Source organism: Colius striatus, chromosome W (genome assembly GCF_028858725.1).
Source record: "Colius striatus isolate bColStr4 chromosome W, bColStr4.1.hap1, whole genome shotgun sequence".
In the NCBI taxonomy this organism is placed as follows: Eukaryota; Metazoa; Chordata; class Aves; order Coliiformes; family Coliidae; genus Colius; species Colius striatus.
This window is the reverse complement of record NC_084789.1, coordinates 16266750-16338838: the sequence shown is the minus strand read 5'-3', so window position 1 is coordinate 16338838 and position 72089 is coordinate 16266750.

The following is a 72089-nucleotide window of genomic DNA, read 5'->3' as shown; positions in this document are numbered from 1 at the left end:
TGTTCAGTCTTCCATTCCTCCAACTCTTTGGCTAATTGATTTCCGAAAATAGTGGGGCTGTTTTTGAAACCCTGCGGAAGCCGTGTCCATGTCAGTTGTTTCTTCCTTCCTGAATTTGGATCTTCCCATTCAAATGCAAAATACTTCCTACTTGGTAATGCCAGCGGGATGCAGAAGGCGGCATCTTTCAAATCAATTACTGTAAACCATTTAAACCTTTCCTACACAGATGTTAACAGAGTATAAGGGTTAGCAACCACTGGGTGAATGTCCTTTACAATTTCATTTATGGCCCTTAAATCTTGCACTAGCCTATATTTACCATTAGGCTTACTTACAGGAAAAATAGGAGTGTTATACTCAGATTCACATTCCTGTAAAATTCCTTGAATCACAAATTGGGTTATCAGTGGAGCCACTCCTTTCCTAGCCTCCAACTTGATTGGATATTGTCTAACCCTAACCGGTTGGTTTTCTTTTTTTTCTTTTTTCTTTTTTTTTTTTTTTTCTTCTTCTTTCTCCTGTTCTACAACAACAGGCTGGGCAGCTTTTGACTTTCCTGGGGTCCCTGTTTCCCATACCCAGGGTACAACTGCCTGATCTATTTCTTCTGGAATGGGAGTAGGTTCTATTTCCTTTATTACAAAAATTTTCCCAATTTCTTCATTTGGAATCTCCAATTTTACTCTCCCATTTTCAAATATTATTTTCACATTTAACAAAGACAATAAATCCCTTCCAAACAGGGGCTTGGGACAATTGGGCATATAAAAAAAACTGATGATCCAATTCCTTCCCCCCAAATTTCAAATTTAGAGGCTGCAAAAATGGTCTTTCTTCCAGCTGACCCATAGCCCCTACCACCTGTACGGTGGTATCACTTATTGGTCCCAGTCTTTTGTTGAGAACTGAATAAGTAGCTCCTGTATCAACTGTGAATTCCTGTTCTTTACCATTTATTTCTAACCTTACCTTTAACCCTTGCTCTAGTCAGCTCTGATTTTGGTAATTCCCCAAAACCAGGGCTTGGGCGACATCTGCCTGAGGCATAGGATAACTACCCATTGTCACGGCGCCACCCCCCATTCCATTTTTCACAGGACATTCATTTTTCCAATGTCCTATCTATCGACAAAAAGCACACTGATTAGAACCTAGCTTTCCTTGGTTAAGGTTTCCCATTCGAAATCCCCCTCTTCCCTGACCATAACCACCTCTTCCTTGGGCAGAGCCTCCCCTACCACGACCTCGGCCCCTTTGTCCTCCTGATTGTTGAATTACAGCCAGTATACCTGCTTGTTGCCGCTTAGCTGATTCTTTTTCCCCTACTATTATAAACCTTCCACGCAACTTCTAACATTTTATCCAAGTTCCTGGTGTCCTCATCTTCATCCTCTTCTTCCTCCTCATTATCATCGTCCTCACTATCCTGTTCCATCTGAGGTGGAACAGAGGGTGGAGCAGAGGGACCCTATCCACTATGAGCAACTCATAACGATAAATCTTCCTCTGGACCAGAGGAGGCAGCTAAACACTTAACACACATAGATTTCTTCTTACATTCACTACACCCTAATTCCTTTGTTTCCAAAACTAAAATACCACATTCCTTCTGCCAATCCAGTTTTCGCCCTAAATAATAAAATAAATCCAAATACAGGATATCATCCCATTTCTCATTGTCCCGTAAATACTGCATCAAAGGCGATATAATACCCAAATCGACAGTACCGTTTAGGGGCCACGCAGGTCCCCCTTCTGACTCATATAAAGGCCACCAATGATTACAATAGTTTATCGTTTTACCCTTATTCAAATCTTGATAAAATCCAGCACTCCTCCATCTTCCCAGCAAACATCCTAATGGGGTGTTTCCTGGGATTTTACTATTAGACTGAACTAACGGCTTAAAAGTTTTAAGCGGCATCATTTCAAGTATTCACGAAACAAAATAACAGCAGACAAAATAACAGCAAACACAAACACTGTAACGATACAAACAAAAACCACAAAACCAATAACCAGTACCAAACCAACTTGCCACTTCTCGACGCCGCGAGGGGCAAGTGCCGGACCTGCACAGCTTTGGCCGCGTCTTACAGCCAAGGCATCCACCAAGACGTCTTAGCCCAACTCAGCGAGGATCGCCGCCTCGTCTTATGAGCAGGCACCCATACCAGAAAATAAAGCACCTATGGGCTTACCTTATAGCAGTCGTCCGCCAGGTGCGGGGGTCGGGCACGAACCGATGACTCCCCGAGAAACTCTCAGTGCCGGCGTGGAGTAGATCAGCACGCGAACCGCTCCAGCCACCTTCGGAGTCCTGCCGCGGTCGCCAGAAAACTGCTGCCCGTTCCCGAAGGAAAACACAAAACAACCGAGGTCGTTTTATGCGGTGCTTTATTGAGGGCCCTAGGGACCTGAGGACTAGTGTCCAAAGTCAGAGCCCCCACTAACAGAAAATTTCACAGAGTTTATATACTTTCCACAAATGATTACTTCATCAGGTCCCGGTGATGTTTACCAGTTTTCTTAGACTTTAGGATTATGTTGTGCTCTTTCATGTAGTTACTTGAGACTATGCTTATCTGAATCCACAACCAGAAATTTCCATAGATAACAAACAGGTAAACAGGTAAAGAGATAACGATTTCTTTGAGAAAAACAAGATTCAGCGTTCAGCATTCTTCACTAATCTCTTTGCTTGTTTAAGCAAGAATGCACAAGCTCAGCATGCCCCACTAGTTCCCTAGACTGCTAGGTTACATCAACATCCCACACTGCTCACTAGGCCTCGATACAGACCTTAGCCTAACTACTTCTAACTTTCCATATACAGTAATGCTAACAGTATTACATGTCCTCTTATCTGCATCATGTATGTCCTATGATAGTGTTTCTCGTCTGTGGAAAATGTATGAAAATTCTCATGTTACTGTACTGGATGGGATTGGCTTATGATATGATTTTGTCACGGGTTATTAAGTTGGGTTGGAATGTGTACATGGCTTTTTTGTCTCTTCCACACTTTCTCCTAGAACTTAATAATGGCACTCAATTTATGGGAAAAATTGACATGTTTAATTTCTCCCACTATGTCACCCTCATTTCTTCAAGGTGCTTCTAATGGATTCTAACAATAATACTTGGAATGTTCTAATTACCATGTTTGTATTATTTTCCCTTGTTTTCACCTCGGCTTGAATTGTAAAAATTTTTTTGAGAGCTGTGCGGAGAGGCATATGGAATATGGGCAGGTGTCCAGGGAGCTTTTTACCTTTAAAGATTTGGAGAACACACGAACCCATTCCTAATTCATCTGTGCCAGAACCAGTTGCTGTTCTGACTCCAGCAGTGGATGTTGCAGTCAACTCAGCTGTGCCAGAACCAGTTGCTGTTCCGACTCCAGCAGTGGATGTTGCAGCTGTGAACACTCATACCCAGACTGCTGACACTGTTGCTATTACCACTGTGGACACTCATACCCAGACGGTGGATATTGTTGCTGTGTCCACTCAAACTCAGACTGCTGCTACAACTGTGGATGCTCAAACCCAGACTGTTGCTGTTACATCTGTGGCTACTCAAACCGAGGCAAATGATACAATTGCTGATGAATCGGAGTATCAATTTGTGCCAGTATCAGTTGCTCCTGTACAGAAAAAGAAATACACAAAAAACCAGTTTGCAGCACTAAGGATGAAGATGAACAAGGGATATCACAGAGGGAAGAAGAGTTGGAGCCAGAGATAATCAGCCGGTCCTTGTCCCTGAGTGAACTGCGAGACGTGCGGAAAGATTACAGCCGTCGCCCAGGTGAGCACATTATCACCTGGATACTCCGATGCTGGGAAAATGGAGCCCACAGTTTGGACTTAGAGGGCAAGGAAGCCAGGCAATTGGGCTCCTTGTCCCGGGATGGGGGCACTGATAAGGCTATGGGAAGACCGTCACAAACCCTCAGCCTCTGGAGACGACTTCTTTTGGGTGTGAAGGAAAGATACCCCTTCAAGGAAGATATTACAAGCCCCCCAAGCAAGTGGACCACCATGGAGAAAGGCATTCAGTATCTGAGGGAGTTAGCTGTGCTGGAGATTATTTATAATGACCATGCGCCCACAGACCCAGATGAAGTTCAATGCACACAAGTTATGTGGCGAAAGTTCCTACAAAGTGCACCACCAAACTATGCCAGTTCGTTGGCAGTTGTCTCCTGGAAAGAAGATGAGAGGCAAAGGGTGGAACAACTAGCTGCTCAACTTCGGCAATATGAAGAAACTGTGTCTTGTCCCCTACAGGCTGTTGTTTCAGCTATAGAGAAAATGTCATGGAAGATTGACCAATTCGTGTCTCGCTCTCCACCTGTCAGTACTCCAACTGTTAAGAATAAGCGTCCCCGTGCTCAAGAGCAGGAACGTAAGGAGTATACACCCCAGAATGTTTCACGGTCCCATCCACAAGACTAAGGAGAGAATATGAGCAAGTGGGATAGGCCACCTACCCCATCTACTCCAAGATCACCCACTCCAAAAGCACAGGCACAGGAGTTGCGGAAAGGAAGGGTTAAAAGAAGTAACTCTCCTTGGAGGAATGTCGCTCCAGTTTCCAGTGAGCAACCCCCTAGACAAGACAGGAGGGTTGATTGCAATTTTGATTCCCTCGAGGGGACCTCTGGTGTTTCCTGGGAAACAGTAAATGATGACTACGATGACCAGTATTAGGGGGGCTCTGCCTCCAGCCAGGTGGAGGAAAGGGATAATCGGGTTTATTGGACTGTGTGAATACGTTGGCCTGACACATCAAATCCACAAGAATACAAGGTTTTAGTGGACACTGGTGCACAATGTACTCTGATGCCATCAAATTTTAAAGGGACAGAATCCATTTGTATTTCTGGAGTGACAGGGGGATCTCAACAGCTATCTGTATTAGAAGCTGAAGTGAGTCTGACTGGGACAAATTGGCACAAGCATTCCATTGCAACAGGCCCCGAAGCTCCATGCATCTTAGGTATAGATTATCTTAAGAGAGGGTATTTTAAGGACCCAAAAGGATACAGGTGGGACTTTGGTGTGGCTGCAGTGGAGGCAGAAGAGATTGAACAATTATCCAGCATGCCTGGCCTTTCAGAGGACCCTTCTGTTGTGGGGTTGCTGAAGGTTGAGGAGCAACAGGTACCAATTGCAACCACAACAGTGCACCGTCTGCAATACCGCACCAACAGGGACTCTGTGATTCCCATTCATAAGTTGATTTGCCAATTGGAGAGCCAAGGGGTGATCAGCAAAACTCACTCACCCTTTAACAGCCCTATATGGCCGGTACAAAAGTCTACTGGAGAGTGGAGACTGACAGTAGACTATCGTGGCCTGAATGAAGTCACGCCACTGCTGAGCGCGGCTGTGCCAGACATGCTGGAACTCCAATATGAACTGGAGTCCAAGGCAGCCAAATGGTATGCCACCATTGATATTGCCAATGCATTCTTCTCAATCCCTTTAGCAAAAGAGTGCAGGCCTCAGTTTGCTTTCACTTGGAGAGGGGTGCAGTATACTTGGAATCGACTGCCCCAGGGGTGGAAACCCAGCCCCAGCATTTGCCATGGACTGATCCAGGCCACACTGGAGGAGGGTGAGGCCCCAGAACATCTGCAATACATTGATGATATTGTGGTGTGGGGTGACTCAGCAGTGGAAGTCCTTGATAAAGGAAAGAAAATAATTCAAATTCTTCTAAAGGCTGGCTTTGCCATTCAGCACAGTAAAGTCAAAGGACCTGCACAGGAGATCCAGTTTTTAGGAGTAAAATGGCAGGATGGACGTCGTCATGTTCCAATAGAGGTGATAAACAAGATTGCAGCCATTTCTCCACCAACTAACAAAAAGGAAACACAAGCTTTCTTAGGTGTTGTGGGTTTTTGGAGAATGCATATTCCAAATTATAGTATGATTGTTAGCCCCCTCTACCGTGTGACACGGAAGAAGAATGATTTTGAATGGGATCCTGAGCAGCAACAAAGTTTTGAACAAATTAAACAGGAGATTGTTCATGCGATGATGCTTGGGCCAGTCTGAACAGGACCAGATGTTAAAAATGTGCTCTACACTGCAGCTGGGGAGAATGGCCCTACTTTGAGTCTTTGGCAGAGAGCACCTGGAGAGACTCGAGGCCGACCCCTCGGGTTCTGGAGTCGGGGATACAGAGGATCCGAGGCCCGATACACTCCAACCGAGAAGGAGATACTGGCAGCATATGAAGGAGTTCAAGCTGCCTCAGAAGTGATTGGCACAGAAACACAACTCTTCCTAGCACCTCGACTGCCAGTGCTGGGCTGGATGTTCAAGGGGAAGGCATTCCCTACGCATCATGCAACTGATGCTACATGGAGTAAGTGGATCGCACTGATCACACAACGAGCTCATATAGGGAAGCCTAGCTGCCCTGGGATTCTGGAGGTGATCACAAACTGTCCAGAGTGCGAAGATGGTGAAATATCACCAGAGAAGATGACACGTGTTAACGAGGCCCCATCGTATGATGACCTGCCAAAAGATGAGAAGCAGTATGCCCTGTTTACCGATGGGTCCTGCTGCCTTGTGGGAAGTCATCGGAGATGGAAGGCAGCTGTATGGAGTCCCCTACGCAAAATTTCAGAAGCTGCAGAAGGAGAGGGTGAATCCAGTCAGTTTGCAGAGGTAAAAGCCATCCAGTTGGCTTTAGACATTGATGAATGGGAAAAATGGCCAAGGATCTACCTCTACACTGATTCGTGGATGGTGGCAAATGCTCTGTGGGGATGGCTACAACAATGGAGACAGAACAACTGGCAACGATGGGGCAAACCCGTCTAAATATGGCTAGAAAAAAAAAAATTAGTTGTTATCTATATGGTGAATATTAATGCTTATAATTTTCATTGCTTGACCTTTATATGTTTCTGTCCTGGTAACTGTCAGCCTGGAAGCTAATTTTGTGGGGGGTTTTTTTTGTGAAATGTTTTTTTTGAGAATGCATACCTTTTGGCACTTGGCCCCAGAGGACAGATGGGGGCTGGGGTTCGTGGTCAATATGGGGAGAGTGCAGCAGGACCTGCGGGGGAGGAGTCTCCTCATCTATAAGACATTGTGGCAATCCAGGGTAAATAGCTAAAGTAAACTGGAGCCAACAAAAAGACACTTGGAAATTACTTCAAAAAGTGATTTCACATGTTATCTGTAAGAATGTTTTGCTATTTTGCCAACATTTGTCTTCAAAATATTAGACAAAGAGCTCGCTAGACATACTTTAAATATTTTAAAATATATCTGTTATATATGTACTGTAAAGATAGCTGGGTTTATATTTACTAGTAATCAGAACAATTTTCTTTCTGCAACTTACTGTTCATGCAAAATATATTTCTTCTTAAGACATTATCTCTGATGATGTGGTACTTTGACCCTGGCTGGATGCCAGGTGCCCACCACATTGCTCTATCACCCACCTCCTCAGCAAGCCAAGGAAGGGAAGAAAATGAGAGTCTCGTGGGTTCAGATAAAAGCAGTTTAATAAAGAAACAGCAAAGCCGCGTGCGCGGGAAGCAAAGCAAAAGCAAATAAAGATATTACTCTCTACTTCCCATCAGCAGCGAAGCAGGGCTCCGGTACACGTAACGGTTACTTTTGGAAGGCCAGAAATGAATCTTGCCCCCACTTCCTGCTTGTCTTCCCCAGTTTATATTACTGAGCTGACGTCATATGGTATGGAACATCTCCTTGGTCAGCCTGGGTCAGCTGTCCTGGCCATGATCCCTCCCAAGATTGTGCTCACCCACAGCTATTGGTGAAGGTGGAGGAAGGAATGCTGGAGGGACAGCCCTGATGCTGTGCGAGCAGTAGTCACATTGATGTGCTATCAATACCAACAAGTAAGCACAGCATTGCAAGAGCTGCTGTGGAAAATCACCACCACCCCAGACCCACTACAGTTTCCACCCCTTATTCCATACCATTTATGTCATGCTCAGACAAACCATCTTAACAACCCATATACATTCTTATCTGCTCTCATTAACCAGTACCCCCACTCTTCAACAAACACCATTCTCGTATTCCCTCTTGCATCTTGCATCGAACAAACAACAATATTCTTGTATCTTTCATCCTCTGTAGATGTTCACTGGAGCAGGCCATAACTTATGTCTCATCCATCAAGATGGATATCCAGACCAGGGGAAACAGTGTGTTCAATGTTGGGCACCAGCAACAGCTTGGTTTGTCCACTTGTCTGGTTTCTTGCGAAGTTCATACCTCACCTCCTACAACAGACAACTCACATAACAGGTTATTTTTCCCCAAGGTTAAATCTCCTTGAGGCACACATCAAGTTTCCCCATCCTTTCTCATCACTCAAGTATACCCAGGCCCCTGGGCAAAGACAATCCCACAAATGGGTTTGCCCTTTCCCATGGGAGGTGCAACCCATACTGCCTTCCCCAGCCACTTCCCTGGGTGCACTACAAGGACCTTATCTCCTCCCACAGTATGTAGGGGTTTTGTTTGGGCAGGAGCAGGACGGTTAGTTGAACCTCTGCTGTTAACCAGACAAGTGGCTTCTGCTAAATTTTTACCCCACTGCTTCCATGCCCCATTACCCAGTGCTCTCAACATGGTCTTTATTAATCCGTTATATCTCTCAATCTTTCCAGAGGCTTGTGGGTGATAGGGGATGTGGCATATCCACTCAATGCCATGTTTCTTTGCCCAGGAGTTTATGAGATTATTTCGAAAATTAGTCCCATCGATATCCCTTGGGATCTTTCAAGTACCCTCTCCTGAGGTAATCTATGCCTACAATACAAGGGGTCTCTGGACCAGTCACAAAGGGATGTTTTTCCCATTTGTCCCCTGTTAAGCTCACTTCAGCCTCTAATACAGATAATTCTTGACATCTCCCTGTCACTCCAGAGATCCAGACAGAATCTGTGCCCCTATACCTTGATGGCATCAATGTACACTGTGCTTCTCTGTCTACTAAGGCTTTATACCTTTGTGGGTCTGATGTGCCAGGCCATCGAACCCACACAGTCCAGTAGATTCAGTCATCCCTTTCCTCCTCCTGGCTGGAGGCAGGGTGTCGAAGACGACGGGAAACAGTCACACCCTGTAGTGCTGAGCAAGTCTCAACTTTATTTGCAAAGATACAACTCTTTTATAGATACAATAATCAGGCTCATACATATTGCAAAAGCTAAGCTCATCATTGGTTCCCAGTTCAATGTCAACCCCGCCCCTGTTTCAGCATACTTTGGATGCTTGTGGCTGCTCAACCCAAACTAAGTTCTTGTTTTCTCATCCTGTTATTATACAACTCTCTTACTCAAGGACACCATGTCCTTGAGCAAGGGTCCAATATCTTATCGCTTAATGCTTACTGCCTAACTGCTGAAGACGACGGGAGACAAGCCCACCCTGTAGTGCAACAAGTCTCAACTTTATTTGCAAAGATACAACTCTTTTATAGATACAATAATCAGGCTCATACATATTGCAAAAGCTAAGCTCATCATTGGTTCCCAATTACGTACAACCCTCCCCCCCATTTCAACATACTTCGGATGCTTGTGGCTGCTCAACCCAAACCAGGCTAATGTTTTTCTCATCCTGTTATCATACCACTCTCTTGCTCTCACGGCCTTGAGCAGGAGTCCAGTAGCTTATCGCTTAGTGCTCACTGCCTAACCAGCTGTATTCTATCATGTCCTCTTTTCTCTAGCCAAGTCTCTACAAAACTCCCCACATTTCCCCCGTTTTCTTTTTGGAAAATGGTATTAGCCTGCCACATCCTCTCAAATGTTCTTTCTATTGTCCGTGGGCTAATAATAAAAGCCTATGGCAGCTCTATTTTGTAACACTGCATGATTTACACTTCGAACATCAGCTGTTAACATACCAATCATTTCTGAAGTTTAATTGACCTCGTCCTTAATCCAACATCCTAACTGTTTAGCCAAATTCATGGCCTTATTGGCTGCTGCTCCTGGCAAAAAGGGTGGCAACTATGACTTGCTTCAGTTCACTCCAAAATCGTGGGAGACCAATATCAGTACAATCAAACTCATAATAACTATGTTTTTTGCGAGAGCTGTTATTATGGTTAGCAAGCTGCATTAGCGCGGTTAAGTTAGGGTGGAATAAAGAGAGTTTCCCCAAATAACAGGGTCCACCTGGGGGATTTACTGGTATTCCATTCCAGGCCCTTTCTCCACAGGTTAAAAATATAACCATGGGTAATTTCTTCGGTGATGTGATACTAGAGCCATTACAGCTGGAATACAATTGCTTAAATACCATTTCTGACTTCAAAGAAGAGTCTAAGGTGGCCCAATATTTTCAATTTCTATTAAAATTGTGGATATCCCATGACATAAAACTTACCCAATTTCCCCCAGTTCCATTAGTACCAAAGCTTGCATTGGCACTTCCAAACAGATCTATTTCCTCAGGGGGTGAGGCTAATGTGGTATTAAAAGACTTAATTATCTTACATTGATGTTTCTCATCCTAATTGTGCTTAGCCCCGTTCTATTACACAAGGTGTTATTATCTATTAGTCCACAAAATTCCTCCAGATTCCACATGGGCAATCCTATCAAACACGTTTTAAAAGGATTAGTAACCCCTCCCAAACTAAGACAAAGAGATGATTGACCAGTTCGATTAGCAAAGGTTATCCAAATATTATCTCTAGGCTGATTAAAATGTGTCAAGCTGTTAGCAATGATAGTTACACTAGAAGCTATGGTTATAACAAAACATTACATTATTATTCATTAAAAATCGCTATATTTCTGTTATATAACCTTCAGTCTTTTGATTGTTAGCCAGTCCTCCAATGACTGCAAGACGAGGGTGTATTTATTCTTCAATCTCTTCCTGTCCTTTTTCATCGGATGATTTGATCTTTGCAGCTTCAAGGACAGCTCTTGTCCACTTGGCTGGCACCCAAATGGATCCTGTATGAGAATCAACACACAAATACCCACGTGTCCAGTATAATACTTTGGCCAGAGGCTGCTATATCCCTGTTTTAGGGTCACGATATTTAACCCATATTTCTTTCTTTCTCTCCTTTTGTGCCTTTGTATTATGATGTATTATTGCAGGTGGTAGCTTCTGTTCCCCAAACACACACAGGTGGTTCATAACAAATAAGGCCTTTAACAATTTCATATGTGGGTCTTTAACATCCCCATATTTACCAAGATATCTTTTTAGAGTCCCATTAGCTCTTTCTATTATGGCCTGTCCTGTGGGGGAGTGGGGAATCCCTGCTACATGTTTAACTCCCCATTGCCTCATAAACTGTTCTATGCTTTTACTTATATAGGCTGGCCTCTTGTTTGCCTTTATTTTCTGAGGAATTCCCATTGTTGCAAAACAACTATATAAATGACGCTCCACATGTATGGCCCTCTCCCCTGTCTGTGCTGTTGCCCAAATGAATTTGCTCCATGTGTCTATGGTTACATGCACATCTTTCAGTCTTCCAAACTCTGCCACATGAGTGACGTCCATCTGCCAAACTTCAACCCCTTGTTTACACCATGTGCTCACACCTGCCACCACCAGCACCTCCTCTCACTCCACCCTGTGCCCACCTCTTCTGTACCTTTCACCTCTCACGTTACAACCCGATATCTTCCGGACGCCTACCACATCTCCCCCTCCCTATGCTCGATGACTCCAGTATCCTGTGGCACGGGCTGATACATAACGTGTCTGCCCAGCACATATGCTAGCTGAGCCAATTGCAGGAAGATATGATCAGGTGCTGGTCATGTTCCACTTCACTATTCAATCTTGCCAATAGTTGAGTGACTCCATCTTGATCTGCATCACGGCAAGCACTCCGAGAAACACATCAATCTGCAAGAGAGACTCAGTAGACCATTATACTCATATCTTCTACATCCCATGCTCTCCCCCTCCCTAAGACTAGTGTGAGGGATACCATGGCTCAATGCATGGGGATAGCTGGTATGTCCATGACCCCTGCGGGCAGCCTATAACTCAAATTTTACTAACAAGCATCAGACCTCCATAATCAGCAGCAAAGCTATCGTGTTTATAGTACTTCTAATTGGTCCTTTCTCTAAAAGCCAGCTGTAGTTTTCTGCGAGAAGCCTTGCAGTTTCACACGCTGCCTCAGCCTCCTCCTTGCTCCAAGTTGTTATCTCGTAGGTATTTTTGCTTCTTCGTTTCTCACAGTAGAGAGCAGCTCAAGGACAATCTGCACATTAGTTTTAGCAACTCATGCCTGGTAAGCTTCTTCTCATACACTGAAAAAAAAAGCACAGCTGACAAACAAAGTTATTATACTTGTGCTAAAGGTAAAATCTCTAGCAGGTCTATGTTGCAAAGTTGTATGGCTAATACTACTTACATTACTAATCAAGTCTTCTAATGTCATTGAGGTTTGGTTACTTTGTTTGCTAGGCCAGTATCCTAATTTGCATAGCTGAGTTAATAAAGCAGATACTCTTACACCTGGAGCAAATATACTAGTTGCTATTATTGTTGAGGGAGACCAAAGGTAACATAGTCATCACATTCGCCAGTAAATGCATGCACAAATTGTTTTGGACAATGATGTTTCTAAATCATTGTGTGATTAGGCATCAAGTTGTCCCAAACTGCACGGTCCCCTTTGTAATCTCGAGGGTATCCCAGGCCATGCCTGGTCCCCACAGATCAGAAAAATTCCCTTTGGTAACTGTACAGGCAGAAGACCTGGATCTTTTTGGTGAAGTATAATTGCACCAAGATGTTGTGTTCTTATACACGCCCAGGATGGGATCCAAATTCTGTCCCAAATGTTTGGGTATTGCTGGTAAAATTAAACATAACACAAATATCCATCTTTATAGATCCCAATAATTCTAACTCCTGTGGCTCTGTTGTTATTATTGGCAACCATGAAATGATCAAATCCCAGTTGTCAACTTTGCCATTACCCTTAACTAAGGGATTTGGTTTTAATGCATTTGGTACAGGCCATTGTGCCACATCTGATGGAACTCCCACCAAACAGGTAGAAAAAGGATTATCTGGAGTGGCCATTGATAAACATATTGTAGACTGATTGATTGCTTTGGCCAGTGTAAGCCACATGTTTTGCTTGGGTTGTTGAAATTACCTAAAACCATTTACCACAATCATTTGAAGCATCAACATAAACCACCTTTTAGCTTCTCAATGCCAAAATGTTCTGTTCTTCCAAGTTCCATTCCCGACACCCAAAACGCCTTAGAAAGCCTCCACTGTAAGAAAACCAGTATTCATCATCACCTTTACAGCAAAATGCATAACATCACGACCAACAGTTTCCACACTCTTTGAGGCAAGGTATTGAGGATGGAAAGGATGAGCCCAGCGGTCCATGAGGGCTGGGGCCGACGGTGTCGGCGCGGTGTGTGGGGGGGGCACCGGAGACACTGACCGGGCGCGGGAAGCGGCTGCGTGGCGGCGGCTGCGGATGGAAGGGGCGGGGGGGGTCTGGCTCACTCCGTGCCGCCCCCGGCGCCGGCGGCGCAGTCGGTATTACGCTCTCCCGTGTTTTCTTTTTCTTCCCCCGCGTGCCCGATGGTATCCAGTCTAACATGGGGTCGCGCTCCCCCACTCTCCTCTGATCATCCTGCGCTGCACCCCCACCCGACTCCGCCCACTTGGCATTCCCCTGCAAGTCGTCCCAGGGGTAACTCGGCGGGCTGGGCTCGAATGGGAAGCAGCTCTCCCGCGGGGGCTCTGCTCCGAAGACCCTTCGCCTCCCTGACTTTGCAAAAACTCTTGTGTAGAGAAGAACCTTTTTCTTTTTTCTCGGTATCATCCGCCTCAGCGCCGCTCCCGGCGCTGCTCTCAACCCCTCTCCCGGCGCTTCTCCCGGCGCTACTCTAGGTGCCTCTGCCAGTTCACTCTCTGCCCCAGGGACGGGCTCACTAAGTGGCGGGGGGAGAGGCGGGGGCTCTTTAGGCCGGCACTCTCGTTCCCCAGGAGGGGCTGATGGCCCATATGGTTCTCGTACCCCATCCGTGCCTTCAGGGTCATTTTCTACACGCGGGGTGGGGAGCACTACTTTTGAGACGATAGGAGCCAGCGAGGTGGATTGGAACCGGTCATGCTCATAGTTTTTATTCTTACTTTGTGCTGCTGATGCGTGCTCAGCAGCCTTCTTTTCTGCCTGATGTTGCAACAACTCATTGTGCACTTTCCTCCAAAGCTTCCCTAACTTTTCAGCTATCTTATCATCCTCCAGGGTAGCCTCCCACAGCAAATCCCCAAATTTACGCCATTCACTCAATTCATGCACTGTATGTGGATTCTGAAACACTCCCTTAGCATACCCATAAGCTAACAACCCTGGTAGGTCTTTTTGCAGATCTATACCCTTTATCTGCCGCTTCTGCAAGAATGCAGTAAATAAATTATATGCCGCTTGCCTTTCCATACCTATTTGTCAGCGCGCTGTTGCAGCCCTTCAAGGTCCGGCGGCACGTATCGGCCGGGCTCGTCTATACAGTCACCCAGGGCACGGCGTGTTCCCAATTTTCACGCTTATTGCCGTCCTTGCTGCATAGGACCCGAACCCCTTCGTCGCTCTGCCGTGGTGCCCAGTCGGTATATCACGTCCTTCGTGTATCGCGTCGGGGTCACCATTTGTTGAAGACAATGGGAGACAAGCCCACCCTGTAGTGCAACAAGTCTCAACTTTATTTGCAAAGATACAGCTCTTTTATAGATACAATAATCAGGCTCATACATATTGCAAAAGCTAAGCTCATCATTGGTTCCCAATTACGTACAACCCCCCCCCCCATTTCAACATACTTCGGATGCTTGTGGCTGATCAACCCAAACCAGGCTCCTGATTTTCTCATCCTGTTATCATACCACTCTCTTGCTCTCACGGCCTTGAGCAGGAGTCCAGTAGCTTATCGCTTAGTGCTCACTGCCTAACCAGCTGTATTCTATCATGTCCTCTTTTCTCTAGCCAAGTCTCTACAAAACTCCCCACACCTAACCAGCTGTATTCTATCATGTCCTCTTTCCTCTAGCCAAGTCTCCACAAAACTCTCTACAGCAGGGGCCCTCTATTTCTGTTCTTCATCACAATACTCGCTATCTGATCCTTGCAATTGCAGACCTGGAGTCTCCTCATTGGCATTGAAGGAGGTGATTGCAGTTCTTTTATGTCTGGGAGATTGCTGATTGTCTTCTTTTGTTCTGGCAGCTACTACGCTGACAGCCTTCTTGGGTGATCCTTTTCTAACAGCTGTGTTCCCCCTTAGTTCACGTACACGTGCTTCCAGCTTAAAAATGGGTTCACCGTCTCATTTCTTCATATCCTCCCCTTGGCCACGCAAAAAGAGCCAGAGTTCATTTCATGGCGTACTCCTACGTCTGGGACTTCCTTTTCCCCTGGTTGGGGCAGTGGATGACTGGGGCAGTTCTGACAGTCAGGCCATCATTCCACACTGGTGAGGAGGTGCAGAGACTCTCTTCACAGCTTTGCAACCAAGAAGATATTCTCTCCACTGTTGGTATATCCATGTCTGGGTGATACACCATTGCCAAGATATTAGAATACGTATCTGGGGCACTTTGAATCACTTTTCTCAACATGGCCCGTGTACACTGGACATCATCTGGATCTGTGGAGGCCTCAGCATTATCTAGATCACCATACATGACTTCCAACACAGCTAATTCCCTTAGGTACTGGATGCCTTCATCTGCTGTAGTCCACTTTCCTCAGGCATTTACAAGATCTTCCTTGAATGGGTATCTTGCCCTTACACTTGAGAGCAGTTGTTTCCAGAGACTGCAGATTGAGGTCTTCTTTCCAATGCCTCTATCAATTCCCCAGTTCCTAGCGAGAGATCCCAGCTGTTGGGCTTCTCTATCTTCCAATTGCTGACTGTCAGCCCTGTTATCCCAACATCAGACTAGCCAGGCACCTGGTTGGCGACTGGAATCTTTTTGCATATCTCAAAGTTCTGATGAGGTGAGGGTCCGAGTAGTTTCCATTTCCTTTTCGATTTTTATCACTCCTTCTCCTGATCTCCTTACTGAAGGACCAGCTTGTTCTTCTAACCTTTCCTCTTCCTCCACTTCTGCCTTTACTAATCTATGATATGGACTTGTTGACCTCCTTATACACTGTTTCTTTTTCACTACTGGGGCAACCACTGTGGTTGTTGTTTGATTCCCTGACTCAACCATGGTGGTCTCAGATACAGTTTGAATTTCCACCTCGGTCATAGTTCTCTGAGAGGACTGGACTGCGACTGCCTCAACCATGATGGTCTCAGATACAGTTTGAGTTTCCACCTCAACCATAGTTCTCTGAGACGACTGAACTGCAGCTCAGTAGGCAGAGGCTACGCCCCAGTACAGTGCCTGAACCTGATGGGCCTCATTGGGGTAGGCAAGACACCCTTCTATTAGATGGCGTGCCAGTAAAGCAGGTTTTTTTATCTGTTCAGGTGTAAAATCCCAGGTTAGAGGAGGTCATAACCGTCCTAGGAATTTGCCCAAATTCATCCATACACTCTGTCACCCAGGGACTGGCCGCTTCAGGGTGCATTTCAACGTTTCCATCGCAAATTTGTCCTCTCTGATACCCAGATGAGTCCAGATTCCACAAAATATGTAATATACCAGACATATTAATTAGTAATATTACAACTCATATAAGAGTGACTAAGGACCTGGGAAGTCTGTGTAACAAAATTTTCTACATCAGTCCGGGCTGAGGGGAAGGAGATGCATTGCCCCGTGACCTCCACAAGATAGCTCCCTGTCCTGGGTTTGGCTGGGATAGGGTTAACTCTCCCCAGCCTCCGCCAGGGGGCGTGGCCAGGCTTTTCAATCCCATGTCATGTCAGGCTCAGGATATAAGGGCAGCAGCCAGCCTGGGGTGTTGCTGTGGCAAGTGTGGGAACTGTGTTTGTGCTGTTGGGCTGAGTGCTGGGCTGTGGATGGTGAGCAGTTACACTTGGCATTGTTTGTTTTCTGATGTCCCTTGGCCGTCATTGTAGCTGCCTAGTCTTTGTGGTGTTCTATTAAATTGTCCTTATCTCAACCCGGAAAGTTCTAGAACTCTCTTGATTCTCCTCCCCATCCTGCTGAGGTGGGTAGGAGTGAGTAACTGGGTGGTTTGGTTATTGTTCAGTTAGCGCTAAACCACCACATTCTTTTTGCTGCCAAATGTGTGACATGAAGGGTTGAGATAAGGACAGATCTGACAAAGAGTGTGTTGAGATTTGGTATACAGTTTTCTTATATTGACCATACAACTGATCACAATGCTTGCTCAGCTGTTTACATGGTGGTTTTATGTGAACTCTTACCTTCTCTATGTGTTTCCTGTGGTGCTCTTTATCACCTCAGGGAAAGTAATGAAGGTCACAATTTTGCTGTACTGTGTTCTTTTGGCTTATGATATGATGATATCATTGGTTTTGGGGCTTAGCTGGTATTTGTATACAGCGTTGTGGTCACTCCCATGCCTCTGGCTTTTCATTTCACAAGTCATTAGTAATCTGACCCAACCTATTGAGAAGACGGGGGAAATACTTTCTCCCATCCTTTTACTTTCTCTTTTTCCTTCTGGCTAACTAAAACAACATTTGAGAAATTTGGGTATTCTTGGCACATTCCAGTTATCCTGCTTTTACTGTTATGTCTCCTGAATATGTTTCATATCTTGCTTAAGGTTGTAAAATTTGTGAAAAGTTTCACCCAAAGATCTGCCCCAAGGCTGCATAGTAATGGGAGGAATGGAGTATGGGAGAGTATGGGCAAGTATCTAGAGAACTTCTCACCTCCAATGGTCTGGAACTTCACCCTGAAACAGCTACATGACCCTGATACAGTGATAGAGCACTTGAAAATGCTATGGCTGTTCCAGAGAGGCACAACTGACTACACTGTGCTGGGCCCTGGCTAGTATCTATCAAATGCTGCTCAACATTAGACAGCATCCTCAGGGGGAAGAGGAGAAAAATAGGCCGACAGGCATTGCAGCTAACCCAGCCCCAATGACATGCACTGTGGCTACACAGACCCCAGCAACAGGCAGCATGGCTACTCAAACCTGGTGGCAGGCACTGCAGCTAAATTGGGAAAACAACCTCTGCCAGTATCAGTTGTTCCTATAGAGAAGAAGAAATGTTGGGTGTGAAAGTCAACTCGCTTAGGAAGGGAAGAAACTCCAGTTACAAGGGAGGAAGAAACTGATGCAGGACCATCACAAGAAGAGGAGGAGGAGGAGGAAGAGGTGGAAGTTATGAACGAGACGATTACCACCCGGTCCCTATCCCTGAGCGAGTTGAGACATACGAAAAGACTTCAGCCGTCACCCAGGGGAGCACATTGTCACCTGGCTGCTCCAATGTTGGGATAATGGGGCCAGTAGCCTGGAACTGGAGGGCAGGGAAGCAAAACAAGTGGGCTCCCTGTCTAGGGAAGGAGGGAGGGGAAAAAGCAATTGGAAAAAGAACACAAGTACGCAGCCTTTGGAGGTGACTTCTCTCAGGTGTAAAGGAAAGGTATCCATTCAAGGAAGACATCATATATCACCCAGGCAAGTGGGCTACCATGGAGAAAGGTATCCAGTACCTGAGGGAACTGGCTGTGCTAGAAGTCATTTATCACGATCCATCAACTCAGATGAGGTCCAGTGCACACCCCTCATGTTGCAGAAGTTCCTCTGGAGCGCACCACCGTTGTATGCCAACTCATTGGCTGTCATGTCGTGGAAAGAAGGCGAGGGGAAAATGGTGGATGAAGTGGTCAGCCAACTCCGGCAGTATGAAGGAAGCTGTCGTGGTTTAGGCCCATCAGGGGACAAAAGACCATGATTAGCTTCAAGTACCAAAGACCAGAGGATTGCCAAAGGGCAGGGAGAGCTTAATTGCCACTTAAGGTCCAGGACAAAACAGACCAGGCTACTTGGCTTGGGGAAGAAAACAGAAAATAATTTAATGCAATACCAACTAAAACATAACCGTAAAACCCCAAAACATAACAAACATAAAACAACACAGAGTGGTACAACAATGAAGAGTCCGACCAGCCCTTTAAGACCACCTTCTCCCCACTCCTCCCCTCTTCCCAGGCTCAGAACCCTGATCAGGGTGTTTTTACCTCCTTCCCCCCCCGAATGCCCCAGGGGGGCAGGGAGTGGGGGTTTCAGTCAGTCTATTCTTGATAGCTTCTGCTGTTTGTCACTCCTCAGGGCAGGTGGGCTCTGCACCAGTCTTCCCTGCAAGTCCGTGGGGTACCTCACACACATGGCAGCCCTGCACAGGCTGCTCTGACATGCATTTATCCCAAAGGCTGCAGCTCCTCTCTGCCTCTCGTGTGGGGCTGCTCTGCGGCAAGCCTGGGCCATGGTCGCCTCTCCACACAGTCTCTCACCCATCCGAGTGCACTCACATGGAGCTGCTGGTGGCTCTCAGTCCTGCCATGGCCCTCCATGGGTTGCAGGGGTACAGCCTGCATTCTCACCACAGCTTGCAGAGGGGTCTCTGGTCTAGTGCTCCTCCTTCTCTGACTGTAGGGTCCGCGTGGTCACCTCCATCTTGTATCACTCTTACACCTCCTACCAGCACTTCAAATTCCCATCCCTAAATAGTGATCGCAGAGGCGCGAGATTGGCCCAGCTGGGCCGGAGGTGGATGTAAACCCAGGAGCTGGGGGAGAGTCCAAAAACTCTTTACCAGGTCTTCACTGCAACCTGCTCCCCCTGTTTACCAAGCAAAAGCTGCTCCTTGCTAAACCATAACAGAAGCCTTTCTTCTTCTTTACGATCCTGTGTCTCTGCTGTAGAGAAACTATCCTGTGAGTTCCAACAATTTAAGAATGATATCTCCTGCTCTCCACCTGTACAAGCCCATGTCTCCGCTATTAGGAACAAGCGTTCTTCTGATCAAGAGAGGAGATACAGAGGGTACACACACTGGGGCAACCTGTGATTCTATCTACGTAGTAAGGGAGAGGACATGAGGAGATGGGATAGAAAACCTACTGTGGCCCTAGAGACAAGAGTCCGGGAGCTACAAGCAAAACCAAAAAGGGACTCCTCGTGGAAAAATGCTGCCCCAGTTTCCAGTGAGCAGCTCCCCAGAGACTTGGTGCTTAATCTTGCTTCTGATCCTCTCAAAGAGACCTCTAGTTCCTTCCCACAGGAAGTGTGTGATACACCTAACAATCAGTATTAGAGGGGCTCTGCCTCCAGCCAGGAGGAGGACAGGGACAATAGGATCTACTGGCCTGTGTGGATCTGATGGCCTGGCACGTCAGATCCACAAGAGTACAATGCTCTCGTGGATACTGGAGCCCAATGCAGTTTGTTCCCGTCAGGTTATAAAGGAGGTAAACAAATTTCTTTTTCCCAGATGACAGGAGGATCCCAACAGCTCACTGTGTTGGAAGCAGAAGTAAGTCTGACGGGAAATAGAGGGCAAAAACACCCCATTGTGACAATCTCAGAAGCTCCATGTATCTTGGGAATAGATTACCTAAAAAGAGGGTATTTCAAGGACCCAAAAGGGCTTTTGGTGTGTGGCTGCCTTGGAGACAGAAGAAACTGAACAGCTGTCCATCCTGCCTGGCCTTTCAGAGGACCCTTCTGCTGTGGGGTTGCTGAGAGTTTAAGACCAACAAGTGGCAGTTGCAACCACAACAGTGCACCGGCGCCAATATCAGACTAACCGTGACACTCTGATTCCAATCTACAAACTGGAGATTGGAGAGCCAAGGGGTGATCATCAGGACTTGATCACCCTTTAACAGCCCCATATGGCCAGTGCGAAAGTCTAGTGGAGAGTGGAGACTGACAGTAGACTATCGTGGTCTGAATGAAGTCACGCTGCTGCTGAGTGCTGCTGTGCCAGACATGCTGGAACTCCAATATGAACTGGAGTCCAAGGCAGCCAGATGGTACGCTACCACTGAAATTGCTAATGCATTCTTTTCAATTCCATTGGCAGCCGAGTACAGGCCCCAGTTCGCCTTCACCTGGAAAGGCATTCAGTAGACTTCGAATCGATTGCCCCAGGGGTGGAAGCACAGCCCTACCATTTGCCATGGACTGATACAGGCTACACTGGAAAAGGGTGGGGCCCCTGAACACCTACAATGTATCAATGACATTATTGTGTGGGGCAATTCAGCAAAAGAAGTTTTTGAAAAAGGAAAGAAAATAGTAAATCCTACTGAATGCCGGCTTTGCCATAAAACGAAGCAAAGTCAAAGGGCCTGCACAGGAGATCCAAATCTTAGGAATAAAATGGCAAGATGGTTGCCATCATATCCCAATGGATATTGTCAACGAGATTACTGCAATGTCTCCACCAACCAGTAAGGAAGAAACCCAGGCTTTCTTAGGCATGATGGGTTTTTGGAGGATGCATATTCCAAACTACAGTATGATTGTAAATCCTCTCTATTAAGTCACCTAGAAGAAAAATTACTTTAAATGGGGACCTGAACAAGAGCAAAGCTTTCAACAGATAAAACAAGAAATTGCTCAGGCAGTAGCCCTTGGGCCAGTTCGAACAAGACCAGATGTGAAAAATGTGCTTTACACTGCTGCGGGAGAGAATGGCCCTACCTGGAGCCTCTGCCAAAAGGACCTGGTGAGACTCGAGGCCAACCTCTCAGGTTCTGGAGTCGGGGTACAAAGGATCTGAGACCCGATACACTCCAACTGAGAAGGAGATATTGGCAGCATATGAAGGAGTCTGCGCTGCCTCAGAAGTGATCGGGACAGAAGTACAACTCCTCTTAGCACCCTGACTGCCAGTGCTGGGCTAGATGTTCAAAGGGAGGGTCTCCTCCACATATCATGCGACTCCATGTGGAGCCCTGTCAACAAGATTCACTCCATATGGAGCCTTGATCACACAACAAGCTCGTATAGGAAACCCCAGTCACCCCGGCATCCTGGAGGTGATCACCAACTAGCCAGAGGGCAAGGACTTTGGAATATTGCCTGAAAAAGTGACACGTGCTGAAGAGGCCCCACCATACAATAAGCTGTCAGAAAATGACAAGCAATATGCTTTGTTCACCGATGGGTCCTGACGTATTGTAGGAAAATTTCGAAAGCGGGAAGCAACTGTGTGGAGTCCCCTACGACAAATTGCTGAAGTTGCAGAAGGAGAAGATTAATCAAGTCAGTTTGCAGAGGTGAAAGCCATCCAGCTGGCTTTAGACATCACCGAACGAGAAAAATGGCCAATACTATACCTCTATACTGACTCATGGATGGTAGCAAATGCTTTGTTTGGGTAGCCACCCAACAATGGAAACAGAATAGCTGGCAATGCCAGGGCTGCTTCATTGTGGCAAGACATTGCTGCCCACCTGGAGAAGCTGGTTGTGGTGTGCCATGTAGATGCCCACATACCCAAGAACCGGGCCGACGAAGAACATCGGCACAACCAGGAGGTGGATCGAGCCACCGAAACTGAAGTGACTGAGGTGGATTTAGACTGGCAGCATAAAGGTGAACTGTTCGTAGCTCGGTGGGCCCATGATGCCTCAGGACATCAAGGAAGAGATGCCACCTATAGATGGGCTCGAGATCGAGGGGTGGACTTGACCTTGGATGCTGTGGCACAGGTCATTCATGAATGTGAGATATGTGCTGCTATCAAACAGGCCAAATGGATGAAGCCTCTGTGGTATGAAGGACAATGGCTCAAGTATAAATATGGAGAGGCCTGGCAGATTTGATTACATTACAGTGCCACTGACTCGCCAAGGCAAGCGCTACGTCCTCACCATGGTGGAGGCAACCACTGGATGGCTAGAAACATATCCTGTGCCTCATGCCACCACCCGGAACATGATCCTGGGCCTTGAAAGGCAAGTTCTATGGCGACACGGCACCCCAGAAAGAATCAAGTCAGACAATGGGACACATTTTAAAAACAACCTTATAGACACCTGGGTCAAAGAGCACGGCATCGAGTGGGTCTATCACATCCCCTATCATGAACCAGCTTCTGGGAAAATTGAACAGTACTAAAGACTATTAAAGACCACTTTGAGAGAGACGGGAGGTGGGACCTTCAAACATTGAGACACTCATCTAGCAAAGGCTACCTGGATAGTCAATACAAGGGAATCTGTCAATAGAGCTGGCCCTGCTGAATCAGAGCTCCTACACACTGTAGAAGGGGATAAAGTCCCTGCAGTGTGTATAAAAAATCCATTTTCCTTTTGTATATCCCCTCATTTACTGTTAAAACTGGTTTTTTCCTGAACTTGTTTCTTCCTATTGTTGTTCTATTAAACCGTTCTTATTTCAACCTACGTGGATTTTTCCCCTTTTTCTCTGGTTCCCCTCCCCACTCTGCTGGGAGGGGGAGGAGTGAGCGAGCACCCTCGTGGCTCTTTGTTCCCAGCTGGACAAAACCACAACATTAGGAAAGACAGTTTGGGTCAATCCTGCCTCAGGCAAAGCAATCCCATCCAGGGGATTGTTTTTGCCCAAAGTCCTGGACATACTTGGTGGGTGATGCGGAAGGATGGGGAAGTTCAATGCGTACCCCAGGGGGATTTGATTTTGGGTGAGACTAGCTCTTAAACTAAATGGTATTAGTCACTGAATAACTTCCTGCCTTGAGCATGCTCTTCAGGAAGAGGTGATCTCATACAAGAACATTCACCCCGAGCTGAGACCAGAGAAGCTGAAGCAGCGGGTTGATATCATCTGAGCAGGAACCTGGAAGACTGCTATGAGAGATGGACTAAATTAACAGCCCATGGACTAAGGGAATAATATCTGTATCAATGACAGGGAAATGTTTAAAAAATGTGCCTTATCTGGGCATGAAGTACATGGTATAGAATAAGGGGTGGATAATGTCCTGGGTTAACTAGATAGAGTTAACTCTCCCCAGCTGCCACCAGGGGGCAAGGCCAGGCTATTCAATCCCATGTGACGTCAGGCTCAGGATATAAGGGCAACAGCCAGTGCGGGAACTGTGTCCGGGCTGCAGCCGGTGAGCAGTTACACTGGGCATTGCTTGTTTTTGTGTGTCCTTTGGCCATCATTGTAACTGCTTCCTCTTTCTGTTGTTCTATTAAATTGTCCTTATCTCAAGCCAGAAAGTTCCAAAACCTCTCCCCCAGTTTATATTACTGAGCTGATGTCATATGGTATGGAATATCTCCTTGGTCAGCCTGGGTCAGCTGTCCTGGCCATAGTCCCTCCCAAGATCATGCCCACCCACAGCTATTGGTGAAGGTGGGGGAAGGAATGCTGGAGGGACAGCCCTGATGCTGTGCGAGCAGTAGTCATAATATTGATACCAACAGTAAGCACAGCACTGCAAGAGCTGCTGTGGAAAATCACTACCATCCCAGACCCACTACATGCATAGAATACATTCATAGAATCATAGAAGGATAGGGGTTGGAAAGGACCTTTAGAGATCATCTAGTCCAACCCACCTGCCAAAGCAGGTCCACCTGATCGAGTCACACAGGAACACATTCAGGAGGATTTTGAAGACCTCCAGAGGAGGCTCCACAACCTCCCTGGGCAGCATGTTCCAGTGTTGTCACCCTCACAGTAAAATAGTTTTTCATAATGTTTAAATGGAACTTTTTTTGTTCCAACTTCTTTCCATTATCCCTTGTCCTGTCACTAGATACAACAGAAAGAAGTGATGCTCCAACTTCCATTCTTATGCTATCATGTCCAATTCTTGGTTGTGACTTCCTACCGACTCTTAATTCAGCAACTTATCTTCCTGCCACTACTTCCCATTCGTCCATCTACTCTCCCTCAACAGGGACAAGCTTCTCCACTACAGTTTGGTCTGTTGTGGGCATCTGTACTGGTCCTTTCACCTGTCTACTTCCCAATGTCCTGAGTACTGTTTCAGAGAAGATCTGTCAGGTAAGTTCTCCTCTCTCTGTCACTAGGCTTCTCAGATGAGGAATGCTTATTTATTTCCATCATTGTTCTTTGCTGAATGAATCACTGTTTTTCTGTCTGTTGCTGCTTGCCCATTTCTGGTCACCTCATCACAGCTATAGGTCTTAGTGGAAGGATGGTTTTATTACTCCATACTTTGTTCTTGTCATATCCCATAATCTCTATTTCCATCACCATAGTTTTTAAGACCACTTTTTTTTCAAAACATTAAGCTTTTGTGCTTATTTTATGAAAATCCATTTTGTGACTTTTATCACTCCTCTCTTCACACTTTAGTTCTTTGTTGCTTGTACTCATGTTCTGCTTTCACTTTCCACTGTGCTCTGCAAGACAGACACCATGTCACATTACTGTCTCTTCACTATAACTATCAATCAGATCTAGCAAATATCACTACTTAATCAATTCAAAAGCAAAAATTATCCATATGCATTGGTAACAATTCAGACTATTTTAGTGAGAGAATGATAACTTAAATACATTATTTTTTTTCACAGATGTAAAAATACTAGTGAAATGTTTGTCTGAGCATGAGTAATTTCCTAAGATTCTTTTAACTACTCCTGTCACCATGTACATCAGGTGTTATACTGAAAGATGATTAAACTTTAACTGTTTAACAGTACAGCAAGCAAATGCAGTATTTGTTTAAATTTTCTTTTGTGTTTAGCTTGAGTTTTCTAGGATAGTGCCTGGTTAAATATTTGTAATGTGAAAAATAGTATTGATTTTCGTTTTAGTTAATTTTAAATGCTTTTATTTTCTTTTTATAAAAAAATGCCTTTTTTAAATTCTGCTTTTAAGATGTGAGCCAAAGATCTGATGCCTGATTAGTCTTCCATTTAAGTCAACGTTAATTCCATATTTTACCTCTATGTAAGACAGATAAGGTTCTTGAACAATTTGAGAATTTAAAAGCCAATGTCTTAATCACACTAATCAAAACCTACTTACTCTGGAGTTTCCTCAGATTTAATACTGTTTAATTAAAATCAGATTCTTCATCTAGAAAATAGTGTTTGCTGCTGGCTCCAGTACTTATCAGATGGTGTTTCTTCCTTTTGTTATACTTTGAAGTGCAACATGAGAAGATTAAAAAAAAAGTATCATGTAGATTGTTTCCACATTTCTCATTCTAGTTTTACAAAGCAGGCAAATATTAAAAATAATAACTTTAGTATGTTCAAAATACAATTAAAATATATTGCTTGAGATCTATGAAAATGAGCTGAATTCTATACGAGTGAAAATTTTCAAGTACCCAGTATTGTTTTGTATCTGCTCAAATTCAAGTCAATGCTACAATTCTTATTAAATAAAATGTTTTCAAATCTCACTTTAAAACTTATATACTTTTCAAATTTAGGTATATGTTATATAATATATGAGTATATCTCTTGGACTTGTATTTATATTAATAATAAATATATATAATGAACTTGTGCTTATACTAATACACGTACTAATACATAAACCATGTTTTTCCAGGCCTTCAGGTGTACATAAGTTAGAGCCTGCTTTCAATAAAGAGAAGAAGATTTCTACTATCACTCACATTCAGTAGTGTTGTAGTAGAGCAAGCAATATTCACTTGAAGACGTAAAGAGTCTAAGTAATACATGTGCACAGACATACACATACAATATAGTACAACCACCAAAGTTGACTCAAAGCCACCTTTCCTTTGCTAGCTACCTCCTTATATGCTGCTTCTGCCCATGAGATCACCCAGGGCCCAATTGATTAACTTGCAGCACCTGTTTCTCAAGTAGCTTGCCAGATGCATTAACTTATCCCTACCATCTTTATTCAAGCTGGCTGGTCTAAGTTACATCTGTGCCTACAATTCCCCCCTTTTTCTTTTTTGAACCAGCCAGCCTTTAGCAACACATTTCAAAATTAAAGGTACATGAAGAAAACATAAATATTTTTACCCATGGCCATGAGTTTACAACAAAAGGTCAATAACAGCTACATCGCTGAACAATACAATACAGAAATCCATAAAGTCAAAATAAACATAATCTGATATGTGTTGCTAGGAGGGATGCACACTGGCAGGAAGGGATGAGTTCTTGGTAGCTCCACTGATTTTTCTATTTCCTGATGTAGTTCTGGACTTTTCTTCAGATCCTTTAGCATGCTGATCTGTGAGCATTACCTGTAAGATGGAAGTATCTCTTCATCCGTAGAAAATACACCATTTTTGCTTTCAAATTCCCAGTGGTCGTCTTGTTAAGTTCTTCAATTCTTTTAATGCAATACAGATAGCTGGAGGAATTTATAGCAGCGTACGTGGTGCCACAGTTGCGAGGGTTTGCATTTTAATAGAGTGATAGATTGAGGGTGGATCACTTGGTTCTTTCCTCAAGATTGTTTTTTTCATTGGTCTTACAGTTAAGTCCTTTCTGTTGATGTGGCTTGATCCATTTTGCCGGAATCCATCGGGGACCTTGATCTGTAATGACACAAGCATAGCCTCTTCCCCACGTTAACAGATCCGCAGGTCCTTGCCACTCTCCGGTAGTGGGATTCTTATACCAAACTTTAGGTTTGTCAGTAAAATCCAAATCCCGACTCATTTAGGCAAACTGTGTTAATGCCGGTGGTTCATTCCGGTTTGCCACAATTCTGAGATGATTCATTGTATAAAGGGCTTTCATTAGTCTATACTGAGGGCTCACGCCCTCTTCCCCCATTTTTTGTTTTTCTAGCAGGCCTTTTAAGGTTTGATGTGTACATTCAATAATGGCTTGACCAGTGGAATTTCCTGGGATTCCAGTAGTATGTTTAACACCCCATAAGTTCAGAAACTTAGGTGTTCTACTGGCTATATATCCCAAGCCATTATCAGTTTTTATCTCTCGTGGAACACCAAGGACTGCAAAGCAACTCCTCCAATGTCTTATAACGTCTCAAGCACTGTCACTCATTAAGGCTGTGGCCCAAACCATGGCTGAATAAGTATCAATAGCGACATGTATAAGTTTAAATCGCCCAAAAGGGAGCATAGACAGTGATATCCGATTGCCATATACCTAATGGTGCCAGACCCCTAGGATTGACTCCTACTCCTAGGCCGATTTGATTCTGGCATGCAGGGCACGTGGAAACAATACCCTGAGCGTCTGATATGGTCAGGTCAAACTGCTTCGTCAGCATTTTCGCACTTTGATGAAAAAAATCGTGCGATCTTCGGACTTGAGAAAATTTGTCAATTATTGGCCCCGTAGGTATCAATAAAGGAGCTGCCACTGTCTTGTCAATGATTTCATTGCCAACTGATAGGCCATCTTTTAAGCCTGAATGGCTTTGAATATGCCCAATATAATAAGCAGTTTGACGTTCATTTATCTGATGCCAGAGCCGCAGAAATAAGTTATACAAATTCTGGTTAGAGATTTCTTTCAACAACGCTCTCTCTAATCGAGTGACGGCATCGACCACATAGAGGGAATCAGAGATGATGTTTAATGGGATGTCTGGCCATTTCTCAAAAGTTTTAACTACAGCCATCAGTTCCAGCAGTTGAACTGAACTGCCTGGGGAGTGAACAGTTAGATTTTGCCATTTTCCATTCTCCCACCGAACCACTCCTGCTTTGGCTTGGATCTTACTTGCGTCGGTAAAAACAGTCAGGCCTTTAACAGGTACTGCTGATCTCAATGGTGGGTCTTCCATTTGAAATTTAACAGAAAACAATTTATGGGCCGGATAATGATTATTTATAGTTCCTGGATATGACAATAAGGCCCACTGTAATTCATCAGATTGTTGCAGTGCCCAGTTCAAGAACTCATCTGTGAGAGGAACGAAAGTGACGTCTGCCTCAATCCCTGCTATTTCCAGCAGACATTTCCTGGCCTTAACTATTATTTTTGCAATTGCCTCTAGTCTTGTGGTAATTGTTCTTTGCAAATTATATGGCAAAAATATCCACTCCAGGATCCTCAATGGGTCTTTTGCTACTGAATCCCATTGCATCAAGACTGCCATTACATGCTGGTTTTGACTTATCACAGCAATGTTAATTGACAAGTCAGGATCATATTGGTGACTGTAGTTATTGACTATCTTGTTTCCTATTTTTTCTATTTCTTGGATTTGCTGCCGAGACAGTTTTTGCGCACTATCAGCCTCTACTGAGCCCTTTAACAAAGGCATTAGTGGCGCAAGATCCTCATTCGTGATACCACATATGGTCCGTACCCATTGTATATCAACTATTAGCTTTTGAACATCTGTTAAGTTAGCAATATCTGTTTTAATTGCCACCTTCTGAGGATAAATGCACGCATTGGTGATAATATTACGTAAATATTTCCAAGAGGCGTGCATTTGTACCTTCTCTGGCGCGATCACCAACCCGGAGATGCTTAACTGCCAGTTCACTTCTTGTAGAATGCGATGCTGGTCCAGGTCTTTTCCTGCAATCAAGATATCATCCATATAATGGTAAAATAAGACACGAGGGTATTTTTTGCGCAGAGGTGCCAGCGCCCAGGCAACATAAGTTTGACAAATAGTTGGCGAGTTCTTCATTCCCTGAGGTAAAACGGTCCATTGATATCGTTTTGCTGGCTCTTGTTTGTTAATCGATGGTACTGTAAAAGCAAACTTCTCACTGTCATCCTCATGTAGGGGAACTGTGAAAAAACAGTCCTTAAGGTCAATCACCAACAGGGGCCACTCTTTTGGAAGCATTGCAGGAGAGGGTAATCCTGGCTGTAAAGCACCTACGTCCTGCATCACTGCATTAACAGCTCTTAGATCATGTAACACCCTCCACTTCCCTGATTTTTTAGGGATAGTAAATATTGGTGTGTTCCATGGACTGGTGGATGGCTTAATATGACCTTTCTCTAATTGTTCATTTACTAATTCATGAATCTGGGTGAGCTTTTCTTTGCTTAGCGGCCATTGATCAATCCAAACTGGTTTATCTGTAAGCCAGGTTAACTTCAGGATTGGTCGCCCATCAATTTTTGTCATCTGTATTCCTCCTACTCCAACAACAGGGGTGTCTAAATTCTCTAAAGGCCAGATTTTTGGCCAATAGGATAATGGAACAATAGTAACATCTGCTCCCATATCCAGTAATGTGTTGTACCCAACCATCTGTTCACCATTTGGATGTTGGAATACAACCGTCTGAGTGGGCTTTCCCTGTGAAAGTGGCATTGCCAGTCTTACCTCAGGTACTCCAGTGGATCCAAAACCACCGTCTCGACGCTTACGACTTCCTGCAAAAGGAACTTTAGCTCTGAAAGGAACTAATTGAGCGATTTTAGTTCCTTTAGGTATATGAACTGGTGGCTGCCAAACTTTAACCATTATTCCAATATTTCCTTCATAATCCGCATCAATTACACCGGGGAGCACAAAAATACCCTGTCGAGAGGCCGATGACCGTCCTAAAAGCAAAGCACTTAATCCATAGCCAAGGGGTCCGTTAGCGTTAGATGAGATAACTGTTACCTCCGTGTTGTGGATGGTTACATCTACTGCTGTTTCCACATCCACTCCTGCGCTTCCTGCAGTGGCTGATCTGAGGCCATCCAGGCAGCTGTTGGTGTTGAAGGGCGTTTTTGTGTCATTGCGCTCGCCTTTTTTGCGCTCGTTAACCCGTTTCCCTTAGGCATTGTATGTCTGGCCACTCGAGAGAGGCACTCAGTGGCTCTATGGCCAAACTTGCCACATCTATAACAACTGCCATGAAATCTGCCGTTGGACCCAGATGGTCTGGCGGAGCTGTTTGTCCATACCAATGGTCTGGACCAACATTGATTTTTCACATGTCCTATTTTTCCACAGTTAAAGCATTTTGGCCTCCGATTTCCTTTGTGAGGTTGAACTAAAGGTTTCAATGTTGTTGCCATAGCTTCAGCTAAATGTGCTGATGATCCTACCCTAGAGCAGGCTTCTATCATGTCGACCAAAGTTGTTGTCCACGGGAGAGCCTGCAGGATCTTTTTGCAGTCATGGTTAGCATTAGCAACTGCTAAGTGTAACCCTATTTCCGCCTTTACTTCAGTTGACATGTTTGGTATACGATCCAGAGCTGCTCTTAGACGGTCTGAAAAGGTCATGAAAGGCTCATTAGGTTTCTGTATAATAGTTGTATATGAGGGAACTGGCACCCCCATGTCAGGAACGATCTTAAATGCTTGACGAGCCAGTGTCTGTGTTTGCTGCAAAATAGCTTCATGCAGTCGGGCTTGTACCTGAGGGTCAGCAAACGGTCCTTTACCCAACATCATATCTGCTGTGACGACTCGCTGCGGATCTCCCTGTTGTAAGTCCATATTTTCTACTACTGCCAGATCAACTCTTTTTTCCCATTCAGACTCCCATAGTAATACCTGAGTGGGCTTCAGGAAGGTTTCTGCTAGCTTCCAGCAGTCAAATTGAGTCATTAATCCACTGGCGAAAATATGATTCAATAAAGTTTGAACGTATGGGTTGGACAAGCCATATTGCATTACAGCTTTCTGGCCTTCCCTTACCAACTTCCAATCCAAAGGTGACCATTGTCGTTTTCTTTGTTCTACTATTACTGGAAAGGCTCGTGGAATAAATTCTCTTTCAATTACTGCATCGCATATGAGGCCTCTCCATTTCTTAGCCGGATCATAGTCATCTGGTTAGGGGTCTCTGAGCACCTGTGGGGATGAAACTTTAATCTCTGGGTTGGTTAATTCATTAATTCATTCCAACAGTTGATTAGCTGTTGCTTTTGGTTTTTCCATCAGTTCCTCCAAATGGGCCAAAGTCTGTTTTATATCTTCTCCGTGTCATATTAATTCTTCCTTTAATAATTGTCTTTGCTGATCTTCCCCTTAACTAGATGTTGGGGGTGATGATGGAAGAGGAATACACTCAGGGATTGATGAGCTCAAGGTCAATGGCATATCCATAGTGTCATTTGTAAAACGTACCTTTCGTTCTCTGCCAGGTATTCCTTCAGGCATAGCAGAAGGATGGGATGGGGCAGGATGGTGAAGGGTGGGTGGGAGGGTAGGAGAAGCAATGCGCGTATTCGGCTCCTGGAACGGTGCTCTAGGGGGTTCTGGGGAGGTGGGCTCACATCCATGCTCTCCTCTTCTAGAGGTGGACACGAGGGTATTACGACATTATCCCCTCCAAAGAGTCTCTTAGTATTTTCTTCTAGAGGTGGAGCCTCTAGATGGATGGTACTATAAAGTCACCACCTCCAAAGAACCTTTTAGCATCTACCGGGAACGCAGATGGTACAGCATTTTCTGCTTTCATGGCAGCAGCTGCAGCACGCTCAGCTTCTAACTGGTGTATAATGGATGATACCGATTTACACAAGCCGATAGCATTATTCAACAGTGAGGTGGACAGTGAGGTGGGTCGAGAGCTGGCTGAATGACAGAGCCCAGAGGGTGTTGATCAGTGGCACAAAATAAAGTAGGAGACCTGTGGCCAGGGGAGTTCCTCAGGGATTGGTTTTGGGGCCAGTCTTTTTCAACATCTTCATCAATGACCTGGATGAGGGGACTGAGGGTACCCTCAGCAAGTTCTCTGCTGGCACCAAACTGTGAGGACTGGCTGATTCCCCAGAAGGCTGTGCTGCCATTCAGCAGGATCTTGACTGGCTTGAGAGTTGGGCAGAGAGGAACTTCATGAGGTTCAATAAGGACAAGTGCAGAGTCTTGCATCTGGGAAGGAACAAACCCATGAACCAGTACAGGCTGGGGATTGACCTGCTGGAGAGCAGCTCTGCAGAGAGAGACCTGGGAATGCTGGTTGATAATAAACTAAACATGAGCCAGCACTGTGCCCTCGTGGCCAAGAAGGCCAATGGCATCCTGGGATGCATCAAGAAGAGTGTGGCCAGCAGGTCAAGGGAGGTTCTTCTCCCCCTCTACTCTGCCGTGGTGAGGCCTCATCTGGAGTCCTGTGTCCAGTTCTGGACTCCTCAGTTCAAGAGGGACAGAGAACTTCTGGAGAGAGTCCAGCACAGGGCCACCAAGATGATCAGGGGAATGGAACATCTTTCATATGAGGACAGGATGCGGGAACTGGGGCTGTTTGGAGAAGAGGAGATTGATTTGGGATCTCATTAATATTTACAAATATCTAAATGGTGGATGTTAGGAGGTTGGGACATCCCTTTTTTTGATCGTGTCTAGCAACAGAACAAGGGGTAATGGGATGAAACTGGAATGCAAAAGTTCCATTTATACATAAGAAAAAACTATTTTACTGTGAGGGTGACAGAGCAGTGGAACAGGCTACCCAGGGAGGTTGTGTAGTCTGCTGCCTTGGAGGTCTTCAAGACCCACCTAGACACGTTCCTATGCAGCCAGATCTAGATGGACCTGCTTCTGCAGGGGGGTTGGACTAGATGATCTCTAAAGGTCCCTTCCAATCCCTACCATTCTATGATTCTATGAAGAGGACAGACTAGTATTTTTTTCTGTAGTGCCCAGTGACAGGACAAAAGGTAACAGGCACAAGCTGGAACACAGGAAGTTCCACTTCAACATGAGGATAAACTTCTTTACTGAGAGGGTGAGGGAGCACTGGAACAGACTGCCCAGAGAAGTTGTGGAGTCTCCTTTTCTGGAGTTTTTCAAAACCTTCCTGGATATGTTCCTGTGTGACCTGATCTAGGTGAACCTGTTTTAGGAGGAGAGTTGGACTAGATGATGTCTAGAGTTCCCTTCCAACCCCTACCATTCTGTGATTCTGTGATTAGTACCCAAGAAAGTTTATATAATATGTAAACCTACTCCCTCATAAATGCACAAGAATTTTAATGCTTTTTATGCTACCTAGTAATATAATTGAAATGTTGTTAGGATTTCTTTTATTATTTTCATATTTTATTTCTTATTGTCAAACACTTGTAGTCGATTTTGTTATCCTTATTATCTCTGTACTTTTTATTATTGAGATAAAGCTTATAGGGTCACAAAAAGAATATCTAGGAGGTATCTGAGGAGGACATTCAGTATACTCCCTGGCTCAAAGGCAAAATCCATCATTAAACTCTTCTTAACTGATTATTTGACAACTGACCTGTTAGACTGATCTCTTTTGAAATACCTCCAGTCTGGGAGATATCAGTAAGATTCTTTAATATCCTTACTGTCAGGACAGTTTTCCTAAAATATACTGTAGGCACAAATGTAGCTTGGACCAGCCAGCTTGAATAAAGATGGTAGGGACAAGTTAATGCAGCTGGCAAGCTACTTCAGAAACAGGTGCTGCAAGTTAATCAATTGGGCCCCCGGGTGATCTCATGGGCAAAAGCAGCATATAAGGAGGTAGCTAGCAAAAGAAGGGTGGCTTTGAGTCAACTGTGGTGGTTGTACTATGTTTCATGTGTATGTCTCTGCATGTGTATTACCTAGAATCTCTACATCTTTGAGTCAATATTGCTTGCACCACTGCAACATTTGGTGACCCTGACATGATTTGCTGAATTGATTGGATTAAGAACCCTTGGCAGAAAAGCACCGGGATTCCTGCTTGAAAAGGCAAGTGATCTGAGTAAACTGTTATAATGGGAAAAATGATAAGCGAAGAGGAAAATCCTATTGACACCCTCCAGCATATCCTTGCTGAGAAAGGATTCAATTATGAAAGAGAGGATTTGCTAAGACTTGTAAGATGGGGGCAGGAAGTAGGTCTCTTTGTCTCCCCCCAAGAAGTATATGAAAAGGGACATTGGGAAAATCTAGGAGACACGTTGAATAATGCTTTTGGCTTGTGTAAGTTGGTATCATCCATTATACACCAGCTAGAAGCTGAGTGTGCTACACCTGCTGCCATGAAAGCAGAAACTGCTGTACCATCTGCGTTCCCAGCAGATGCTAAAAGGTTCTTTGGAGGTGGTGACTTTATAGTACCATCGTGTCCACCTCTAGAAGAGGAGAGCATGGATGTGAGCCCACCTCCCCCAGAACCCCCTAGAGCACCATTCCAGGAGCTGAATGCACGCATTGCTTCTCCTCCCCTCCCACCCACTCTTCACCATCCTGCCCCATCCCATCCTTCTGCTATGCCTGAAGGAGTATCTGGCAGAGAATGAAAGGTACGCTTTGACCACAATACTACGCATCTGCCATTGCCCCTGAGCTCATCAACCCTGAGTGTATTCCTCTTCCATCATCACCCCCAACATCTAGTGAAGGGGAAGATCAGCAAAGACAATTATTAAAGGAAGAATTAATAAGACACGGAGAAGATATGAAACAGACTTAGGCCCATTTGGAGGAACTGATAGAAAAGCCAAAAGCAACAGCTAATCAACCGTTGGAACGAATTAATGAATTAACCAACCCAGAGATTAAAGTTTCATCCCCACAGGTGCTCAGAGACCCCTAACCAGATGACTATGATCCGGCTAAGAAATGGAGAGGGCTCATATGCGATGCAGTAATTGAAAGAGAATTTATTCCACGAGCCTTTCCAGTAATAGTAGCGCAAAGAAAACGACAATGGGCACCTTTGGATTGGAAGTTGGTAAGGGAAGGCCAGAAAGCTGTAATGCAATATGGCTTGTCCAACCCATACGTTCAAACTTTATTGGATCATATTTTTGCCAGTGGATTAATGACTCAATTTGACTGCTGGAAGCTAGCAGAAACCTTCCTGAAGCCCACTCAGGTATTACTATGGGAGTCTGAATGGGGAAAAAAGAGTTGATCTGGCAGTAGTAGAAAATATGGATTTACAACAGGGAGATCCGCAGCGAGTCGTCACAGCAGATATGGTGTTAGGTAAAGGACCGTATACCAAACATGTCAGCTGAAGTAAAAGCAGAAATAGGATTAAACTTAGCTGTTGCTAACCTTAACCATGACTGCAAAAAGATCCTGCAGGCTCTCCTGCGGACAGCAACTTTGGTCGACATGATAGAAGCCTGCTCTCGGCTAGGATCATCAGCACATTTAGCTGAAGCTATGGCAACAGCACTGAAACCATTAGTTCAACCTCACAAAGGAAATCGGAGGCCAAAATGCTTTAACTGTGGAAAAATAGGACATGTGAAAAATCAATGTTGGTCCAGACCATTGGTATGGACAAACAGCTCCACCAGACCATCTGGGTCCAACGGCAGATTTCGTGGCAATTGTTACAGATGTGGCAAGATTGGCCATAGAGCCACTGAGTGCCGTTCTCGAGTGGCCAGACAGTTGCTTTGCAGTCCTTGGTGTTCCAAGAGAGATAAAAACTGATAATGGCTCGGGATATATAGCCAGTAGAACACCTAAGTTTCTGAACTTATGGGATGTTAAACATACTACTGGAATCCCAGGAAATTCCACCGGTCAAGCCATTATTGAATGTACACATCAAACCTTAAAAGGCCTGCTAGAAAAACAAAAAATGGGGGAAGAGGGTGTGAGCCCTCAAGATAGACTAATGAAAGCCCTTTATACAATGAATCATCTCAGAATTGTGGCAAACCGGAATGAACCACCGGCATTAACACAGTTTGCCTAAATGAGTCGGGATTTGGATTTTATTGACAAACCTAAAGTTTGGTATAAGAATCCCATTACTGGAGAGTGGCAAGGACCTGCAGATCTGTTAATGTGGGGAAGAGGCTCTGCTTGTGTCATTACAGATCAAGGTCCCCGGTGGATTCTGGCAAAATGGATCAAGCCACATCAACAGAAAGGACTTAATGACTGTAAGACCAATGTAAAAAACAATCTTGAGGAAAGAACCAAGTGATCCACCCTCAATCCATCACTCTATTAAAATGTAAACCCTGTCAACTGTGGCACCACATATGCTGCTATAAATTCCTCCAGCTATCTGTATTGCATTAAAAGAATTGAAGAACTTAAGATGACCAATGGAAACTTGAAAGCAAAAATGGTGTATTTTCTACGGATGAAGAGATACTTCCATCTTAAAGATAATGCTCACAGATCAGCATGCTAAAGGATCTGAAGAAAAGTCCAGAACTACATTCAGGAAACAGAAATATCAGTGGAGCTACCAAGAACTCATCCCTTCCTGCCAGTGTGCGTCCCTCCTAGCAACACATATCAGATTATGGGGTTTTTTTGAGTTTATGGATTTCTGTATTGTATTATTCAGCGATGTAGCTGTTATTGACCTTTTGTTGTAAACTCGTGGCCGTGGGTAAAAATAATTGTTTTCTTTATGTACCTTTAATTTTGAAATGTGTTGCTGAAGGCTGGCTTGTCCAAAAAAAAAGAAAAAGGGGGGAATTGTTAGCACAAATGTAGCTTTGACCAGCCAGCTTGAATAAAGATGGTAGGGACAAGTTAATGCATCTGGCAAGCTACTTGAGAAACAGGTGCTGCAAGTTAATCAATTGGGCCCTGGGTGATCTCATGGGCAGAAGCAGCATATAAGGAGGTAGCTAGCAAAGGAAGGGTGGCTTTGAGTCACCTCTGTTGGTTGTACTACATTGTCCATGTATGTCTCTGCACGTGCATTACCTAGACTCTCTACGTCTTCGAGTGAATAGTGCTTGCACCACTACAACAATATACTGTATGTTTTCCCACCCTTTAAGACCCTTGCTTACTGTGTCCCCTCTAAGAAGACCGCTGATCATGTTCCCTTTGTGTCAGTCTTTCCTGTGTTTGCGGACCACTATTGCGTCTCTTCTTGTTCTTCTTTACACTAGACTATCTCTATGTTAATAGGCTTTGAGATCACTGTAGTGCACATCTTGAAGTGTGGTGCCCGAACCTCTGCATGGGATTCTAGATGAGACTTGTCAGAACGAAGTACAACTTAGAACTAAGTCTTATCTTAGTGATGAGGTTCTGTTTATTCATTTCAGTATCATGTTTGCTTTTCTTACAGCAGTGACAATATTTATTCAATCTGTGTTGGTCTGTAATGCCCACATCCCTTTCTAAAGAGCTGCCGTTTAGGAAGTCATTCTTCAGCTTGTGCTTGCGCAGTTGATTGTTTCTACGCAACTGTAGTAATTTGGTTAGTTTTGATGACTGTAGTCCCTTTCTTTTATAGTAATATCTAAGATTCTAAATAATTAAGAATTTCTGAGACTAGTAGACTTTTTTCAAGATTTATGGTACTCCCTAGTGCTTGACATTATAAATGGAAGGGTATGTTCAATTGATCATTTTGATAATGACCCTGTATCAGGGGCAGAGACTCATTTTGCTAAGAACTCCAAGCCAGGGACAGTGATTCACTTCATTAAGGACCCCGAGCCAGGGGCAGTAACTATGTCCAGAGGAGACTGTGTCTTGAGGGAGGGACCCAATCACTTCACTACAGACCCTGAGCCAGGGGCAGTGATTTTCTTCTTTAAAACTATGGCCGGAGGAGGCCATGTCCCGAGAGGGACCCTATAACTGCAGAGATATTCTTCAAGGACTGCATCCTGTGTGAGGGATCTTGTATCGGCAGAAGCCACAGCTGCTGGGAAAAACCCACACCAGAGAAGTTCATTAAGGACTGTGTCCCAGGGGAGGGACCCCATATTGAAGCAGGGGAAGAATGCAAGGAGTTGTCCTCATCTGAGAAGAAAGAAGTGGCAGAGCCCATCTGTGAGAGACTGACCACATCCCCCATTCCCTGCCCCCCTGAGCTGTTGAGGGGGAAGGAAGTAGAGATATGGGGAGCAGTGAGCTGGACCCAGGAAGAAAGGAGGGGTGGGGGAGGGAGATCTTAAAGTGCTGATTGTAATTTTCTCATCATCCTACTCCCTTTTTGCTTTTATTCCCTTCTGTTTCTTGTAGAATAAACTTTCCTACTTTCCTCTCTAAGTGGAGTACTGGAGTCTGTTTTGCCTGGAACCGTAATTGGCACTGAGCCCTCCCTGCCCTTGTCTTAATCCACAACAACCTTGCTTATCTTTTTCCTCCCATTTTGCTGGGGCCCCTGTCATCCTAACGAGGATGGGGGTGAATGGGGGCACCAAGCGAGAGACCGTCGTGGTGTTGCTGTGCTAGCTGGGTCAAACCAAGACACTCTGTCATTTAGCTGGTTCTTGATCCACCTCATCATCCAATAGGTTCAAGTTGCACCAAGGGAGGTTTAGATTGGAGACTAGGAAGAACTTTTTTACTGAGAGTATTGTTATACGCTGGAAGAGGCTTCCCATGAAGGATGGTGTATCACCATTTCTGGAGATATTTAAAAGACACATAGATGAGGTACTGAGGGACATGGGTTAGTGACAGGCTTAGCAGTTTTAGGTTAGTGGTTGGACTTGAAGATCCTAAAGGTCTTTTGCAATCAAAATGGTTCTGTAATTTATATTTCAGCCATCATCCTTCAGACCACAGAAGCTTCAACATCTTGTTGTTTGACTGCAGCATATGTTTCACATTCATGAATAACCTCTGTTATAGTGTCCATTGTCAAGTCCACTCCTCAATCACAAGCCTATCTATATGTGGCAACTCTTCCTTGATGGTCTGAGGCATGAGCCCACCAAGCCATAAATATTTCACCTTTACATTGACAATCCAGGTCCACCTGAGTCACTTCAATCTTGGCATCCTGATCCACCTGCTGGTTGTACTGATGTTCTTCAGTGTCCTGACTCTTGGGTACACGAGTATCTATGTGATGCAGTTTCACAAACAGCTTCTCTAGCCGGGTAGCAATATCCTGCCACAATGGGGCAACCCAGATGGGTTTCTTCTGTGTTGACAGTTACTCTTCTTCTGTTGCTGCAACCACCCTTAAAGAGCATTTGCCACCATTCGTGACTCAGTATAGAGGTAAAGTATTGACCATTTTTCTTGTTTCCCAATGTTTCAAGCCAACTGGATGGCATTCACCTCTGGTTACTGACTCGATTCACCTTCTACTTCCACAGCTTCTGCAATTTGCTATAGGGGACTCCATACAGCCACCTTCCACCTCTGATCCTTTCCCACAATGGGACAGGACCCATCAGTGAACGAGGCATTTTGCCTCTTGTTTTCTGACATTTTTTTATACAGTGGGGCCTGTTAAGCAAACATCACCTTTTCTCTGGTTATATTCCAAAATCTTTGCCTTCTAGCCAGTTCATGATCACTTCCAGAATTCCTGGGTGACTGGGGTTTCATATTTGAGTCCATTGTGTAATCAGTGTAACCCCCTTTTTCCATGTAACATCAGTTGCATGATGTGATGAAGGGACCTTCCCTTTGAACATCCAGGCTGGCATAGGCTTTTGGGTTGCTAAGAGGAGCTGTGCTTCAGTTCCATCTATTTCTGAGGCAGCTGAAACTCCTTCGTATAATGCCAATATCTTTTCAGTTAGAGTGTAGCAGGCCTTGGAACCTCTGTATCCCTGTGGTGGTTTAGCCCTGGCTGGGTGCCAGGTGTCCCTCAAGTCGTATCATCATTCCCCCTCCTAAACTGGAAAGGGGAGAGAGAAATATAACGAGACATTTGTGAGACAAGATAAGGACAGGGAGATCGCTCAGCAATTACTGTCACGGGCAAAACAGACTCAACTTGGGGATAAAAGGTTTGATTTATTAAAGGAACAATCAAAACAAAATACAGAGATGAGAAATAAAATCAAATCTTAAAACATCTACCCTCACCCCTCCCTCTTCCCAGGACTCTCCTTCCTTCCCCCTCAGCAGCACAGAGGATGGGCTCCTCTCTCTCCATGGGTTCCCAGATTCAGGCAAGTTCATAGAACCATAGAATGGTAGGGGTTGGAAGAGACCTTTAGAGATCATCTAGTCCAACTCCCCTGCAGAAGCAGCTCCACCTAGATCAGGTTGCACAGGAACGCATTCAGGGGGATCTTGAAGACCTCCAAGGAATGAGACTCCAAAACCTCCCTGGGCAGTCTGTTCCAATGCTCTGTCACCCTCACAGTAAAAAAGTTTTTTCTTATGTTTAAATGAAACTTATTGTGTTCCAGCTTCATCCCATTACCCCTTGTTAGGTTGCTAAATACAGTAGAAAAAAGAGATGTCCCAACCTCACACAATTTGACACAGTTCGGTGTCATCAGTGAACTTGCTGAGGGTACACTCTGTCCCCTCATCGAGATCGTTGATGAAGATGTTGACCAAGACTGGCCCCAGAACCGATCCCTGTGGAACTCCACTGGCCACAGGCCTCCAACTCGATTCTGTGCCATTGATCACCACTCTCTGGGCTCTGTCATTCAGCCAGCTCTCCATCCACCTCACTGTCCACTCATCCCAGACACACTGCCTGAGCTTTCTGATGAGGATGTTATGGGAGATAGTGTCAAAAGCCTTTGTGAAGTCAAGGTAGATGACATCCACTGCTCTCTCCTCACCTAGCCAGCCAGTTATGCCCTCATAGAAGGCTATCAGGTTGATCAAACAGGATTTCCCTTTGGTGAATCCATGTTGACTCCCCCCCGATGACCACCTTTTCCTTCATATGTTTAGTGACTGCATTCAAGATGAGTTGTTCCATCACCTTTCCAGGGTGGAGGTGAGGCTGACTGGCCTGTAGTTTCCCGGGTCATCCTTCCTGCCCTTTTTGAAGACTGGAGTGACACTGGCTTTTCTCCAGTCCTAGGGCACCTTGCCTGTCCTTCATGATTGTTCAAAAATGATGGAGAGAGGCTTAGCAATCACATCAGCCAGCTCCCTCAGCACTCTAGGATGCATCCCATCAGGACCCATTGACTTACGAGTGTTGAGCTTAGCCAACCTCTTCCTCTTCCACTGAAGGCAAATCCTCTCTTGTCCAAACCGTCCTACTATATTTGCTGGACTGGGATTCCCGAGGGCTGGCCTTGGCTGTAAAGACTGAAGCAAAGGAAGCATCAAGTAGTTCAGCCTTCTCTGCATCCTGTCACCAGGGCACCCTCTGTGTTCAGCAGCAGGCCTACATTCTCCCTAATCTTCCTTTTGCTGCTGATGTACCTAAAAAACCCCTTTTTATTTTCCTTAACTTTTCTGGCTAGATTTAATTCTAAAAGTGGTTTAGCTTTCCTGATTGCACTCCTGCATGCTCAGGCAAAGTTCCTATACTCTTCCCAAGAAGACAGGCTCTGTTTCCATCTCTCATAGATGACTGCTTTCTCCCTGAGTTGTCCCAGCATATCTTTGTTCATCCATGGAGGCCTCCTGCGTCCTTTTCCCTCTTTCCTACATGTATGATGATATGGGCTTGAAGGAAGTGGTGCTTGAAGATTGACCAGCTCTCTTGGGCACTTCTTCCATCTAGGATCTTATCCCATGAGATCCCTCCAAGCAGGTCTTTGAAAAAGAGCTCACCTGAAATCCAGGGTCACGGTCCTGCTTTGTGTCCTGCTTCTTCCACACAGGATCTTGAATTCTATCATCTCATGGTCGCTTCAGCCGAGGTTGCCTCCAACCTTCACATCCCCAACCAGACCCTCATTTGTCAGCACAAGGTCCAGCAACACACCCCTTCTCTTTGGTTCCTCAATCACCTGTGACAGGAAGTTGTCATCAACAATCTGTAGGAACCTCCTGGTCTGTGTGCGCTTGGCTGTGTGGCTTTGCCAGCAAATATCAGGGAGTTTGAAGTCCCCCATGAGGACCAGGTACTGAGACTGTGAGGCAGCTCTCAGCTGTTCGTAGAAGGCCTCATCCACTTCCTCCTCCTGATCAGGTGGCCTGTAGCAAACTCCTACAACAATATCACCTACCTTACCCTATTCCTTAATTTTCATCCACAAGCACTCAACCTGCTCCTCATCCCCACCCAGGCAGAGCTCAATCCACATTAATTGCTCCCTCACATAGAGAGCAACTCCACCTTCTTGTCTTGTCAGCCTGTCTTTCCTGATCAACACATAGCCTCCAGAGCTGTGCTCCAGTCATTTGAGCTGTCCCACCACGTCTCTGTGACTGCAATGAGGTCGTAGCCCCGCATTCGCACCCACATCTCCAGTTCCTCCTGCTTATTTCCCAGGCTGCGTGCATTGGTGTAGAGGCAGCGCAGGGGCTTACTCAAACACACAGGTTTCCCTGGACGGATGCTCCAGGTGGGCTTGCTCCAGGGTGGGCTTCCCACGGAGTAACAACCTCTTTTGGGCATCCACCTGTTCCAGCATGGGGTCCTCCACAGGCTGTGGGTGGATCTCTGCTCCACCGTGGACCTCCATGGACTGAAGGTGGACAGCCTGCCTCACCATGGTCTTCACCACAGATTACAGGGAAATGTCTCTTGCAGTGCCTGAGCACATCCTCTCCCTCCTCCACTGACCTTGGTGTCTGTGGAGATGTTGTTCTCACATTCTCACTTCCTTCTGCTGCTGCTGCAGTTTAGCAACTGCACAGCAACTTCTTCCACTTCTCAAATACATTATTCACTGAGGCGTTACCTCCATTACTAATTGGCTTGGCCTTGGTCAGTGGCAGATCTATCTTACAAGAGACTGGCATTGGCTCTATCAGCTACAGGGGAAGCTTCTAGCAGCTCTTTGCTTAACAAAGCAACCTCTGTAGCCCCTCCTACCAAAACCTGGCCCAGACAAAACCACTACAATCCCCAATTCCAAAACCCTAATGTTTGACCTCAGGTCTCTCAGGTGCTTTCTGCCAGAGACTCCAGGCAGGGCCATTTATCCTGGCTATGATGTAGAGCACATTTTAAACATCTTTTCCTGCCTGGACTGACCCAAAGACTATTGCACAAACAATCTCCTGTTCAATTTGTTCAAAGACTTGTTGTTGTTCAGGGCCTCATTTAAAATCATTCTTCTTCCAAGACAACTGATAGAGAGGGTTTACAATCAGACTATAATTTGGAATATGCATTCTTGAAAACCCTACAACATCTAAGAAAGCTTATGTTTTATTTTCAGTAGTCAGTGAAGACATAGTTAGTATTTTGTTGATGATATCCATTGGGATGTGCAGACATCCATCTTGCCATTTTATTCCTAAAACTGGATCTCCTGTGCAGGTCCCTTAATCTTACTTTGTTTTATAGCAAAACTGGCCTTCAGAGGGTCTCGTATCATTTTCTTCTTCCTCTGCTGTGTCACCCCATACAATGATGTCATCAATGTATAGCAGGTGTTCCAGAGCTTCACCCTTTTCCAGTGCAGCCTGTATCAGTCCATGGCAAATGGTAGGGCTGTGTTTCCACCCCTGGGGCAGTCGATTCCAGGCTTATTGGATGCCTTTCCAGGTAAAAGCAAATGGGGGCCTGCACTCTACTGCCAAAAGAATTAAGAAAAATGCATTAACAGTATCAAGTATGACATACCACTTGACTACCTTTGAATCCAGTTTGTATCGGAGTTCCAGCATGTCCAGCATGGCAGCACTCAGTGGTGGCATGACTTCATTCAGGCCACGATAGTCTACTGTTAGTCTCCACTCTCTGGTAGACTTTCATACTGACCATATGGGGGTGAGCGAGTCCTGCTGATCACCCCTTGGCTGTCCAGGTGATGAATCAGCTCATGGATGGGAATCAATAAGTCATGGTTGGTGAGATATTGCCTCTTGTGGTTGTGACTGGCACACGCTATTCTTCAACCTTCAGCAGCCCCACAGCAGAAGGATCCTCTGAGAGACTAGGCAAGGTGGACAGCTGTTCACTTTCCTCTGTCTCCAAGGCAAGTATACCAAAGGCCCACCAGTACGCTTTTGGGGTCCTAAAAGTACCCTCTCCTGAGGTAGTCTATGCCCAGGATACACAGAGCCTCTGGGCTAGTCACAGTGGTGTGCTTTTGTCACTCATTCCCCATTAGACTCACTTTAGCCTCCAACACAGTGAGATGTTGAAGTCCCCCTCTCACTCCAGAAATGCAAATATCTTCTGTCCCTTTATAGATTGATGGCATTAGAGTACATCAAGCACCGGTGTCCATTAGAGCCTTGCACTCCTGTGGGTCTGATGTGTCAGGTCATCAGATCCACACAGTCCGATAAACTTGATTGTCCCTCTCCTCCCCCTGGCTGGAGGCAGGGCCACTCTAATACTGATCATAACATTAATTACTCACTTTTTGTAAAAAAAATGTGGGCCCGCTACTAAACACAGAAGGTGCCCTGGTGACCGAGGATGCAGAGAAGGCCCAACTACTGAAGGCCTTCTTTGCTTCAGTCTTTACGGCCAAGGACAGTCCTTGGGAAGCCCAATCCAGTAAGGATAATAGGATGGCCAGGACAGCAGAGTACTTTCCCTGGGTGGAAGAGGAAGAGGTTAAAGACTTATTGGCCAAGCTCATAAGTCAATGAGTCCTGATGGGATGCATCCTAGAGTGCTGAGGGAGCTGGCTGATGTGATTGCTAAGCCTCTCTCCATCATTTTTGAACAATCATAGAGGACAGGCGAGGTGCAATCGCGAAAAACTTATCTACACGGGAATGCAGATAAGCAGGCACTTTTTTATTATGCAGTGCTGGGAAAACACAGGGGATAGCTCCTACAAACGTGCTTATTAGTTATTAGTTGTTAGTTACCATTTTCAGGGGTTTTATACAGCTCAAACAAAAGAATCACATTTTCCAACAAAAGCATGCATAAAATGTCCATCTCTTAATTATGCCGTTTACCTTGATTGGTTCCTAACTATCATAAATTTCCAAAATCACAGTGATTGGTTGAGAAAAGATATCAGTCCTTTTGTTTTAGTACCAACTAAGGTAACAGCTAAGGTAACCTAACAAATACATATACCAGGGTCTTGTGGTTAAGGTAACAGCTAAGGTAACCTAACAAATACATACACCAGGGTCTCCTGACTAAGGTAACAGGTCCCTATCAAGTGTGGTATGTAACTCTTGCAGTTTGATCCTTATGTGATTCAAATGAATACTTACTTAATCAATAGGTGTTTGAGTTATTTGCAAGTGCTTAGCTAATTGATTGAACTATTACTAGGTGATAAACAAGTGCTTAATAAGTGCTTGACTACCTATTGTGATGATAAGTTATTAACTAAAATGATTGTCTATCTGCAACATTTCCCCCCTTTGAAAGTATTGATAATCACATTCCAATACTTTCACTCTTATATTTCAGTTATCTCCATAACAAAACCATGATTGTCATGCTGGTGGATTACCTTTGAACCGATCATTGTCTCTTGACAATGCTGTCAAGATTCTATTGCTCCATCGTGTTTTTTGTATTATTTCTCTTTTGATGCAACAATATGCCAAATAGATTGCCAGAAACATTATAATCAATAGCAGAAGTGTTTCAATCAGTGACTTTATCCAGGATCTTAGGTCCAGACCCAGTCCCTCAAAAACTTTATCTATCCAGCTTGTGTTCATGTCTTCCCTAATTTCCTGTGTTTCCTTTTCTATGTTATCTAATTGATCTAAATCGTGTTCTACATCTGTGGTAATGTTTGGAATGTGTATGCAACAATGGTCTATTCAGTCTTTTAGGAGGCCACACACCCCATGTTCTTTCAGCAACAGCATGTCCAGAGTCATTCTATTTTGCAATGCCATTCTAGAGGTAGCCTGTAATTGTAAATTCAATTGTTTTCAACACTACATCATCCTGCTCACTGAGAATTACCTGGTATTTCATCATTCGGCTTGGGGATAACCAATGTCCCCCCTTTTGCTCCAAGACTGTGGTTACCATATGTGGGACATAGACTGTAATAGTCCGTCCCAAGGTCAGCTTTCTTGCTTCTTGGATCAGTGTGACAGTTGCAGCTACTGCTCACAGGCAAGAAGGTCATCCCCTGCTCACCGAGTCTAGTTGTTTGGAAAAATATCCCATCGGTCTCTTCCAGCTTCCTAGTTTCTGTGTCAAAACTTCTAGAGCCAAATGGTGTCATTCATGAACAAATAACTGAAAGTCTTTGGTTAAATCTGGCAAGCCTAAGGCTGGGGCTGTCATCAGAGCTATTTTAAGCATCCAGAAAGATTCCTGCTGTTCTTTGCCACATGTAAAAGGGGTAGATTTTTGGGCTTCATATAATGGTTTGGCTATAAGACCATAATCCATGATCCAGAGCCTGCACCATCCCGTCATTCCCAAAAATGCCTGCAACTCATGCACAGTGTGTGGTTCCAGAATAGCACAAAACACTTCCTTTCCATTTGTCCCCAGCCTTCGTTCTCCTTTTGAAGTGTTGAGGCCCAGATATATCACTGTTTGACTGCTATTTGAGCTTTTTCTTTTGATACTTTGTACCTGTTTAATCCCCAAAAGTTTAAAATTCAATGGTTACCTGTATGCAGGCTGACCTTCCCGTTGTGGCAATTAGGATGTCATCCACATATTGGAGAAACAGATGCTCTGGTCTCGGTGTCACTGTCTTTTCATTAGTCCAAAGTTCCAGTTCTTTTGCGAGTTGTCTTCCAAAGACAGTTGGGCTGTTCTTGAATCCTTGGGGTAGCCATGTCCATGTTAACTGCACCTTGCGTCCTGTTTGGGGGCTTTCCCACTCAAAAGCAAATAGTTTACGACTTTCCTTTTCCAAAGGGATACAAAAGAAAGCATATTTTAAATCAAGCACTGTAAACCACTGATAATTTTCTCTCAAGGCTGTGAGTAAGTTATATGGATTTGCTACAACTGGATGTATATCTTTCACAATCTGATTTATGGGCCTTAGTCCTGAACTAACCTATACTCTCCCTTCAGTTTCCGTACTGATAAAATAGGTGTATTATACTCTGACTCACATTCTTCTAGAATTTGATATTTCAGAAATTTGTCAATTAGTACTTTTAATCCTTGTTTTGCTTCAGGTTTTATTGGGTATTGTCTCATCCTGACTGATTTTGCTTTTTCTTTTATTTCAATTTTTACTGGTTGTGCCAATTTTGATTTTCCTGGAATCTCAGTTTCCCATACTATTGGGATCACTGCATTCTCCACTTCTGGAGGTAATTCTAGCACCTTTGGTTTTTCTTTTATCATCAATATTTGTCCTGTCTTTGATTCAGGTATTTTAGTAACAAGTCTCCATTTTCAAAGACAATTTGTGCATTTAATTTAGACAACAAGTCCCTCCCCATCAGGGGTATGGGACATTCTGAAACATACAAAAATTCATATGTTATCACTTTATTGCCAAATTGTAAATTTAAGGGTTGCAAAAATGGCAGATTTTCCTCTTTCCCTGTGGCTCTCACAATATTTGCAGTTTTAGTTTCTATTGCTCCTCTACATGTACTTAAAACTGAATACATTACTCCCATGTTTATACTAGGTTCTGTTCTCTGGGGTTTTTTTCCTTTTTTTTTCTTTTTCTTCTTTTTCCTCTCTTTCTCACTTTATCTGGGTGCTCCTTATAGGAGTCAGTTGATTTTTTTCTCAGAGAATTAAATCAGAAGGTGAGAAAGGCACTTTCATGTGTACTGGTTCACTCTGCCCAACCCCTTGCCTTAATGGGGCAATTATATGCTGTTTGACTTTAGAATTTAAGGGGGTCTTTAAGATGGTTATTAAATGAGTACAGCATTGAGTTCTCTTGGACACCAATGAGGAAGGTTCTGTGTCAGAGTCCTCATTTTTCCACGTTACTACTATCTGGACAGGGCTGGGAGCCCTCCCTTGAACCAGCACTCCAGAATGTATCCTTGTCAGGTTGCTGGGTCCCTGTTCAGGTTCATGTTGGTGAGCGGGTAAGTGAGAGAGGGTGTATATATAGGAACAGCTCTTCCCCCTTAAGGGTCAAATGTTTAAGAAACATTTTTGCTGCAGTACATGGGGAACAACAGTTTTGAACCTTTTTTTTTTCTACTGTGAGTGACATTACCCGATTTGTTCAGATTCTTTCTGCCATTCAGATTTTTCTCTTAAATAAAAGAACAAATCTACATATGGGACTTTATCTCACTTTTCCTCGCTCTTATAAAACAACATTAATTGCAAGATAGTATTATAACTAAGTATTCCATTCAGGGGGCACAATTCCTCATCATCCAGAGCATACATTGGCCACGTATGATTGCAATATTCAATAAGCTGCTTTTTACACAAATCATTATGTATTACTTTCCAGTGAGCCAAAAGGCAGCCCAAAGGAGATGTTTTTGGCACAGGGCCCTTATTGTTAGAATTTCCTCCCCTAAACAGGTTTGACCACTTAGATGCCATAACCAAAAATTATGGTGTCCTTCAAACACGGAGATTTAAAGGCACAGTTCAATATTTCTACACGTGATTACAGTACTCTATAAGTTGATCTTTATGAAAATCACCCTTAAATTCCTTCCAGTGTGCCAACAGACACCCAAGAGGTGAATTCTCAGGTACTTTGCTTACCATTTCAAAACCCTTTTAGTTACAAATACTTTCTCAACAATCATTTCATTCATTCTTTCACTTCTCTCTGGCTGCACCCCTCGCGGGATCACAGAACTGCGGATCAAAGCTCCGCACTCGCTTTGTGCACAATTGCATGTCTCAATCACACACACACAGACAGCTCACAACACAATATACAATAATATGTATTTATATACAAAGCAATATACAAACCAATGTACAATCAATGTACAAACCAAAACCAATAGGTACCTTACCATATACTTATGTGGGCCCACTTATACCAATTACTAATACCAATACCAATGTCAGCCCTGCGATCACTTCGTGCGACTTACGGGCTGCAATACCAATGCCACCCCTGCAATCGCTTTTGCGTTCGCCTTACGGGCGGCGCCTAGGGTCCCAATACCAACACGAGGATCCTCTAGCCCAACCAAACAGAACTTTCACTCCGTCTTACTGGCAGGCTTCTTTGGGCTTTCCCTGAGCCCAACCAAGCAGGGTCTCCAACATTGCAACTTACAGGCTAGTTCACCAGGTTCCACCCCCAACCAATTAGAAGTGCCTTACCATTCCAGGGAACCTTGCGAGGAGCTGTAAGGGTCACAGGCGATGGTCCTCCCTGAGAATTCCTCGGTGCTGGCTGGAGTTCGATCAGCATCTGATCCCGTCCAGCCTCACTCGCAAGGTCCCATCTGGGTCGCCAAAACTGTTGACGGATCCGCAATCACGAAAAACTTATCTACACAGGAATGCAGATAAGCCAGGCACTTCTTTATTATGCAGCGCTGGGAAAACACGGGGGATAGCTCCTCCATACTTGCTTCCTTGTTAGTTACCATTTTCAGGGTTTTTATACAGCTCAAACAAAAGAATCACATTTGCCAACACAAGCATGCATAAAATGTCCATCTATCAATTTAGCCCTTCACCTTGATTGGTTCCCAACAAACAAAATTTCCAAAATCACAGTGATTGATCAAAAAAAGATATCAGTCCCTTTGTTTTAGTACCAACTAAGGTAACAGCTAAGGTAACCTAACAAATACATATACCAGGGTCTTATTTACAAGTGCTTAGCTAATTGGTTTAACTATTACTAGGTGATTAACAAGTGCTTGACTACTTATTGTGATGATAAGTTGTTTACTAAAATAATTGTCTATCTGCAACAATGTCACTCCAGTCTTCAAAAAGGGCAGGAAGGACAACCGGTGAAACTGCAGGCCAGTCAGCCTCACCTTCAGCCCTGGAAAGGTGATGGAACAACTCATCTTGAATGTTGTCACTAAACATATGAAGAAAAGCAGATGAGAGCAGCGGATGTCATCTACCTTCACTTCAGCAAGACTTTTGACAGTCTCCCATAACATCCTCCTCAGAAAGCTCAGGCAGTGTGGCTTGGATGAGTGGACAGTGAGGTGGATCGAGAGCTGGCTGAATGATAGAATGATAGGTGGTGATCAGTGTACCCTCAGCAAGTTCGCTGATGACACCAAACTGGGAGGACTGGCTGATTCCCCAGAAGGCTATGCTGCCATTCAGCAGGATCTCGACCAGCTTGAGAGTTGGGCAGAGAGGAACTTCATGAGGTTCAACAAGGACAAGTGCAGAGTCCTGCATCTGGGAAGGAACAACCCCATGCACCAGTACAGGCTGGGGATCGACCTGATGGAGAGCAGCTCTGCAGAGAGTGACCTGGGAGTGCTGGTTGATAATAAACTAACCATGAGCCAGCAATGTGCCTTCGTGGCCAAGAAGGCCAATGGCATCCTGGGATGCACCAAGAAGATTGTAGCCAGCAGGTCAAGGGAGGTTCTTCTCCCCCTCTACTCTGCCCTGGTGAGGCCTCATCTGGAGTCCTGTGTCCAGTTCTGGACTCCTCAGTTCAAGAGGGACAGAGAACTTCTGGAGAGAGTCCAGCACAGGGCCACGAAGATGATGAGGGGTCTGGAACATCTTTTGTAAAGGAAAGGCTGCGGGAAATAGGGCTTAGTCTAGAAAAGAGAAGACAGGGATCTTATTAATATTTACAATATTAATAACCTTCTGCGGAGGGTGGGGACTAGATGATCTCTAAAGGTTCCTTCCAACTTTACCATTCTATGATTTTATGAATAAGAAATCCTTTCAAGATGGTCAAATGTGAGATCAGCACTTTTACCCTGAGAAATCAACTGCTGGTAACTGGAGTAGCATTTTTCACATGAAGAATCCCCTTTTGTGATTCTTTCCCCTTGCAACTCTCATATCCATGCCTCTTGGGTGAAGGTAGGATTTCCATCCCACTTCCTCATGTGCTCTCTGTGGTCACACAGGTAAAACTACAAGGATACCTTGTGGTTTGTACCTTCTATATCCTCTTTCTTGAGCAAGGAACATCTGCTTCTAATAGCTGAGATATGGGTCCATACATGTGGGGAGTAGGACGTATCCTCTTTTAATTGCTGGAACTCCTGGGACAGTTTCTCCACAGTCAAGATGCTGGTCCATAGAGAGGAAGAGAGACTTCCTTCATATTGCTGGATTTGGCCAACCACTTCATCTATCATTTATCTGTCTCAATCATTCCAGGACATTACTGACAATGAGTTGGCAGTGGTGCACTTCATCTGGATCTGTGGGTAACTGCTCATTATCTGGACTGTTAAAAGTCCCTTTGAGCATAGCCAATTCCCTCAGGTACTGGATACCTCTCTCCATGGTGCTTCACTTGCCTGCATGACATGTAACATCTTCCTCGAAGTGGTACCTTTCCTTCACGTATGACAGAAGTTGCCTCTAAAGGTTGAGGGTTTGTGTCCTTTTTCTAATTGCCTTGTCAATGCTCCCTTCCCTAGACAGATATCTCAGCTGCCTGGCTTCTCTGTCCTTTAATTCCAGGCTACTGGCCCCATTATCCCAGCATTGGAGCAGCCATGTGCTCCCCTGGATGGTGACTGATATCCTTTTGCATATCTCCCAAATCACTTAGGGATAGGAATCGTGTGATTACCTCTGGTTCTGCCTCTTCCTCCTTGTCATGGTTTACGCCCAACCTGCAACAAAGCAGCATGGGGCTGCTTGCTCACACCTCCACCCCCGTGGTGTGGGATGGGGAAGAGAAAATATAACAAAGAACTTGTGGGTTGAGATAAGGACAGGGTGGGATCATGCACCAATTATGGTCACAGGTAAAATAAAATCCACTTGGGGAAAAAAACCAAATCAGTTAAATCTTAGCAATTAAATCAGAGTTGGATGATGAAAAATACAGCCAGATCTTAAAAACAACACCTTCCTCCCACCCCTCCTCTCTTCCCAGACTCGTCTCCCTGTTCCCTATATCTCTACCTCCTCCCTGTCAGTGGTGCAGGGGGACAGGGAATGGGGGTTGCTCTCAGTCTGTCACAGATAGTCCCTGCCTCTCCTTCCTCTTCAAGAGGGAAGGACTCCTCACATTCTTCTACTGATCCAGCGTGGGATCTCTCCCACAGGACACAGTCCTCCATGAACCTCTCCTCTGTGGTGGAGTGACTGATTGGCTGTTACCGGATGGACTTGAACCACAACATGGGGAGACACACGTTAAGTCTCAGTATTCATTCACCAAAAGAACCAAAGACACGTTCCTGTGTGACCTACTTTAGCAGGGAAGATGGACTAGATGATCTCTAAAGGTCCCTTCCAACCCCTACCATTTTGTGATTCTATGATATCCACAAATCCAGACTTTGTGTAGTGCTGCTGTGATCTTCTTTGTAAACAAGTACCAAATTAAAAAAATCAGAGAAACATAGCACACATTAGGTTTTAGTTATTGACCTGGATCCAAAAGACTAGGAATGCAGAATAAAAAACAGAGACGTGGAACTCCATATATTAAATCTAGAATTTAAAAAATGATGTTCAAGGAAACTTCAGAACAAGTTTCATCTTCACCCTAAGACAGTTGTTTCTGAACTTAGAAATTGAGAAATAAAACCTGTTCCTTCTTTTCAACTACCTTGAAGATATTTATAAATGAGATACATTCAGCATTGGTACAAAAATGACTTTAAAATTTTTATAATCAATGAGGATGTGCCTGGGTGTTGCAGAGTCCCTTCTGTGCATCCCAGCCAACAACTCCAAAACTTGTCTAATATGAAATTGCACACACGTCATGGACATCTGCATTCCAGTTGTGTCTCTCACTGCAGAGGAAGTTTCTGTGTGCATAACTACCATGCCTACTGTTGTTGTAGTTTATGTAAATCATTTAATGGATTAATATACACAGCTGCAAATAAGTTGCTAGTCTCACATAAGAACATTCTGTCCTCTTAGATTTGTGTATACAAAGCACTATCTCATTTCATATGATGATTTGTTTAAACATGTTAAAATTTGACATTTAAAGGGTATGCTGGGATTTGACTGGATGGGAATCTGTGAGTGTCATGGTTTTGTGTGGAGACATTTCTGGTAACGGGGAAGGGACTGTAAAGATGGCTTCTGTAAGAAGTTTCTCAAAACTCTTCTCAGCTCTGAGTCAGACCCACTTCTGGGGCTGAGCCAATTAGGTGCCTCCACAATCACTTTTTAAAAAGAAGAAGCGGAAAAGGAGGGTTCTTCCTGTTTCTTCTTGCTGTTCTTCCTTCTTTTCTGGCTGGTGGTGTTGCAAGGAGTTGGAAGAGAGAGAGAAGCAACCATGGTGACCCCACAGTCAGTGAGGGAAAAGAGGAGGAGATGTGTTGGAGCAGAAACCCCCCTGCATCCTGTGGAGAGGAGTGGTGAAGCAGAGGTTTGTTGGCACTTCATAAAAGACCCCGTGCCAGGGGTAGTGACTATGACCAGAGGAGGCTGTGTCCTGTGGGAGGGACCCTGTATTTGAAGAAGATGTTGGGAAGAACCCATGCATTAAGGACTGTGTCCCATGTGAGGGACCCCATATTGGAGCAGGGGAAGAATGTGAGGAGTCATCCTCCTCTGAGAAGAGAGAAGTGGCAGAGATCATCTGTGAGAGACTGACCACATCCCCCATTCCCTACCTACCCCCTGTGCTGTTGAGAGGGGAGGAGGTAGAGATATTGGGAGCAGTGAGCTGAGCGCAGGAAGAAAGGAGGGATGGGAGAGGGAGATCTTAAAGTGCTGGTTGTATTTTTCTCATCATCCTGCCCTGTTTTTGCTTTTTGTTCTGTTCTGTTTCTTGTAGGTAGTAGAATAAACTTTCCTTACTTTCCTCTCTAAGTGGAGTAGTGGAGTCTGTTTTGCCTGGCACCGTAATTGGCAGTGAGCCCTCCCTGCCCTTGTCTTGATCCACATCCTTGGTTTTCTTTTCTTTGCTCCCATTTCGCTGGGAGGGTGGGGGTGGATGAGGGGCAGTGAGCAAGAGACTGTTGTGGTGTTTCATTGCTGGCTGGGCAAAACCAGGACAGTGAGTAGCTGGTAAAGGTCAGCTTTTGGAGACTGATATTCTTTGTAATGTACTGAGGATCTGCTGGAAAGTGAGATATCAAGGCAGGAAGAGGATCTGTTTATGGTGTTAGGGAGGAATAGCTATTCAAGTACCTGAACCAAATGTCAAAATATTTTTTTTGTTACTGTGATGCAGTTATGCATGGTTAAATGAAGATATCTGGAGGACAACAAATTATTGCACTCCTCCTACTTTTTGTTCTAGCCACTTATATCACTATTTCTTTCCAGATGATGCTTCCTAGCTTTCTTTTCATAGCTATTACTCATCAAGTACAGTAAAAAGGGTAAGCCTTTTTCTACAACCATGTATTTGAGTAACCCACAAGTATAAATTAAAGCATGAGAAGGACATATATGCATGTTACACAGCTGTCAGTTCAGCATATGTCCTGTATTATATATGTGCTTTCTTTTTTTTTTTGTAACTCTACAAAAAAGTAAGTTCAAAAGCTCATCCTCTGTGGGCATTATTCCCCAATGGAGGATGGAACCTAAGAATATCTACAGTTCTGAGAGAGGATATTTTTCAAACTGAGAATCCTTTTTTTTTATAATTTCAAATGTTTTGCTAGAATGTTGTTGAGATGGAAAGAATAAAAAAATTAGGTTTGCAAGAGAAGGTAGAGTGATTATAAGTTTAGAGTTAGACCAAATAATTTATGTTGATATTTGCACATCTGTCAAAACTGACCAAATATTTTGGTTTTGTAATATATTTTTTGAAAATTTTTAACTGCTCAAAACTTTTCTTAAAAATTAGTATCTGTGGGGCTTTTTAAAGATGACATGATTGATACTAAAGTAAAATATAATGAAAAGCTCTAATGTGCTTGGCCTTCAGAATGAAGATTCTTCTATCAGTGATTGAGTATCAGATTTGGAGACTGTTCATAGTTAAAGCTGCTTGGATTCATTTATTTCAGGCCATTGGGTTAACCATATGCCTTTTGAATAGGAAAACAAGAAGGACTTTTACAAATACATCAGCAGCAAAAAGATTTGAGAGAATGTGAACCCACAAGATGAACAAGGAGGGTGTCCTGGTGATGGAGGATGCAGAGAAGGTAGAAATACTGAATGTCTTCTTTGCTTCAGTCTTTACAGCCAAGGTCGGCCCTCAAGAAGCCCAGTCTTGCGAGGATAGTAGAATAGTCTAGAGAATGGAAGACTTTCCCTTGGTAGATGAGGATGAGGTTAGAGAGCTGTTGAGCAAGCTAGACACCCATAAACCTATGGGACCTGACAGGATGCACCCACAAGTGCTGAGGGATCTGGCTGCTGTGATTGCTAAGCTGCTCTCCATCATTTTCAATTGATTGTGGAGACTGGTGAGGTGCCTGAGGACTCGAAGAAGGCCAATATCATTCCAGTCTTCAAAAAGGGCAAGGACAACCCGGGAAACTACAGGCTGATCAGCCTCACCTCCATCCCTGGAAATGTGATGGAACAACTCATCCTGGATGCAATCTCAAAACACATGAAGGACAAGATGATTATCAAGGGGAGTCAACATGGATTCACCAAGGGGAAATCCTGTTTGACCAACCTGATAGCTTTCTATGAAGGCATAACTAGATGGCGAGATGAGAGAAGAGCAGTGGATGTCATCTGCCTTGACTTCAGCAAGGCTTTTGGCACCATCTCCCATTACATCTTCATCAAAATGCTCAGGCAGTGTGGGTTGGATGAGTGGACAGTGAGGTGGATCGAGAAGTGGCTGAATGACAGAGTCCAGAGAGCACAGAATGACAGAGACCAACAGCACAGAATCAAGTTGGAGGCCTGTGGCCAGTGAGATTCCACATGGGTGGGTTCTAGGGCCAGTCTTATTCAACATCTTCATCAATGACCTGAATGAGGGGACAGCGTACCCTCAGCAACTTCACTGATGACACCAAACTGGGAGGATTGGCTCATTCATCAGAGACTGTGCTGCCATTCAGCAAGATCTTGACCAACTTGAGAATTGGGCAGAGAGGCCACCAGGATGATCAGGGGACTAGAGCATCTTTCTTATGAGGAAAGGCTGTGGGATCTGGGACTATTCAGCCTGGATAAGAGGAGACTAAGGAGGGACCTCATTAATACTTACAAGTATCTGAAAGGTGTATGTCAAGGGGATGAGGCAACACTTTTTTCTGTAGTATCCAGTGACAGGAGTAGGGGTAATGGACAAAAGTTGGAACACAAAATATTCCACTTAAGGAAAAACTTCTTTACTCTAAGGGTGACGGAGTACTGGAACAAACTGCCCAGAGAGGTTGTGGAGTCACCTCCAGAGGTTTTCAAAACCTGTCTGGATGCAATATCTGTGCAACCATATCTAGGTTAACCTGCTTGAGCAGGGGAGTGGGATTTAGATCTTCAGAGTGGATCTTTTGAGTTCCCTTCAAATCCCTACCATTGTATGATTCTGTGAAAGCTCTTCTAGGAGATATGCTTTCACTAAACACAATGTATTGGACTTCATTCAGAGTAACTGATTGAATGGAATGGATGGCAATATACAAATGAAATTTATTTCATTGGTCTTTTTCCCTCTAAAACTCTGCAAATCTTAGAAAATATCTTAGCAAAAAAAGTTTGTTGCATGTTCATAGAATCATTGAATCATTTTGATTGAAAAAGATCTTTAAGATCATCTACTCCAACCACTAACCTAACACTGCCCAGTCCATCACTAAACTAAACCACATCCCTCAGCACATCATCTATATGTCTTTTCAGTATCTTTAGGGATGGTGAATCCACTACCTCCCTGGGCAGCCCGTTCCAGTGCTTAAAAACCCTCTCAGTGAAAAAGTTCTTCCTAATGTCCAATCTAAACCTCCCCTGGTGCAACCTGAGCCCGTTTTCTCTTGTCCTATCATTCATTACTTGAGCGAAGAGATCAACCCCCACCTCACTACAGCTTTCCCTTTCAGGTAGCTGTAGAGAGTGATCATGTCTGGCCCATGGATCCAGCCTGTCCAGGTCCTTCTGAAGAGCCTTCTTATCCTCAAGCAGGTCTATGCACCCGCCTAGTTTCATGTCATCAGCAAAATTCCTGAGGGTGGACTTGATCTACTCATCCAGATCATCGATAGAGATATTCAGTCAGCGAGAAATGCAGCAGCGGCAAGGTTCAGTTTTTGTGGCTGAGTGGCCAATTGCGGAAAGCAAGGTGTTCCCAGAGCAGGGAAATCCGAGGAGGAGCAAGGAGACCCACCAAGAGGAGTGAGGAGACCCACCAGGAGTCCGCAACTCTTGCAACAGGGACGGTCCTGCCAGGAGGTGATGTTGAGAATAGCCAATGGGGATTTAAGGAGTCCCCAGGGAGTGCAAGTGATCAGGATATGGTGCATTAATTTGAGGAAGAGGACAAACAGGAGTTCTACCAGTTCAACAAAGGAATGATGGTAGCCACCTGGCTCAAAGCCAGAGATATGACCTCAGCATGCTCAGCAGCCACCCAGACTGAACCACAGAGAGAACACGCAGCCACCCAGGTATCAGGATGCAGAATGTGTCCTACTGTCAAGCCAGTACAGTGGTGAGTACTGCTGCAGAAGATGTGCCCAGGTGGAAGAACTACTCTGCTTTAGTGACAGAGCTCTGAGAGGTGGTGAGTAGGTTGGGGATCATCAGAGTGTGAGAGATATAGACTTCTGGGATTGTACCCAACCTTCCCTGTGACAGGTCAAACAGACCTTTCACTCAGGGGATTCCCCCTCCTTTCCTTGCCCATCTGAATACAGCAACTCGAGTGACAGAGGGCAATGACAGTAGATTGCTGCCCGGTGCAGCAAACAAGTGTCTTCTGCAACTACTCCACCCTCCTGGGTGTCCTTGTCCTTGCAGAACAGGTATGCAGCTCTGCAAGTAGAGTTGAGCAGTGATCAGGATGACAACTCACCCCAATTGGAGGAGTTACCAACATTCAGGCAGCCAGCATCCAGCATCAAAACATCTTCCACAAAGAAGAAAAAAAGACAGGTCATTGTCATAGGAGACTCCCTTCTGAAGGGAACAGAAGGGACGATATACAGACCTGACCCACTGCTTAGGGAAGTCTGCTGCCTCCTTGGGGTGCAGGTCAAAGATGTCAGGAGAAGACTCCCTACCCTGGTATGGCCATTGGACTATAATTCATTATTGTTTTTTCAGGTGATCAGTGATGAAGTTGCAAGCAGAAGTCCAAGGGCTATCAAGTGAGATATCAGGGTCTTGGGACGCCTCGTTAAGGGACCGGGAGCACAAGTAATGTTCTCTATTGCTGTGGTTATGGAGAAAGATTAAGTAAGTACCTGGAATAGAAAACAAATTAATATCTGGCCCTAAGCCTGGTGCTACCACCAAAATTTTGGCATTTGATCATGGGGCAGTTTACAGGGCACAAAGGCTACTTCAAAGAGATGGGATTCATCTGTCAGAAAGAGGGAAAAGGATACTGGGTCAAGAGCTTATCGGTAGGGCTTTACACTAGATTTAAAAGGATTAAGTTTCCCCTTAGCCCTCCTTTTGCTGCTGATATATTTATAGAAACTTTTCTTATTGTCTTCTGTTCCGTCAGCTCACCTTCTTGCACGTGGGGACAGCTTGATCCTGCACCCATAAGATTTCCTTCTTGAAGAATGTCCAGCCTTCCTGGACTCCTTTGCCCTTCAGGACTGACTCCCAAGGGACTCTGGCAACTAACTTCCTAAACAGGTCAAAGTTGGCCCTCCAGAAATCTAAGGTAACGGTTCTGCTGACCCCTCTCCTTGCTTCTCTGAGGATCAGGCCCAAGATGGCCTCCAACCATTACATCTCCCACAAGACCTTCTTGGTTCACAAACACCAGGTCCAGCAAAGTGTCTTCCCTCATTTGCTCCCTCACCAGCTGCGTGAGGAAGTTATCTTTGACACACTCCAGGAACCTCCTGGACTGTCTCCTCTCTGCTGTGTTGTATTCCCAGCAGATATCTGGCAAGTTGAAGTCCCCCATGAGAATGAGGATCAGCAATCTCAAGACTATTCCCAGCTGCCTAAAGAACATCTCATCTACCTCCTCATCCTGGCTGGGCAGTCCATAGCAGACTCCTACTATGACATCTACCTTGTTCTTCCCCCTGATTCTTACCCATAAACACTCAACCCTCTCCTCACCATCACTGACCTCTAAACAGTCAAGACACTCCCTAACATGGAGGGCTACTCCTCCATCTTTCCTGCCTTGCCCATCCTTTCTGAAGAGTCTGTAGCCATCCAGTGCAGCACTCCGGTCGTGGAGTCATCCCACCACATTTCTGAAAGTAAATATATCACACTTCCCTTGGTGCACAATGGCTTCCAGCTCCTTCTGTTTGCTGCCCATGCTGTGTGCATTGGTGTAGATGCACTTCAGGTAGGTTATCGATCCTGCCACCTTTTGGGGCAAAGAAGTCCTGACCCCCATGTTAGCATTTTCAGGTGTTTCTGTGGCCTCCAACACATTAACCTTTGCCTCCCTGCTGCTACAAAGATCTCCATCTGCAGCCTCCACCAAGGCAGCAGACCGAAGGATATTGGCAGCAGACCATACCTTAGTTACCAGCATGCTGCCCCCAGGCTTATCTCTGTCAAACTTGTTTTTTCCTCTTTCCCCTTTAAAATGTTTATGCACAGCAGAGGTATAAAACTACACAATGTAACTCACTACTGAGGTGTTCTAGCTTTCAAAATCACTTTCAGAAAGCAAAGCAAATAGACAATGTACTTTTAAATTATGAAAAAAAAATTAACCTGAAATCGTTTCCTTTAAATGAATAATTGTGAGATCTGCAAGCTTTTATAGAAAAATCGAGCAGACAAATGTTTCTCCACATGAGAGGATAAACTCATCCTCTGATTTCTAGTTGAAGAAGGCATTATTTTACTCTGTAGAGAGTAGAAACTGAGTAATATTCCCAAGTTATTGTTGCAAACAGGATTTCGACATAAAGTTATTTGCTTCATTAAGTTGTTGCCTTTGGATTTCAAGATTTCAGTTACACTTTAATAGGTGATTTCTGTTTGCAGAGATAAAACTTTCTGATTGGACTCAATATCAAGCCGAAAGTAATTTTTCTCCTCATCCCTCTCCCTCTCCTCTCCATTAGAGTGTTGATCAACACATTGTATTGGCTCTGGCTGGGATGGAGTTAAGTTTCCCCATAGTAGCCTTCATAGTGCTGTGCTTTGTATTGGTAGTTGGAAAGGTGTTGATAACACACCAGAGTTTTGACTACTGCTGAGCAGTGCTCCCATAACATCAAGGCTGTCTCTCCAACATCTCCCCTCACAAGGCCAGTAGGCTGGGGATGGGCAAGAGTTTGGGAGGGGACATAGTGGAACAGGTGACCCAAATTGACTAAAGGGACATTCTATACCATATCATATGTCTGCTCAGCAATAAAAGCTGAGATAAGGGGTGAGAGGAGGCAATTGTTCTTAAGATATTTGTCTTTAGGAGCAACTGCTACACATACATGTGGTGGTTTAATCCTGGCTAGGTGCCAGATGCCAAGTGCCTGGTGCCCAGCAAAGCTGCTCTATCACTCCCCCTGCTAAACTGGACAGTAGAGGTCTATCTGTAGTGGTTTTGCCTGGGCCGGGTTTTGTGGAGGGCCTACAGGGATGATGTCTAAACAAAGAGCTGCCAAAAGCTTCCCCTGTAGCTGATAGGGGTAATACTAGTCAATTCTAAGATGGACCTGCCCCTGACCAAGGCCTGGCCAATTAGTGATTGAGATAACGCCTCTGTGAATTTCAGAAGGAGAAAAAGTTGCTGTGCAGTTGCTAAACGGCAGCAGCAGAAGGGAGTGAGAATGTGAAAACATCTCCGCAGACACTAAGGTCAGTGGAGGAAGGGGAGGAGGTGCTTAGGTCCTGAAAGAAAGATTTCCCTGTGACCTGCGGTGAAGACCATGGTGAAGCAGGCTGTCCCCCTGCAGTCCACGGAGGACCACGAGGGAGCAGAGATCCACCCATAGCCCGTGGAGAACTCCATGTCAGAGCGGGTGGATGCCCAAACGAGTCTGTGACTCTGTGGGAAGCCCCCATTGGAGCAAGTTGCTGGCAGAACCTGAGAGCCCGTGGAGAGAGAGGAGCCCACTCTAGAGAGAAGGTTTGCTGTCAGGACTTGTGATCCTGTAAGGGACTCACATTGGAGCAGTCTGTACCTGAAGGACTGTTCTCCTGGTGGCTGACCCACATTAGGGCAGTGTGTGAAGAGCTGCCCCTGTGGGAGGCCCCATGCTGGAGCAGTTTGGGAAGAACTGTAGCCCATGGGATGGACCCATGTTGGAGAAGGTTGTGAAGAACTATCTCCCATGGGAGGTACCCCACACTGTAGCAGTGGGAAGTGTGAGGAGGCCTCCCCCTGAGAAGAAGCAGGAGCAAATTCCATCTGTAATAAACTGACAGCAACCCCCATCCCCTATCCCCTGTGCTGCTGAGGGAGAAGTAAGGAGAGTCCTGGGAAGAAGGAGGAGTGGGGGAAGGTGTTTTAAGATTTAGTTTTATTTCTCATCTCCCTGGATTTTTTTGATTGTTCATTAATAAATCAGACCTTTTCTCCCCAATTTGAGTCTGTTTTGCCCGTGGCAGTAATTGCTGAGTGATCTTCCTGTCCTTATCTGTACTCATGAACCTCTTGTTATATTTCTCTCTACCCTGTCCAGTTTAGGAGGGAGAATGATAGAACGACTTGGTGGGCATCTGGCACCCAGCCAAGGCTAAACCACCACACCATCTTAGAAACATCTGGCAGTGGCCCTCTCAGATACAGGGGAATGTTCTTGCAGCTTTTCCCAGAAGTCACCCCTTTAACCCCCCTGCTTCTAAAATCTGGCCATGCAAGCCCACTGTAGTACTGAATCCCTGTTTCCCAGAAAAGTGATTGGATACCGCCCGCTGACGGGAAGTAGAGAACAAATTCGTTGTTTTCCTTTGCTTTCATGCACAACCTTTGCTTTTCTTTGTTAAACTGCCTTTACCTTGACCCATGAGTTTTCCATCTTATTTCCTTCCCCATTCTGTTGAGAGGGGGAGTGACAGAGTAGCTTGTTGTGCACCTAGCAGCCAGATAAGATCAACTCACCACCCACATTAGCTGAGATTTATGCTTTAAATCTAGGAGAAGCACTTGACAAATAATTGTTCAATTTTGTTTTTTCCTTATTCTTTTATTAAACTGTTTGTTAAGAACCAGTCATGGCTCAACATCCAAATTAAGTTACAGTCAAAATCTGTCAGATTTATACAACCATATATGTTGTATAAAACTTTATTAATATAGTCAACAGAAGGCTTTTATAAGGACTTATTGCTTCTGTACTCTAAACATAAAAAAGTTTTTGTCTGAAACATTAATGAAAAATGTCGCAAAGCACATGTGTATGGCAGGTTGTGCTTTGAGAAGAAGCTCTGGAGAATGCATTTTAGACACCTTGATAATTTTTAGTTAGTATATTTTTATATTTCAAGACTAGTCAAGAAGTAAGAGAATTTTATCCTATTGAAAATTCAGAATTAAGACCCGTAAGGTTACAGAGTTTAAATCATCTATTTTTAAAATATTTATTAATATAATGCAATTAAACTTAATGGCATTTGACCTTTAGAATTAATTTTTATTTTTATACCAATAATTTCACATTTTCTACAGGAAAGGAAAATCATCAGTAATTGAAAGGTATTCTTGATATGTTGTCTGTATACATATTCAGATTATGAATGTGCTTAAGCCCAAGTATGCTTATGCCCAGCCGTAGGCCCCTCCACCATTTCTTACATAACTTAGTGAACAAGAAAAAGATTGAGGAAGTGTGAATTTGCATATAGACAAAAAACATACCTGAAGGTCTTCTGATGTACTTGTCAATTGCCATTGCCATCTTTTTTCCCTTCAGGTTGATATTTTTACTTTTTACTCCACTGGAGACTTCAGGCAGTAACCGTTAACTTGAAGGAGGAACTTCTGGTCTAGGATGGTTCTCAAGAACCAAACCACAATTTTTTCAGTGATATAGCACTTGGGAGAAGCATGGATGAAGCTTAAAGGGGTTGTCTTTCATCTCGCTCATTCCCTAAAGGTGACGCTGAGTTTGCTTGAGTTCTGATAGAAATTGTGTAAACCACAAATTGGTTTAATTTTAGCACTCCTGTTGAACCATCTACTATCCAGTGTGAAAAGCTTTCAGTGAGCTGTCTAGTCAGCTTGCATTAACAGAAAAAATTAACTGTGATTGTAGTGGGTCTGGGATGGTAGTGATTTTCCACAGCAGCTCCTGCAGTGCTGTGCTTACTGTTGATATCAATATTATGACTACCGCTTGCACAACATCAGGGCTGTCCCTCCAGCATTCCTTCCCCCACCTTCACCAATAGCTGTGGGTGGGCATGATCTTGGGAGGGACTATGGCCAGAACAGCTGACCCAGGCTGACCAAGGAGATATTCCATACCATATGACGTCAGCTCAGTAATATAAACTGGGGGAGAGGAGCAGGAAGAGGAGGCGAGATTCATTTCTGGCCTTCCCAAAGCAACCGCTACACGTATCGAAGTCCTGCTTCTCGGGAGGTGGCCGGACATCGCTGCTGATGGGAAGCAGAGAGTAACAGCTTTATCTGCTTTTTGCTTCACTTCCTGCACACGTGGCTTTGCTGTTTCTTTATTAAACTGCTTTTATCTCAACCCACGAGACTCCCATCTTATTTTTTCCCCTTCCCTGGCTTGCTGAGGAGGTGGGCGATAGAGCGGTGTGGTGGGCACCTGGCATCCAGTCAGGGTCAAACTACCACAGTGATGATCATCAAATATTTCAATGTCCGATAAGGTAACTTTGTGGTTAACTTTAAAAACAGAATATACCATGTTTCATGTAAGGACTAGATTTACTTTAGCCATCATATTATTTAATTGATATGTGTTAGTACTACCTGTACTCAGGTAGGGGATCTCATTAATGTTTATAAATATATAAATGGTGGATGTCAGGAGGTTGGGACATCTCTTTTTTCTATGGTATCTAGCAACAGGACAAGGGGTAATGGGATGAAGTTGGAACACAAAAAGTTCCATTTAAACATAAGAAAAAACTATTTTACTGTGAGAGTGACGGAGCAGTGGAACAGGCTGCCCAGAGGGTTTGTGGAATCTCCTTCCTGGGAGATCTTCAAGACCCGCCTGGACATGTTCCTGTGCCACCTGATCTAGGTGGAGCTGCTTCTGCAGGGGGGTTGGACTAGATGATCTCTAAAGGTCCCTTCTAACCCCTACCATTCTATGATTCTGTGATTCTATACCTGTAGGTTCTCAGTTAGATCTGAAATCTCTCACTGTAGAAAGAGCTGTAAAACAAAAGCCTGAAAGACATATAGATACTCTTTCTCAGCTAAGGAAATTATCAAAGCAGTTATTTCAAACAAATGTATGCTCAAAGACTGAATGAAGAAGTTAGAACTATCTCCCAGAAGAGAACTCACATCAAAGCCAGGGTTGACAGTTATTGCTGAAAATAACTATTGACAAAGCTGTTGCAGCAAGAAAACTGTGCTAGATATCCATGTGGCTTCTACTCTTTGTGTAACGCGTGGAGATGCGAATAAAAGGATGTCAGGCTGACATGCAAATGTAGATGTCATACACTAAGAGAGGAGCATTATATTTAATGCCAAGGGCAGGAAAGCAACTTGCCAAATGACAGCAATGTATATTTCATTGGAAGATATGTTAAAATTAAAAGCAGGAGGATACTTTAGTGAGGTAGTAATTATAGGAGTAAATAGGAAGATGACTGTAATTTTCAACTTCAGAGTTAATCCTTCCTTGATAGTGAAATCTGATATCATGATGTTTAACTTTTAAAAAAGTGAAAACATGAAAAGATATCAACAGGAGTATGAATTACAGTAAATGAGATATTAGAGATTGGAGTAAAAACACTTATTGCTGTGGGAGGGCAGAGTAAGGGAATGCAACTTTATTTGAAGCACTTGGGTTTTTTCCCAGATATATAAGAGTATCTTTGATTTTCTTTATCCTAGTGTTATGTAATATATTAGATAACCTTCTCTGATTGTTCCAGGGACACTGAGTCACAATAGATCTAGATTGTCCAGTGTGAAGGTAAAAATAGTTCTATGCCTACTACCAAAAATCTTGCTAAGTTTTTATTCATGGAATTTGTGGTGTTGAACAAGAATGCCATGCCAAGTGGTCTGCTGCAGGAAGGTAAGCACATTCAGTAAGTTATTTTATAGAATGGTGTAGGGTATGAGAAGACTTTGTCACAGTAACCCAGAATAGTTTGCTTATCCCCATCTGCACTAACCCTTGCATGGGTGCTAATGTTGTGGCCAGCTGCAGATCTCAGAATTTGGACAACAGCACCTGCATTACATTAGTGAGTTTGCTAATGAGCAAAACAATACATTGCATATGTATGATATGTTAATCAATGCAAGATTTATTATCCTCCCCTGCAGTGCTTTCCCTTGTGCTTCACCCACAAGCAAGATTCCACTGCATAGAGTCCCTATTTTGACTAGCATTGGTGTCCTGGGTCTCCCACTGTAGTAACTATGCTTTTTTTCAGTAAAGCCAAAGCTTTTACTTGCTCAATGTCATGCCTCGTCCCTGAGGGATCCACACTTGCTTTTCACCTGTAACAAATGGTTTCTCAAGTTGGTGAGAGCAAATCAAAAATAAAGCAATTCTGAAACCTGTAGTTTCTTCTTGTTTGGACTTCCTTAGCAAGTCTACCCCTTTTGCATATAGCATATTTGTCTGACAGATACATATTTCTAATTTCAGTTCTTCCTATTTCAAAAGTTAGATAGTTATACTGCTAAGTAAACCAAAATAAGGTCTTTACTTGCACTGGGTGAAGCATAAGATCTTTTTGAATTTTCAAGTACACTTATAGACTGTATGATTTAGTTGTCTAGTTTTACATTATAAAGAGATATATAGTTTAATGATATGTTTTTAAAAATCAGATTTAGGTTGGCCTATCATTTGGGACTGTGTTTTAATACCACTAATGTAATTGCTATATTATTTACATTCATTTCAGACAAAGATTATTAATAGCTTTTAAAGTATTGTGCCAAGGGAGGTTTAGATTGGACATTAGGAAGAACTTTTTCACCGAAAGGGTTATTAAGCTTTTGAATGGGCTACCCAGGGAGGTGGTGGAGTATTCATTCCATGAGATGTTTAAAAGATGCATAGATGAGGTGCTGAGGGATATGATTTAGTGGTGAGCTTGGCACTGTGAAGTGAGTGGTTGGACTCAATGATCTTAAGGGTCTTTTCCAACTGAAATGATTCTATGATTCTATAGAGGTCTTAATGAGCAGCAATTATGAAAGATCACTACTAGCTGTTCATATTTCTTCATGACACTGACATGAGTGTCTGTAAAAGATGAGTGCTCCATTCTGCTCTTTAGCATGCACACAAAAATTTGCCAGGTATATCTGGAAAAACAACTGTTTGACATGACAGATGTTTCTGGTAATGGGGAAGGGGCTGTAAAGATGGCTCCTGTAAGAAAACTCTCCCCAACTCTGAGGCAGACCCATGTCTGGGGCTGAGCCAATTAGACACCTCCACGATCACTTTTTAGGAAGCCGGAAGAGGAGGCTTCTTCCTGTTCCTTTTTTCTTCTGTCCTTTCTTCTTTTCCGTCTGGTGGTTGTGCAAGGAGCGGGAAAAGAGAGAGAAGCAACCATGCAGACACCAAGGTCAGTGAGGACAGAGAGGAGGAGGTGTGCTGGAGCAGACTCCCCTGCATCCTATGGAGTAGACTGGTGAAGCTGAGATTTGTTTGCATTTTGCTAAAGACCCCGCATCAGGGGCAGAGACTCATTTTGCTAAAGACCTCACATCAGGGGCAGTCATTCTCTTCATTAAAGACCCTGTGCCACGGGCAGTGACTATGGTCAGAGGAGGCTGTGTCCCATGGGAGAGATCCAATATTCACTGAAGCTGTAACTGTGGGGAAGAATCTATGCCAAAGAAGTTCATTAAAATGATTCCCAGAAGAGGCCATGTCCCGAGGGAGGGACCCTGTATCTGCAGAAGCTGCAACTGTGGGGAAGAACCCACTCCAGAGATATTCATTAAGGACTATGTCCCGTGTGAGGGATCCTGTATAGGCAAAAGCCATAGCTGTTGGGAAGAACCCACACCAGAGAAGTCCCTTAAGGATTGTGTTCCAGGAGAGGGACCCCAATATCGGAGCAGGGGAAGAATGCAAGGAGTCATCCTCATCTGAGAAGAGAGAAGCAGCAGAGACTATCTGTGAGAGACTGACCACATCCCCCATTTCCTGCCCCCCCAAGCAGTTGAGGAGGAAGGAGGTAGAGACATCAGGAGCAGTGAGCTGTGCCCAGGAAGAAAGGAGGGATGGGGGAGGGAGATCTTAAAGTGCTGGTTGTAATTTTCTCAATCATCCTACTCTGTTTTTGCTTTCTGTTCTGTTCTATTTCTTGTACGTAGTAAACTTTTTTACTTTCCTCTCTAAGTCAAGTACTGGAGTCTCTTTTGCCCAGAACTGTAATTGGCAGCGAGCCCTCCTTACCGTTGTCTCAATCCACAACAACCTTGGTTATCTTCTTCCTCCCATTTTGCTGGGGCCTCTGCTGTCCTAACGAGGGTGGGCGTGAATGGGGGGCACCAAGCGAGAGACTGTCATGGTGCTTCATTGGTAGCTTGGCCAAACCACAACTGCTCACTTTTTCAGTGTAAGCAATAGTAATAATCTTTCAGTCTGTCCTTCTATGTGCATATATTTGTGCTATGAATTGAGAAATGACTTGCAGTTTTTTCTGTTGTTTTGGCTGAATTGAACAATGCTTTGTTGGAAGTCAAGGGGACAGCAGGTACCAGGGGCATGATCCTGCTCCCATTGTAGTCAATAAGAATTTTACCACAGAAACAGAAGTTGGATAAGGCCTTTTCTGTGGAAATGTTCAGTCCTGATAAGTAGCTTCTTATCCTATATTTAAGAAAGTAGCTCATAAAAATGTTGCATATCAGCAGAGATTTATAAATACAGGCTTTAATAATTTGCAAACCAGACATGCAATTCTTTAAATTTTTGCAAATCTGCATGAGGGGATTTTAAGTTGAGAATTCAGATTTCTCATGCCTCGGACATTTCTATCGAGCCTAACTTCATATGACTGCTGATTGTCCTGGACACAGTACAATGCAAATGCTACTGCACTTCCCAGTGTCCTAAACAGCATGTTTAATGGCAACTTTGGCAATTCTGCAGCTCTGTGCCATGGAGACAGTCCTGACATAGCTGAAGATCCCATGGGGAAAAGAAGAAAGGAGATGGTCACATAATTGATACTATATCATAAAGTACAGTCACCAGTGGGTGTAATTATGATTGAGTGTAATTATGCAACTCCTAACTTTATGTACCTTAATTATAGCACCTCCTAACTCTTTGAGTGCTTGCCTTGGAACTCAGTCTGGTGTAGCTCTGCTGGCCTACAAAACACACTGCAACTGTATCAGCTGTGACCTTATTGCTAAAGATGGCTAAACATCAATGGGTTTTCTATATGTGTTTAACTTTAAGTTAGTTAATGAAGAAATTTGGCAGCAGACATTAAAGAAAGTAAAGCTATTACCAAGAGCTTTGGCTGTCTTGTTTTTCTGGGAAATGAGATCCATTCAGGAAGGCTCAGGGTAGCAGCTAGAGAGCCCAGGAAGCTTCTCAGAGCGTTTGGAGCAGATAGTGTAATTGTCCAAACAGAGTGTCAGAGCAAACTGCAGTCCTCAGCAGCCACAGTACTTCCTGCTGGAGTCACGTGGCATGACAGTTCCCTCCATCACTCTCTACCTGGATAATCTTCACCACTCCCCTACCTACCTTTCTTTGTGGGAAAAAACCCTCATGCTTCTCTGAAATGTGTCATGATAAAATGTGTGTCTTGTGTGCATATATCTCAAGGGCTTTCTATTAGAAAGAAGCTGTCCAGCCAGTTAAGTCTATGTCATTTGCATACAATTATGTCCTAGTTTGGGCTAGGATAGAGTTAACTTCTATGAGGAACTAGGAAGGGGTACAGCCTGGGCAGCTGACCCAGTCGGGCCAACAGGTTTTCGATACCCTAATAATATCATGCCCAGTACATATAGGTGGAGAGCTAGCTGGGAGGGGCACCTAGGAACCATGGGTTCGGCTGTCAGTCTGGAGCGGTTGTGTTGGGTCCTGGGTGGTGAGCAACTGTCACACACCATCCCCATTGTATATCCCCTCATTTATTAACTGTTTTATTCTTGTTGTTTTGCGGGTTCTTTTGTGTTCTGTTAAACTGTTCTTATTTCAACCTAAGCGGGTTTTTTTCCCTTTTCTCTGATTCCCCTTCCCGTTCTGCCGGAAGGGGGAGGACTGAGCAAGTACTCTCGTGACTCTTTGTTTCCAACTGGGCAAAACAATGACAAATTATAAAATTGCTGTATCATTTTAAATTTCTATTCCGCATACTCTAAGAGGGGTTTTGGTGGTTTCTGGTGGTCCTTCATAAATCAGTGGTTGCTATCTCCCCCTGCCAGAATTACCTTCCAGCTAGTTTCTTCATCATTTGGCAGACACCGGAGGTTCATCATAGTCTCGACTCTACTTGCCATTAATCCTGCCTAGGTTTCTGCTTTTGATATGTATATACAATAGTGAATTGTTTCAAGCTTAATCATTGTTCTTACAGTGTTCCTGACAAAGTTGTTCTCATTCTTTTAACATTTCAACATCAGGGATGTTGCAAATATGCTGGGAAGAAAAACTTATCTAGACAAAGTTAGATAAGCAGAGGCATCCTTTATTTGACAATGGGCACTGGGGACATGGGATCATTCCCCAAGAATGTCTAATGAAGCATCAAAATTAATAGATATTTATATCTGATATTCTTTTGTTCTTCTCTACTATGCATATAAAGCCCGCTTATATTTTTTCATCAGTTGTCCTTTACTTTGATTGGTTACCTGTTAATTTTACACATTACATCACCCTTATAGATTTGTCCCTTATTACACAAATTATACTTATTAATATATATTTCAAAATCACTTGGCCAACTAACTCCACAGACATCAAGGTCAGTGGAAAAGGAGGGGGAGGAGGGCGCTTAGGCCCTCGAAGAAAGACTCCCCTGTGATATGTGGTGAGGACCACGGTGAAGCAGGTCGTCCCCCTGCAGTCCATGGAGGACCACCGGGAAACAGAGACCCACTCGCAGCTATTGGAGGAACCCATGCCGGAGCAAGTGGATGTCTGAAGGAGGCTGTGACTCTGTGGAAACTCCACCCTGGAGCAAGTTCCTGGCAGGACTTGGGAGTCTGTGGGGGGAGAAGAGCCCTCACTAGAGCAGGTTTGCTGTCAGGACTTGTGATCCTATGAGGGACTCATGCAGGAGCAGTCTGTTCCTGAAGGACTGTTCTCCTGGTGGCTGACCCACATTGGGCCAGTGTGTGAAGAGCTGCCCCCGTGGGAGGCCCCTTGCTGGAGCAGTTCATGAGGAGCTGCAGCCCATGGGAAGGACCCACACTGAAGAAGTTCATGAGGGACTGTCTCCCGTGGGGAGGGATCCTACGGTGTAGAAGTGGGCAGTGTGAGGAGGCCTCCCTCTGAGAAGAAGCAGCGACAAAGTCCATCTGTAACAAACTGACCACAACCTCCATCTTTCATCCCCTGCACCACTGGGGGGGAAGGAAGGGGAGTCCTGTGAAGAGGGAGGGGTGGGGGGAGGTATTTTTAAGATGGTTTTATTTCTCATCTCCCAGCTCTTATTGTTTCTTTAATAAATCAAACCTTTTTCTCCCTAAGTTGGGTCTTTTTTACCTGTGACGCTAATTGCTGAGTGATCTCTCCTTCCTTATCTCAACTCACAAGCCGTTTGTTATATTTCTCTCTCTCTCCTGTTCAGTTTAGGAGGGGGAGTGATATTATGACTTGGTGGACACCGGGCTAAACCACCACAGAAAGACATTATACAAATTGCACGTACAGATTTTCCAAGACTCCAGAGATTTCTTTGCCAGAGACTTAAATTAAAATATCAAAAATCTATTCTAATAATGAGATTCTCTCTTTGTAAGCTGTATATGCTTTTTTAAAGCTTTGACTTTACCCTTAGGTGAACTGAACAGGCTGGTGACTTGTGGAAACAAACTCTATAACTCAAAGAGTTATAAAGAAGGTATGTTTATTCAGTGCCAGGCGCACGGGGGATCCCTCCACCACAAACGTGCGCACCCGACTCGGCAACTTGCTTGACTTATATTTGTTACAAAGTTACAAAATCACATGATGACATTATCCACCTAGACAAAGACACAACCTCCTGTCCCCGATTTCGCATGTAAATTAAGTCTTTTCTTCCTTTCATTTGCGTGATGTCTCCTGGTGATGGCCAGTGATGGTCTTTGGGGCCTTGGGAGATGAAGGCTGATAAGTCCTGAGGCTTTC